Below are 60,948 nucleotides of genomic sequence, written 5' to 3'. Positions count from 1 at the left end.
CCGATCCGAATTTTGATTTACCAATTACCGAACTGAAGTTTGAAAGTTCGGTATTTGGTATATACTTTGAATTACCGATTATCGAATTTTCGAACTCAAACTTTGTAAATGCCGAACCGAATATCAAATGCCCAGCCCTACTTTCGATGCCTAGCTGCTCTACCTCTCTATTTTCAAAAGCCCTGCCTAGAAGATGACCGATCCCCCCATCATGATTGGTGGCGACTCGAATGACATCTGATTAACTATTGCAGGAGAGTGAGTTCCTGACAGGTTCTTTTGTGGCTCTTTACTCCAGCCCTGAAGTGTTCGAGACAAAGAAAGATCAAGGCAGAACTGATTGCATTAGTCTCAGGTCAGGGACTTTAATTGGGTAAGACCAATACAAAAAGACAAACCAAAATTCATATATACTAGAAATTAGAGATGAAAATTTAGGAAGAAAATCAATCGAAAACTGAAGAAGAAGAAGAAGAAATTCAACAAAAATACTTAGATGGATAAATTCTATTATTTCTTTTAGAAATTGAAATTGAAGAAGAAGACCAGATTTCAAATTCATGAAAGAAATATTTTTGCCAACGATTTCATAACTTTTGTATCGTTCATACCTCACTTCAAATTCTCATATCTCAGCAAAATCGAGATATTCATTATGTATCTTCTCAAATTTCTCAAAAAATTTTGAACCAAAATTGAAGGATTTTCGATGCTCTGCTTTTTACAATTTTGAATTTTGAATTCACTCAAGCTGTTACGACAAATGAGGGACTGAATTGATGTGAGTAATTAACTGCTTCTAATATGTGATTGCTTGAAATAAGGAATCTTAAATTGTTTTACGTTTTCTTTCCATAAAAAACCCAACTGTAATTAATGCTTCGTATCAGCTACTTATGTATCATGAAGACCCCTTATGTATTCGAAAGTGAGGGAAAAAGAGGGATTTCGGGTAATATTTAAAATAGTAGGGATAGATTATGATTGGACTGATTCACAATGGAATTTAGGTAAAAGATACTAAAAAATATTGTCATATTCAAACGCCACATGGACAAAACATTCCACCTTAACAAAAATTAAATAAATTATTAGAATTAGTTAAATATAAGGTGAAAGTATTATTATCTCCCGCCCCAAAATTTTTTTATTACCCCCCTTCCCCCACCACTTTAATTTTTTAAATTTCTTTTATAATTTTTTTTTAAAAAAATTCTTACTTCATCTCCCCCCTCTCAAATAATAATTTAGATATTTTTTTAAAGAAAAAATTCTACCTCACCCCGCCTAACCCTCTGCTTTCAAATTTTTTTCTCGTTTTGTTTTAGATATATACATATGATTTTAGAAAAATATTTTTTACTTTCCACAAGACTAGTGTTAAAATAAAATATTTTTTTTATATTCGGTACGCAAGTAGAAAAAAGTATTTTCCTAAAAATATAGTACATATCTAACACAAAATGAGAAAAATATAAAAGAAATAATATATATATATATATATATATATATAACATTTTTTAGAAAGGAGTGGGGGAGGGGGTGAAGCATGATTTTTTTTTAAAAATATTTTATAAAAGAACTTTAAAAAATTTTAAAAAAGAAAAAGATGGAGATTGGGTGGGGGCGGTGGTGGAGTGCGTGAGCAGGATATTTTAAATTTTAATTTTTTTAAAAATAATTTTTTTAAAAAAAAGTAATTTCTTTTTTTAGGGATAGAAATACTTTAGTTTTTAATTTTTAACTAATATTAATAGTTTGTTTAATTTTTGTCAAGGTGGAATATTTTATCCATGTTTTTTTTTTGGTATAATATTTTATCCATGTGGAATGTCATGTGGCAAGATTTTTTCAAAAAATAGAGAGAGTAGAGAGAGCTAGTGTATTACACACACCACTGATGTATGTTTGTCAAACTAATAAATGATAGTTTATGTATGAAGTTAACAAAAAATAAGATAGTTTAGATGCATTTTTCACACTTATCATCATTGCTTGTACGATTTTACAAGGCTTTTGCATGTGTAGAAATCATAAGAGTAGTCTATAAAATAGCACACATTGCCTTTGTTGACATACTTTTTACATAGAACTTCAGCCCAGAGTTGGTTTTTGTTTTTCAAAAGTCTCTAATTTAGACTTGCTAGGAGAGGAAAAATTTTTCCACTCGTTTTTTGGATTCCCAATCCCCCAGCCCAGTGTTGTTCTCCTTGCTAGAGCTTGGAAAACTATTAATCGTGTTCTCACTATTAATATTTGCTGAGAAGATAACTGAGTATTTGTTAGAATTTATTTTTTGACCTGATTGTGTCAAAAGAGTATTAAATATATAAATAATAGTGGTGGCATTTTCCATATCTGCCTTTTCCATCTGGTAGGATTTTTTTACTGAGTATGTTATTGTTATTATTATTATTATATAATATTAAATTGATCGGATCAATACATTCTGAATATCGCACACATAAAAAAAAAAGAACTCGGAAGTCGAACATTAATGCCCTTTGGCTTGTTGAAGTAGTTAGTATATTACGTGCACGATGACTTTGATAAATTTCAAGGGCTGCATTCTTGTTCTACTTTGACAGCTAAATTAACAATGATGCAATTGAACGTTTAGACTTTGAAAAAAAATATTTATGCATTTGAAGTTTGATCATGTCTCATTCACACGTATCCTCTTGGCCCTTTATTTTTCAACGTTAACCTTTTGAAATTTGCTCTATTGATCAGCCTCAAACGTTATCCACAACATTCTCAAATGATCATTTTGGCATGTCACTCCAACGTGTTATATATAACTTCACACTTTGACATGGCTTGTCATGGTTTTTTATTTTTGAAATTAGCTAACTAAGAACTTTATTGCTAATCTATTGCTAATTTTTGATAAATTTATTATTAATCCGTTGCTAAATAAGATTCGCGATAAATTTTACTATTTAGCTACTGAATTTATCCATCTATTTTTTTAATAGTGTAGGTACACCACACTGCCTTTGCATTTTTGATCTCTTTTTCTTGCAAATATTCACAAAATTTTAGAATTATAAATCGTTCTACTATTTAATTACTTATGTGATATGCTGAGCAATCTTGTATTCTATATTGAACGAAAATATACTTTATTTAAAAACTTCAAAAAAAATCATATTTCCTACCTAAAGGAACCAAAGACGCACACTTCATGATTGGAAGTTAAATATGATAAGTCACGTACCACAATTACCAAAAATCAAAGTTTACCAATACCTAGAGACCAAACGAAAAAACCCTATTATCCCAAAAATTAATATAATTCTAGTGATCCACCATGTAGATATAGACCAACATTTCTTGAACGAGAATCAAGGGCTAAGCTTGAAATTTCGATGGGCCCAAAACCCAATGCAAATTGAAGATAGAGTCAATTGATCACGAGGCATTTTATTGGTTCAATTGGAAGTTCAACTTGCTCTAATTTTAATCCTAGTTGAATATTACAAATTGCAAGTAGTCAATTAAATTAATTAATTTTTATTTTGGCTTTTATTAAGACTAGATACAAAGAATTCGTCACTTTATCTGTCTCAATTTATGTAGCACGTGTGAAATTAGGAGAGTATTCAACCAAATTTTTGTATAATTTTTTAAATATTTAAGCTGTTAATTAATGTAATTTATGGTACTTTTAACCTGATTTTCAGAGCTAGATACTAAAATGTTAAACGTGATCAAAACAAAAAACATCTTCCGTCCCTTTAACGTAAGTACGTTTCATTATTTTCCCTTTTATCTAAGTCTAAGGAAGAAATATATGATATCTAACTCCCCTATAAATATATATGTATTGGATGATAGTAAGCATGTGTAAATAATGGGTTGTAAATGTAATGTTAGTTAGATGTTAGTTAGCAATGTTAGTTAGCTATGGGCCCCACACTAATTAAGGAAGTTAGGTGGTTAAATGTAATTAGCTAAGTATAAGATAGGGGTGAGTAGATATTTGTTTCTCTCTCTCATTTTTCAATATACAATATACACTGCATCTTCTCCTTCCAAAAATTCTCTCTCTAAATCGACTCTCTCAGAAGCCTTCCAATGGCTACTTCTACATGGTATCAGAACAGGATCGAGGGGTTCACCGACTATTGAATTTCGAACTGAGAAACAATAGCAGAAGATCGAAGCTAAATTAGAGCTTGAGCTGAAGAACATCGAAAGGAGCAATGGTGGAAGGTCAATGCTTGGTAACGCCAGGAGACTCCTCGCAATCACACTCTCTGCGTGAAAGGATGGTGGTAGAGCATGGGCGTCCCTTATATGTGCACCCATCGGACACCTCGGGGTGCGTGCCTGCACCAGTGAAACTCACCGGATCTGAAAACTATGGAGTTTGGAGCAGGGCCATGAGAATCTCACTATTGGCTAAGAAGAAATTGGGCTTTGTAACAGGCAAATGCACAAAGGACTCATTTGATGAGTCGCTTCATGAACAGTAAGAGACGGTGAATGCAATAGTTCTCTCATGGATCATGAACACAGTGTCGGAAAATCTACTCAATGGAATTGTCTATGCGTCAGACGCACATCTAGTTTGGGAAGACCTAAGGGAGAGTTTTAATAAGGTGAATCATGTGAGAATCTATCAAATACACACAGCAACGACGAATCTTAAGCAAGGAACTGATCCAGTGTCTGTATATTTCTCAAGGTTGAAGGAAATGTGGAATGAATCTGATGTGATAGCCCCTTCTCCAAACTGTGGCTGTCCAAAATTAAAGGACTACATTGAGTACCTGCAACAGCAAAGGCTAATGCAGTTTTTAAGCGGATTAAATGAGTCATATGATCAGGCCAAGAGGCAAATCTTGATGAAGTCTACTGCATCAACTGTGAATCAGGCATATGCCTTGATAGTGCAGGATGAGAGTCAGTAGGCAAACACTGAGAAGTCTAATCCAATGGCAATGCAGGCTAAGAAGAGGGACAATTACAAGGGAAGTTCCATGTACTGTGAGCACTGTCACATGAGAAACCACACAAAGAATGACTGCTACAAGATCATTGGGTACCCTGCAGAAAGAGATGGTAAGTTCAACAGAAGAATGAGAGGTAACTATGAAGGCTGGAGGAAGGACTCATACAAAGATAGATACAGAAGAGACAATGGTGAAGGTTGGAGAAGAGACACACACAATACAGTTACTAACAATGTAGGTCTATCTTAAGAGAAACACTCAAATACATCTGATAACCGAAGTCAATGTGCTGAGGATACCAGAAGAGAAGATGACAAGGGTGGTCACTATGCTTCAGATGGCAAGGACTCTGAAGAGTATCAAGCTCATATGACAAGTACTATAACTTGTTTGTTTTCTCAATTGGCCAAGTGTGAGTGGATAGTTGACTCTGATGCATCCCACCATGTTACTGCAAATGAGAAGTTACTAAAGAACATATTCAGTACACATACCAGTAGAGATTTAAAGATGCATTTGCCAAATGGAGAGACAGTACCAATCACACACACAGGATGCACTGAGTTATTTGGAAAGGAAAAAATCTCAAATGTGCTGTTTGTACCAGATTTTAAATACAATCTTTTATTAGTGTCAAAGTTGACTAAGGAGCTATGCTGTTCAGTCAATTTCTTCCCTGATCACTGTGTCTTTCAGGATCTGTACAGTGGCATGGTGAAGGGGATTGGTAGATTGCAAGGAGGTTTATACATTTTTCAAGGGTCAGATGAATATGCAGGGCACAAAGGAAGTATAACGCAGGCCTACCTAGCAGCTGTTGTTGAGAGATGCAACTTATGGCATATGAGACTGGGTCATCCCTCTATTTTTACTATGAAGCACGTGCCAGAATTCAAAAATATGATAGATGTTAATACTCATAATCATTGTAAGATTTGTCCCATGGCAAATCAAACTAGACTACAATTTCCCTTAAGTACTTCTAGAGCTGATAAGCCTTTTGAATTGATACATTTAGACCTATGGGGTCCTTACAAAACCCCTACATTAGATAAGAAAAACTATTTTCTCACTATTATTGATGATCACACAAGGTACACTTAGATCTATCTGTTACAGTTGAAGACTGAAGTAATTATTGTCTTGAAATAATTTGTTGCTTATGTTGACACTCAGTTCAATTATAGGATCAAGATTGTTAGATCTGATAATGGTACTGAATTCTTTAACTCACAATGCTATGAATTGTTTCATAACTTGGGCATAGTTCATCAAAGCAGTTGTCCATACACTCCTCAACAGAATAGAGTAGTTGAAAGGAAACATAGACAAATTCTGGAAATGGCCAGGGAAGTTAAATTCCAGGCCCATTTCCCTACTAAATATTGGGTTTTTTGTGTCAAGGCTGCAGTGTATCTCATGAATAGATTACCATCAGCTGTTTTGCAGGGTCAGGCCCCTTATGAACTCTTGTTTCACAAAAAGCCTAATATTGATCATCTTAGAGTTGTTGGCTGCTTGTGTTTTGTAACCACACTACTAAGATCTGACAAACTTGCCTCTAGAGCCATATCAGCTGTTCTCATGGGATTCTCAGAAACACAAAAGGGTTACATTGTTCTTGATTTAACTACTAATAAGTTCTTTGTTAGCAGGGATGTGGTCTTCAGAGAGGCTGAATTTCCTTTTCTCAACACCTCAGCATCAGATCCTGACATATTTCTTCCACCAGGCCAAGCTGCCACATACTCTGATTCTCAAGTCAACCCTCTTCCTTCCACATTCACACCAGCAGGAGCAAGGGAGCCACCAGCTCCTGCCAATGATGATGATGGTGGTGATGATGCTGCACCTACACCAGCACCTGCCAATGATGATGATGGTGGTGATGATGCTGCACCTGCACCTGCCAATGATGATGATGGTGGTGATGATGCCAATGATGATGGTGGTGGTGATGATGCTGAAGCTATTGCTCCTCCAGTTGTGAATGCAAGGCCAACTAGGATTACTAAGAGGCCTGGATGGTTGAATGACTACATCTCCAATACTAGTCATGATGGAACCAGCAACTATCCCATAAGTAGATATGTGTCATATGCAGCAATATCAAATCAGTACAAGAGTTATTTAGCTAAATTCACAGATTTAGCTGAACCAAAAACCTTCAAGGAAGCCTCAAAAGACAGCAGATGGATAGAAGCCATAAAGCAAGAAATCAAAGCTTTGGAAGAAAACCATACTTGGAACATTGTTGACCTCCCAAGTGGGAAGAATGCTGTAGGCTCCAAATGGGTGTACAAGATCAAGTATAAAGCAAATGGAGATATTGAAAGATTCAAGGCAAGGTTAGTGGCAAAAGGGTATAGTCAAAAGGAAGGCCTCGACTATCATGAAACCTTCTCTCCAGTAGCAAAGATGATCACTGTGAGGTCTGTGATTGCACTGACAGCATCAAAGGGCTGGAACCTTCATCAAATAGATGTATATAATGCATTTCTACAGGGAGACCTATATGAGGAAGTATATATGGAGCTGCTAGAGGGTTTCAAGAGACAGGGGGAGACCAAAGTATGCAAGCTGTTGAAGTCCCTATATGGCCTGAAACAGGCTTCAAGGCAATGGAACATAAAGTTGACTGATGCTTTGGTAGCTGCAGGATTCACACAGAGTGCACGTGATTATTCTCTCTTCACAAAGAAATCAGGTATTGATATTGTGATTATTTTAGTGTATGTAGATGATCTACTCATCATTGAAAACAGCAGTAGCCTCATAGATGAAGCCAAGAGAATTCTGCATCATGACTTTAAGGTCAAGGACCTGGGGGAAATCAAATACTTCCTTGGGATTGAAATCCTGAGATCACAGCCTGGGATCATCCTCAATCAAAGGAAGTACACATTGGAACTCATATCAGAAATGGGCCTAGCAGGCACAAGACCTGCTGCCACACCATTAAAAACTGGAAACAAGCTGACCACTGTGGAGTATGACAGGATTGTTGGACCCAAAGGTGATGAAGTGTTAGAGGATGCTTCAAAATATCAAAGATTGATAGGTAAGATCCTCTACATCACCATTACAAGACCTGATATCAGTTTTGCTGTCCAGACACTGAGCCAATTTATGCAAGAACCAAAACAGTCACACTGGGAGGCAGCCATTAGAGTGGTCAAATATCTCAAAACTGCACCAGAACAGGGCCTCATCTTTAGATCAAAACAGACACAGGAGCTGACTTGCTGGTGTGATTCAGACTGGGCAGCATGCCCAAACACAAGGAGGTCCATTACAGGCTATGCAGTGAAGTTTGGAGAGTCTTTGATCTCCTGGAAATCAAAGAAACAACAAACTGTGTCAAGGAGCTCAGCTGAAGCTGAGTATAGGAGCATGGCAACAGTAGCAGCAGAAGTCACATGGCTGCTAGGACTATTCAAGGAGCTGGGAGTACAAGTACATCAACCAGTAAAGATTTGGAGTGATAGTAAGGCAGCCATCCAGTTGGCTGCGAACCCAGTGTATCATGAACGCACCAAACAAATAGAAATCGACTGCCACTTCATAAGAGATAAAATAAAAGAAGGCACAATCAGAGCTGAGTTTGTGAGCACAAATGATCAGCAAGCAGACTTATTGACGAAAGGGCTTAGTAGGCAGTAACATTCATACTTGATGACCAAGTTGGGAGTGCTGGATATTCTACACCCTCCAACTTGAGGGGGAGTATTGGATGATAGTAAGCATGTGTAAATAATGGGTTGTAAATGTAATGTTAGTTAGATGTTAGTTAGCAATGTTAGTTAGCTATGGGCCCCACACTAATTAAGGAAGTTAGGTGGTTAAATGTAATTAGCTAAGTATAAGATAAGGGTGAGTAGATATTTGTTTCTCTCTCTCATTTTTCAATATACAATATACACTGCATCTTCTCCTTCCAAAAATTCTCTCTCTAAATCGACTCTCTCAGAAGCCTTCCAATGACTACTTCTACAATATGAAACAAAAACCTTAGACTCATATTCATTCTTCGATATATATTTATAAAAAAAACTCTCTTGTTTAAGAATGGAAAGTCTCACCCTAAACAAGGTACGTACGTTCAGATTATCTTATATGTATATTCCGTTTTGAAATATATATTGTTAGGTACTGACGTTGATGTTGTTGTTGTACTTAGTAGAAATAGATTATTTTAATGTAAAATATCATTCTTGCATGTTTTTATAATGTCTTCAAACGAATCAATATTAATAATATTTCTATGCAGGTTAAAATGTTATCAAACGATTGCCATGATCCAATATTAGAAGATGCAGATGTGATTCACATTAATAATGGTGGTCATAGTTCACAAGTAGATGTTAACAACATTATTAATGGCTATGCTTTAGGGAATTAGCTCAATTTGGATTCAACTACTCATCTACTACATGATTATATGAAGATTCTTGATGAAAGAGCCACCATGCTTCTAGATAAATACTCTATTTAATAACATTATTCTTAATTTTCTTATTCGTAAATCGTAGGTGCTTAATTAAGTTGATACACATTAATTGTCAATGAAATACCAAGAATAATAGTAAGTAATTAGCTCATCATGATTTTGGATCATATATGCAATCAATAAAAGAAATTACTCCTTCTGTTCCAATTTGTTTGACCTACTTTCCTTTTTAGTTCGTTTAAAAAAAAACGACCCTTTTCCTTTTTAACAGCTCTTTAATTTCAATTTTCCATATGACACGTATAAGACCACAAGATTAACGAACATTTTGGTACATTTGACATTTCTTTAATTTAAGACTACAAGATTTAAAAGTCTTCTTTATTTTTCTTAAACTCCGTGTCAAGTCAAAAAAGACCAAACAAATTGAAATAGAAGGAGTATATAAAGAAGAGTAAAATAGTCAAACACTGTTCCTAATTAGTGTTTTCTTAATGACATGTAAATGAAAAACACGACAAGTATTTTAAGATGGGAAAATAGCATATGTTTTGACATATTATTTTTGTTGTTGCATTGCATGCATGCAGGTTATCCACATAACATCTATTGTGATGAGTATGTTGCATTAGCTCCACTTCTACGTTATCACTTGAACAATTTTGGTGATCCTTTCACTGAAAACAACTATGAAATGCACTCAAGACACTTTGAAGTTGGGGTTTTAGATTGGTTTTCCAAACTTTGGGAAATCGAAAAGGATCAATATTGGGGCTACGTTACAACATTGCGGCACGGAAGGAAATCTTCATGGCATTTTACTAGGGTCAGCTCGCTCATATTATCGATCTTTAATTTATATTTTTATGTTTGGAATCGCGTTATATATATCCTCGATCGTTAATTTGGTGCGTGCAGAAGAGAACAATTTCCAGAGGGAATTCTATATGCTTTGGGAGAATCACATTATTCAGTATTGAAAGCTGCAAGAATGTATAAAATGGAATGTGAAGTTATTTGGACCTTGTTAACTGGGGAGATGGATTATCATCAATTAAGATCACAAATGCTTCTCAACCAAGACAAACCTGCTATTCTCCATCTCAATATTGGTACGTTACGTACGTAGTGGAATATTCCTCCTAGTCTTTAATTTACTCAAAGTTTTTATATACTCTCTCCGTCTCAATTTATGTGACACACTTTTTTTTTAGTCAATTCAAAAAAGAATGTCACAGCTCCTTATTTCACAATTGTTTAATAACACTATCAACATTTTAAACATGTTGGGTGAGTACGTCTAGAGGCGAAACTAGAATTTCAACTTTATGAGTTTTTGATTTTTTTTATAATAAAGATTTTAAGTGACAATAATTAGGTTCTAAATGTAATATTATTTATACATATTTAATGAATTTATTTACACAAGTACACGGTTTGAAATTTTTTACTGAGTTCAGCCGAATCTGCGTGCGAGCTATTAGCTCCACCCCTGGTTGGCCCCCACTTCTTTGTCAAAAGTCCACATACTCTTCTATTTTAAAATTAATTTATTTTAAGGATGATTTAAAACATTGCAAAGTATTATATATTTCTTAAACACTCTATCTGCCAAACTACATCACATGAATTGAAATGCAGAAAGTACGTCCTAGCTCGATCACAAATTGCATCAATGTTTTTTTTAGGAACCACATTCAAAGGAGGAATTGATGACCTTGATGTTGTTATTGAGACACTTAAAGAGTGTGGTTACTCTCAAGATAAGTTCTACATTCATTACGATGCAGCATTATGTGGACTTATATTACCCTTCCTCAAAAATGTAAGAGCTTCACGCCTTCACCATATATATATATTCCTCTAGTCATAGTAGCAATTAATATTCCATCCAAATTTATATGATAGTCTGATTTTCTAGAGTCAAACTTAGCTTCTTTATTTAACCATGCATTTATACGTATTTTCTTTAAGGTTTTTGAAAAATGATTGACATATTTAGAAAGTACATAAAAAGTACTACAATTAACAATTTAAGCTATTTAAAAGGCATACTATCATAAATTGTGGTAAAAAAAATTCACGTTTGACTTTTGAAATTCAAATTATGTCATATAAATAGGAGAGAGAGGGAGTAACCTCATGATAAAAATAGTAACTAACATACTAGCACATATTATACTATAACAATATTGTAAAAGATCATTGCGGTATATATAACTTAACTTCTACTTTATATTGTTAAAGAACTAATTAAGTTTTTCTTTTTCTGCATTTACAAATATTAAAAATAAAATGTTGATTATATATAGGCACCTAAAATTACCTTCAAGAAGGCAATTGGAAGTGTAAGTGTATCCGGCCATAAATTGTTGGGATGTCCAATGCCTTGTGGCCTACAAATAGCAAGAAAAAAACATGTTGACATACTCTCAAGAAATATTGAATATATTGCTTCAATAGATGCCACAATTTCAGGCAGCCGAGGTGGTCATGCACCAATCTTCTTATGGTACAATTTGAGCAAAAAATGTCACACAACTCTTCAAGACGATGCTAAAAGGTGCTTAGAAAATGCTCATTATTTGAAAGATAGCCTTCGAAAATTAGGAATCAGCGCGATGTTCAATGAATATAGCATCACCGTTGTTTCCGAGAGACCATTGGAGCAAGAATTTATTCACAAATGGCAACTCTCATGTGAAAGAGACATGGCACATGTGGTCGTTATGCCTGGTGTTATAATTGAAATGCTTGACAAATTTGTAAGTGAATTTGCTAAGGAAAGGTTCATTGGTACAAAGATGGAAATAATGTTCAGCCACTTTGTCTTGCAAATGACATAGGTACACATAATTGTGTCTGTCCTCATCACAACAATTGATGACTTCTTTTAATTTATTATTGCAAAATTTGTGGTTTCGTTTTATTGGTGCAATTTTTTGTTGGAACTTGGGATCCCTCCCAATTTTTCATTTCCTTTGCAAAGAAAAAAGTAATTTTGAGACATGAATAAAGTTCAATAGCAGTTTCACTCATCTATATTAATTAGATCCTTAATATGTTGATTTTTTTTGGCAGACTTTTATTACTATCAAGTTATTAAGTAGGCTAAATCTAAAGATAAAACAACGAATTTGTATGAAGAGGTGTTTTACTTGCTTGTTAGGCACGATATTAGGTCTGGATCTCAAATCGAGCTCAATCAAGTTTGTTATTGTACTAAATTGAGCTGAGTTTTAAATCAAGGTCAACCAAGTTTATCACGATACCCATCACTCTGCCATGAATATCAAAGCCACAATGTAAAAATACCGTGCATGCCTCAAGAAGAGTCTAGTTAAGCCTTTGCTTTAGAGGTCTAAAAATTTAAGGCCCAATTTTTAAAATTAATTGTTAATTTAATAATTTACCTTTTCAATTAGATAATATTTTAGGTTGTAGAATAATAAAAAAGGACAAAGCATTTATATAAAAAAAATATTGCATATTGTTATAGTAGAAATATATTAGAATAACTATCATATTTTCATATTAGTAAATAAAATTTTACACAACAAATCAAATGAATTCTATTGCAAACCCATGTTTAATATCTTATTAACTTGAGTTAATCTTTATTAATATAATTAAGAGCAATAATATTAATATGTGAAACTATAGAAATTATAGTTTTTAAGGATATTACGTTATAAAAAAGTATAAAAACAAATGAATATATGTCTCTTATTAAAAATTGAGTTTAGGTCAATAATTTTTTTGAGCCACACTCGAGAATACGGTAAGCAGGAGCGAAGGTAAAAAGTACTTACATATTAACTCAAACCAAATCAATTTATTCTAAATCATGCATTTGTGTTATTAAATTCATCAAATCAATTTATTCTAAATCATGCATTTGTTCAAAAGCGTCAGTAGCAGCTAGTGACCATTTGAAACTATCTTTTTTTAAAAGACCAGTTAATGGTTTACTAAAGATGTCATTTGTCTCAAAATAATTCATTTTTAGAAGTTAAAAATAAAATTAATTTTTTTTTCCATTTAACTCTTAGTAGTAATTGTTTTTGAAGACTACAAATACCTCAATTATAATATATAAATAGAGTATTTATTCAATTAAGATAAGTTATATCTTAAGATATGAATAAGAGTAAAGTAGTCAAACATCAATCCTAATTAATATTTTTTTAAGGAACGTGTAAATGGAAAACACGACAAGTGTATTGAGATGGAGAGAGTATAATTTTTTTTCCATACATTCCCATCATTTAATTATTTTTATAAGTTTTTGCACTTGATTTTTGTGTGTCTGTGTATATGTGAGGGGTGGTGGGTTGGGCAGATGCTCATCTTCAACATTGATTCGAAAAACGAACAATCTTTCTTAAAAAATATATAAGCAGCTGGACACGTCCCTAACAAAAATCTGAAACAATTAACCCTAATTTGTGTGTCACTAGATTTTTCCCAAGAAGTCAACCATGTAACATCACTATAATATTCCTAATAAACTTAATAGAGATTAAGATGGCAGAAACATGACTTAATTAAGTACATAAGGAATACAATGCAGGGGGTGCTAAAAGCATACATCAATTACTACAACAACAACATAGGCAGTGTGATTCTACAAGTAGGATCTGAAAAATAATGCGTACGCAGACTCTATCCTATTATGGTTGGTTTCGATAGACCCTCGGCTTAAAGGAAAAAACTACATCAATTCTAGTAATAGTACAACAAATTTATAGAGAAAACAAAAGAACTAGTACTTATATATCATCAGTCTGATTTCTTGCCATATGCTTGAAGTTGATCACCATACAATTTATAAAGCCTATATTCAGGAATATAATGAGCTCCCATTTTCTCATAGAAATTAATAGTTTCTTCATTCCAATCAGCCACATGCCAATCCACCATCCCCAATCCCATTTTCTCAGCTTGCATTGCAACAGCAGAAAATAACAATTTTCCAAACCTCATCCTTCTATAACATTTCCTTACAAATATTTGGTCTAGATATAAACCAGGCTTCTCAAAAAAACCATTGTAGTTAGGAAAAACAAGTACATGTCCCGCTACATAAACGTCACAATTATTATTATTATTCTCATGACCATTAAATTTGGACCTATAAGTCTTGAGTTCTGGGTCCAAAATTTCCAAATTATCAAGATTGTAATTGTTCTTGATAATAGGGACGAAATTTGTAGTAGTACTATGGTCGGATAATTTTGTGATTTGAGGAAAAGGGTTAGGAGAAATTTCTAAGATAAGGGCAGTTGGAGAGAGAAAAGGTGGATTTGATGATTTGAATAAATTGTTGTAAAGTGATGTCTCAGTGGTAGTGAATATATGTGATAGGCCATGGCACTCTGCCATTTGTGTAACAAGTTTGTGAAGATGTGGCACGTCTTGTTCTGTGGCTAGACGGATTCTTGCTGAAATTTGGTGGTTGAATAAGGTTGTGTGTTTTTCTTTAGGTTGAAATGAGTTGATGAGAGTACTTGTTGAGTATTCCATCAAGAATTGATGAATATGATCTTGTTGATGGTGTTAATGAAATTCTTATAAAGATGAGAGAAAAGTTAACAATACTATGGCTAATTAAAGTTGGTTTGTGATGATAATAGTGGCTAGCTAGAAAGGGTATTTATAGCATGCATGAGCTAATTAAGTTCTGTACCAAAAGTATAAATATATATTACTAGTAAAATTATTTATTTTCATAAAATATATTTTCATCCTATGAAAAACATCTTTATAGCTCGTTTGGCACGAAGAATGGAAAGTGTTAGGTGAATAATTCGTAATTAGATAACAAAGTCAAACTAAAAATTTATTGAAAAGGGTGACGAAGTAACTCAAATGAGCAGTAACCGACCTTTTCTTGACTATGCATTGAAATGGTTCAACTTTTTTCCTAACAATTTAATTTCTTAAAGATTGTAATAAGGATAGGTGCCACGAACAACACATTCTATAATACTAATAACTAATTTCTTTACATGTCAACATCTTAACCAAGTTGAAAAAGGGTCCCCTTGTATTCCCAGTGAGAGTTGGATAGATGTTGACAACTAGAACCAGAACTTTACATCTACATCTATGGATTTTTTGATTCCGATGGCAGCATCAATTAAATCGAGAAAGAAAGAAGAGTCAAGAAAGAGAAGAGTTTTTTTTTTTCAGACAACACAAAGTGATATTGGTATTTCCAAAGCTGAACTAAAGCTGTTTCTTTACCTTTTCTAGAATGGGACACGTGTAGTGCATATCCACCCTCCAATTGTTATTTGATGGATTGAATTTGGAACGTTGGATCATTGTTGAATCGCTGTGCAAAATGGAAATATCTAGAACAAGGTCACGTGATTTACAGATAAAGAAATGAATAGTCAGTTATAAATTTGTTATGTAGTATCCAATAGTTAGTTATGTGAACAAGGACCCATGTAAATTTCATTTACTATTTTTTCTTCACATGATTTGTATATATACATGAAAGGTACATGACTAAAATATACGGAAAAAGTTGAAAAAGGGTCCCCTTGTGTTCACAGTGAACTGGATATATGACGTTATTGTTATAGCTTATGCAGGTTACTGATATAGACAATTATGAATGGTATTCATTCATTGGAGTGATTGTTATCAAATCGTAGTTGGTATATCCTTGTTAATTACTTCAGCATGCAAGCAAGAATTATTTTTTTTCTCCTAGATTTGTAAATCTTATTTTTTTAATTCAAGATTTGTAATACTGGAATATTGTTCATTCTCTCTTTTCATTGGCTTGTGAAATCTTGACGTGAAAAATAAAGAAAGTTAATAGAAAAAAGAAATTCGAAAATATTTAGGTATTTAATCTTAGAGAAAAGTGGCTTGATAAGACTAAAATCTAGAAAATATTTAGTTATTCAAAAGTTCTCTTTTGTTTATCGAATTTCTCTTATCTACTGTTGTTTGAACATTATAATATCTGTCTTTGGGGGTTAAATATCTAAATGATGAATCGATTTTTTGACATTATTTTCTTTTTAAGATGGAATGGAAGAAAAGTAATGAAATCTGAAATGGCTACTATGTAATTTTTTATTTTTTTTTTAATAATAAAGTCTTTAACCTTTGTATTCGTACGTCAAATCTTGTTTAGTTATATCCAAACTCGATTTTGTCTGAATCTTCATGAAAGAAGAAGAAAATGATTCACCAACCACTAATTTTGTTGATCCGACCAAATCTCTTTGATCATAAAGTGTTACTTACATTTGTTCCTTTTTAAATTTGCAATTATAACCTTTCCCTTCATGCAAGCAAGTTTCATTCAAGTTCACTAAAAAATCTAGATATGATGGTTTAAAGATGTAGATGAACTACAAAAAATTATGATCGAACTTTACAGTACTTTGTTTAAATTGACAAAAAAATATTATCATCAAACTTTACAACACTATCCAAATTGTCAAATAAATATAAAAGTTTTATGAACAAATTTTATAGTATTTGATCTAAAGTTATCTAAAATGTTTCACCCAAATTTCACCAGAAATTTAGAAGTACTTTAGATCTTCGAATTATATATAAAAATGTAATGAACAAATCTTAGACTACTTGATCTAAAATTATCTGAAATTGATAGTATAAATTTTTAATTCTTTTTGGCTGTGTAGCGAATGAGTTTTATTTATTTATTTTTCTAAAAAAGACAAAATATAAATAGTAATCAAAAGGGATATGTTGTGTACTTCAGTGGCTCACCTTATTAGTGTTCATGCTATTGAAAAAAGTCAAAAAGGAGGTGCTGCTCAAAATTGTGAATCAAAATCTAGATGGATTTCTATCTTTATTTCTATTCACGGAAATGCATCGTCCTTTAAACAACAAAGCCAAAAAGGAGGTGTTGCATATGCACCATCCCTTTTTGATGAAAAGATGACAGAAAAGAAAGTTAAAAGGGAGGTATTGCATAAGCACCGTCCTTTTTTGAAGAAAAGATGACAGAAATGTTTTTTTGTTTCTTTTACGCATTTTTGTTTCTTATAAATAGAGGGCCTTCTGCCCTTATTTAGACTATCCCACAAAAAATACAATCCAAAAGAGTAAGAACACAAATAGAGATATACATCAAGATAAAGATTGTAGTCTTGAGTATCCTCTTTAGTGAGTTATTCCTTTTACAAGAGAGAAGTGTTAACTGTTGTTTTCTCCTTGTATTTGAGAGTAGTGTACTCCCATATTTTCATTTTACTCTTAATTAATAATAATTGTTTTTGAAGACTACAAATACCTCAATTATAATATATAAATAGAGTATTTATTCAATTAAGATAAGTTATATCTTAAGATATGAATAAGAGTAAAGTAGTCAAACATCAATCCTAATTAATATTTTTTTAAGGAACGTGTAAATGGAAAACACGACAAGTGTATTGAGATGGAGAGAGTATAATTTTTTTTCCATACATTCCCATCATTTAATTATTTTTATAAGTTTTTGCACTTGATTTTTGTGTGTCTGTGTATATGTGAGGGGTGGTGGGTTGGGCAGATGCTCATCTTCAACATTGATTCGAAAAACGAACAATCTTTCTTAAAAAATATATATGCAGCTCGGACACGTCCTAACAAAAAATCTGAAACAATTAACCCTAATTTGTGTGTCACTAGATTTTTCCCAAGAAGTCAACCATGTAACATCACTATAATATTCCTAATAAACTTAATAGAGATTAAGATGGTAGAAATATGACTTAATTAAGTACATAAGGCGTGATTCTACAAATAGGATTTGAAAAATAATGCGTACGCAAACTCTATCCGATTAATTTTGATAGACCCTCGGCTTACATCTAGGAATAGTACAACAAATTTATAGAGAAAACAAAAGAACTAGTACTTATATATCATCAGTCTGATTTCTTGCCATATCCTTGAAGTTGATCACCATACAATTTACAAAGCCTATATTCAGGAATATAATGAGCTCCCATTTTCTCATAGAAATTAATAGTTTCTTCATTCCAATCAGCCACAAGCCAATCCACCATCCCCAATCCCATTTTCTCAGCTTGCATTGCAACAGCAGAAAATAATAATTTTCCAAACTTCATCCCTCTATAACATTTCCTTACAAACATTTGGTCTAGATATAAACCAGGCTTCTCAAAAAATCCATTGTAGCTAGGAAAAACAAGTACATGCCCCGCTACATAAACGTTACAATTATTATTATTATTCTCATGACCATTAAATTTGGACCTATAAGTCTTGAGTTCGGGGTCCAAAATTTCCAAATTATCAAGATTGTAATTGTTCTTGATAATTGGGACGAAATTTGTATTAGTACTATGGTCGGATAATTTTGTGATTTGAGGAAAAGGGTTAGGAGAAATTTCTAAGATAAGGGCAGTTGGAGAGCAAAAAGGTGGATTTGATGATTTGAATAAATTGTTGTAAAGCGATGTCTCAGTGGTAGTGAATACATGTGATAGGCCATGGTACTCTGCCATTTGTGTAACAAGTTTGTGAAGATGTGGCACGTCTTGTTCTGTGGCTAGACGGATTCTTGCTGAAATTTGGTGGTTGAATAAGGTTGTGTGTTTTTCTTTAGGTTGAAATGAGTTGATGAGAGTACTTGTTGAGTATTCCATCAAGAATTAATGAATATGATCTTGTTGATGGTGTTAATGAAATTCTTATAAAGATGAGAGAAAAGTTAACAATACTATGGCTAATTAAAGTTGGTTTGTGATGATAATACTGGCTAGCTAGAAAGGGTATTTATAGCATGCATGAGCTAATTAAGTTCTGTATCAAAAGTATAAATATATATTACTAGTAAATTATTTATTTTCATAAAATATATTTCCATCCTTTAAATAACACACGTCTATCTCTTGGCTATTGTACTGTATACAACCATGCGGAGAATGGAAAGTGTTAGGTGATTAATTCGTAATTAGATAAGAAAGTCAAACTAATAATTTTTTGAAAAGGGTGACGAGGTAACTCAAATGAGCAGTAACCGACCTTTTCTTGACTATGCATTGAAATGGTTCAATTTTTTTCCTAACAATTTAATTTCTTAAAGCTTGTAATAAGGATAGGTGGCACAAACAACACATTCTATAATACTAATAACTAATTTCTTTACATGTCATCTTAAAAAGTAGGTACGGATTTGACTAACAATTCCTACTTTGTTGACCATTTCCCACCAACATTAATGACAAAGTTGAAAAAGGGTCCCTTGTGTTCACAGTGAGAGCTGGATATATGACATTATTGTTATGGCTTATGCAGGTTACTGTTATAGACAATTATGAATGGTATACATTCGTTGGAGTGATTGCTATCAAATCGTAGTTGGCATATTCTGTTGGGTTTAATTAATAGGTTGAATGAAAAATAGAGAAAAAAAAAGTGAAAAAAATAATAATTTATTCTCTCTTGCTTTATAAAATAAGCATTAGTCTTACATAGGTGATGAAAAGAAAAAGTCTCATACTTAAAAGTAGAAGCACTCCTTCATGTTGTTAAAGGATCAAGAAGAGGGTCTCCCCTCGCGCCGTCGTCGTCGTCACTCGCTCGCCTGCTTCTCGGATTCGGATTCGGTCAATTGATTTGATTGATAATATTTTTGGATCAAATTTTCTTTAATTTTTTAATTAATTAATATTATTTATTTATTTAATTAATTAAGTGGAAAATTCTGACTCGTGATCCGATCCGTTTCTTTTTCGGATTAATTTAAAAATTATTTCCCTCCGGGTTTTTTTTCAACTGATTTTGAAAGGTTGCCTTGTCCGAAAAGTTGCAAACATTTTCTCAACAGGCAAACCTTTTCCCAACAGGTGTCTTTTCTTAAAAGATGCAAACAGGCTATATATATCTGTTAATCCTCAAAATATTTCATACGAAATTTCTGAAATAACATCTTCTTCTTCTTCTTTCTGCACTTCCTAAAATCGTGTGATATACATCCTTCGAGTGGTTCGCAGTCATCAGAATTTGTTGTACCTCTATTTTGGTGAGTAAATCATTCTATCCTGGGAGGAAAGATTCCAAAACCTCGAATACGTTGAGGGAAATAATTTCCTTAAGGACACACTGTGTCTTCAGTAGGCTCGATTTTGTTCTTACAATAATTTTTCATATACTGTTATTATTTTCAGTTTCAATCCAGATTCTGTCTTTTATTACTTTCAAAAGTTATTGTTACTGTTTAATATTTTTCAATACAGTTTAATAACATATCCTTGTTAATTACTTCAGCATGCAAGCAAGAATTATTTTTTTTCTCCTAGATTTGCAAATCTATTTTTTTTTATTCAAGATTTGTAATACTGGATTGTTCATTCTCTCTTTTCATTGGCTTGTGAAATCTTGAAGTGAAAAATAAAGAAAGTTAATAGAAAAAAGAAATTTGAAAATATTTAGGTATTTAATCTTAGAGAAAAGTGGCTTGATAAGACTAAAATCTAGAAAATATTTCGATATTCAAAAGTTCTCTTTTGTTTATCAGCGAATTTCTCTTATCTACTGTCTGTTAGGGTGTATATGGACCGGGTTGGTTCGGATTTTTTATAAACCAAACCAAATCATTTGTGTCGGGTTATTAAATCTATAAACCAAACCAAACCAATAAAATTCGGGTTTTGTATATCAATTTTTCTCGGGTATTTTGGGTTTTTCGGTTTTTTCGGGTTTTTTGGGTTTTTCGGGTTTTCATAGTATCTAGTAAAAAGCACAGAACAGTACTTCTTAAAAAGAGTTCTAGTACAAAATATCAACGTATAAAATGGATGCAGAACACTGTTTGAAGTTTTAACTTTATAATATAACTTTATAAGATGAGCTGTTTTTGTATATTATTTAAATGAGTTTCTCAAATCTAAATCTAAATGTAAGAAAGAAAACAAAAATTATGAAAAAGTTTTAAAAAATATTTATAAATTATATTTTAATAAATATTTTTATGTATAACATAATTTAAAAGTAGTATATCTATAATCGGGCTGGTTTGGGTTCGGTTTGACTTTTTTTAGTTAAAACCAAACCAACCCTATAATGGTCGGGTTTTTTTTTCAAACACCAAACCAAGTCAAACCAAACCATTAGTCGGGTTTTTTTTCCGGTTTGGTTCGATTTGTCGGTTTGGTGCGGTTTATCGGTTTGCCCTGTACAGCCCTATCTACTGTTGTTTGAACATTATAATATTTGTCTTTTGGGGTTAAATATCTAAATGATGAATCGATTTTTTGACATTATTTTCTTTTTAAGATGGAATGGAAGAAAAGTAATGAAATCTGAAATGCCTATTAAGTAATTATTTTTTTTTAATAATAAAGTCTTTAATCTTTGTATTCGTACGCCAAATCTTGTGTAATTATATCCAAACTCAATTTTTATCTGAATCTTCGTGAAAGAAGAAGAAAGTAATTCACCAACCACTAATTTTATTGATCCGACCAAATCATTAAAATCTAGTGATTTGCTCGCTCTTTGATTAATGATTTACGAATCTTTTCAAAATTTTCTCCAGTGATTCACCAACGACGTGCCAGCTAGTTAAGAGCCAGCACCAGAGACCAACAAAACTTTTACAATAAAAGTAAAACGGGATAACTATGAACTTTAATTGTCTCTGGGTTGCCAAAGATTGGAAGGCAACGTCACACTATTTTGAGTGATTATTAATTGACTGAATTCATAGTTGTTGAGGCTTAATTGTTTGTCTCCCAATTAATTGTTCAAACTTTTATATATAAGATATGCTTTGGATAAGTTTTTTCTTGTTTTTACTCTTTCTTTCTTCCTTGGTAAATTTAATCTATCGGTCTATGTTTCTCTCTCTCTCTGTGGTCTAAAGTTCATCCGTATATAATTTAGGAATTTTTTCGAATATCAATTACCTATTATGGAGTAACTTAACTTTAAATAATTTTTAAAATCGATTATGTTTAAAATGATCCCCCTGAAATTGATTATTTCTGCACTTTCCCCCAGAAAATTAAGTATTTAGGCTTGGTAAAAGTCTTGTACTACTGTAGAAATTTCATCAAGTGTTACTTATATTTGTTCCTTTTTAAATTTGCAATTACAACCTTTCCCTTCATGCAAGCAAATTTCATTCAAGTTCACTAAAAAATCTAGATAAGATGGTTTAAAGATGTAGATGAACTACAAAAAATTATGATAGAACTTTACAGTACTTTGTCTAAATTGACAGAAAAATATTATCATCAAACTTTACAACACTATCCAAATTGTCAAATAAATATAAAAGTTTTATGAACAAATTTTATAGTATTTGATCTAAAGTTATCTAAAATGTTTCACCCAAATTTCACCAGAAATTTAGAAGTACTTTAGATCTTCGAACTATATATAAAAATGTAATGAACAAATCTTAGACTACTTGATCTAAAATTATCTGAAAATTGATAGTATAAATTTTTCATTCTTTTTGGCTGTGTAGAGAATGAGTTATATTTAATTTTTTCCTTAAAAAGACAAAATATAAATAGTAATCTCAAAAGGGATATGTTGTGTACTTCAGTGACTCACCTTATTAGTGTTGATGCTATTACTATCATGATTCATATTCATGCACACTCAGTTTAATAAAATAAATAGCAATATCATTTGAAATTCTATGATTATATTTTTGACAATGTTAAACTCAAACTTACAATCTCAAAACTGTCTGAATTTTTCCCTTATCTAGTATAATTAAACTCAACACTGATGGATGCTTCAAAAGCAATTTCAAGGCCAATTTCAGAGATAGGAACAAAAAATGGATAATAGACCTCAGCATACGTATCTACATGGCTACGAAATATATATATATGGAAGCATTAGCACTATTTCACGGGCTAAAAATTGCACTAGGAAAACTTAATTACTCTAGTTATCGAAACTAATTGCAAAGAGCTCATTATGCTATTTAACAAATCTTGCTCATGATGATTGATGATTGGAGGTATCTACTAAAGGCAAGAAGAACATCAATCAAGCATATTTTTAGGAAAGCTAATGGAGCGATAGTGGGTAATTGTTTCGAAGTAAGTGTTAGTGAGTTGAGCTCCGGTTAAAGCGTTCATACAAAGTTTCAGCTTTCGAGGTAGGTCTGATTGTCCTTGTTTGAGACTGAGATTGGGTAATTAGTCATTCGTATATTACAGACTTTGGGATGGGATCGTAGTATGATTTGAGACTGTTAATTTTATTGTGATGCCCGTGTGGGGGCTTATTTGTATTGTGATGCCTGTGTGAAGGCTTATTTATACTGTGTAGCTCGTGTGGGAGCCTTATTTTTATACTTGTTGCTTTGAGAGCTTGAGATTCATGATTTGTCTATGAGAGAGGCTTGTGATACTATTTGAATTGTAATGCCCGCTTGAGGGGTTGAGTTGAAGTTTTTTTTTATCACACTTGAGTATGAAACATTTTCAAAAGAGATGAACATTTATATCAATGTATCTGTTTTCCATTGCTATCTATTGAGGGTGTACATCATGTTTAGGTTGAGTTTTGAGAACTTTGAACCTTATATTACATGTTGAGTCGAATATTACCTCCATATCATATGTGTTGTGATGCATTCGTCCTCATTTATCATATCATTCATCTTGAGAAGATGAGAAATGTGGAAAATATTTTTGAGAAAAAAATGTGACACTTTTTTATATCCTTGGCCACGAGCTAGGTGGCAAGTTGATGAGATATTGGGATTGTGATTTGGTATATGGACTATGAGTCTCCCATGGGTCCTTGTCTGGAAGCCTTAGCTCGATAGGTGTATACGATAGGTTGTGCGACAACCTTGATTTCACCGTGCCACCACATCATTGCATCATCTCATTGCATTGCTATTTGGATTACTTGATTTATCTGATTATATGTGATATTGAACTGTTCTTATGTGTTTACTTTACTTGCGCCGTTCTATATAAATTGGTGACACCGATATCGAAATGAGACTTTTCTGTATGCATGTGGAAACATTCCTTAGTTTATTGCATAAGCTTGACTAATTCCTTATACCCAGTCAGTCAAACTTATTAAGTAGATGTGATTGCACTCACCCTAACTTCTATGTCCCTTTTTGATGTAGATCCTAACCAGGGTATCCTGCGTGACAGCTGATCTCTCTAGCGAATATCACATTATCATATTAGTAGTGAGATTTTGAAATCTGAATCGCCACTAGTTTTATCTTTTATTTTCAGTCTTTGCTGTTACTAAAAGACTTATGATGTATATCATATTTGAATATTGTACTAAATGCTCCTTACACCTATGACACCATGTTTTGAGATATTTTCGTTGTTGTTCTTCTTTTCGTTTATTTTATAGTCTGACTTTCCCTTTGAGAGTTTCGTATGAGTTTTACTGTTAGACTTACACACCAGGTTGAGATTTGAAGTGTGTGTCATCATAACCTCGATTTTTCGATCGTGATAATTCCAGAATGAAAACATTATTTACACTGCTTACTAAAAATCATTTAAGTTTAACCAGAAAAAATAATAGTTAAAATTTAAATAGAAAAAATTATTATCTTTTCATATTTGTTAAGTATTTGTTATTATACAAATTTCTTGTTTTTAAATTAAAAATATTTTGTGGGAAAAAAAAAGAGAAAAGGACCAAAATTGTCCCTTATCTTTGCCTTAAAGACTCAAAATGATCCTCATCCTTTTGTAGGGAGCACTAATAATATTTCTTCTTTTTAAAAATGGTGCAGTATTAGTCTTCCAAACATTTTTCGTCCAAATTTACGATGTTTCGCTCATTTTGTCCATTCATTAAGCAACAATGAAGGTTAATTATTAAGGTCACCAAATGAATTAATTTTGAGCGGTAGGATTCATTGTATTCGCAATTAATATCAGCCTCAGATATTGATTCAACTTAGCAATTTATAGATACACTAAATCATTTGAAAATTAAGATATCCATTATTAATTAAATTGTTAATTTTTAAATTAAAATAAAACATTGAAACACAATCAAGCTAAATAACATCTACGCAATATGCAACATACAAATATTATATATTATAAAACTAAATATATTATCAATATCCAAATTAAATATGCACATCCAGAAATCCTAAAGAAAAGATTGCGAAAAACCTAAATATATAATATCAATATCCAAGTTATTCATTATGTAACTATTGATATAGCAATGCAAAACATGTAAATTGTCCAGAATTTTAGAAACACACTTCAAGTCGAAAATAAGAGCTCGTTACTATAGATTAAGCATAAAATTATAATTTAATATTTATTATCGGGTTATTGATTACTCGTTAAGAAAAATCATAAATCGATATAAAATTGATAATTCGCAAAAAAATAAAAAATAAATCTTTTTTCGGATTGTAAATTTTTGAGTCGCTGGATCTTTCAGAAACAACTTTTATATCTAAAAAATAAAAAGGTAAGATGTGTGCATCTCTATCATTTCCATGCCCCATTAATGAGACTATATTAAGTATGTTATTATTTTTACTGAATCATAAATTTAATAACTTATTGTCGATAAATCTATAATATTTTACCAATTTAAGTTATTGATTTTGATTGTATTTGATTTAAACAACCCTACCAAAAGATTGGACACAGCATCTATATAATTATATAAATAAATCTGCTCATAATATTATGGAGATTATAAATAATGAGGAAATTTTTTAATTTAATTTAATGGGTGACACGCAAGTGAGCGATTTCCGTTAATGATTGATGGAAAATATTTAGCAGACTAAGTCTGCACCATTTTTACAAAGATTATCAGTGCTCCATATGAAAGAATGAGGATCATTTTGTCTTTAAGGCAAAGATAAGGGATAATTTTGGTCTTTTTCTGGAAAAAAAATATAAAATTAGAAATAAAATAAATGGAAAAGGATCTAAAATGTTCTTAAACTATTGAAAATGGTATAAAATTGTCTTTCATCCATCTATTGGGCCTAAAATGTCATTAATATCTTTAGATCCAAAAATGACTTTTTCTTTAACGGAAAAGGGGATTTTAGGCCAATATATGGATGAGGGACATTTTTGTACTATTTTCAATAGTTCGAGGGTATTTTAGGCCCTTTCAACAGAATTTTAATTAAATAATTTGAATAATTTTTTTAAACACGTGGCAACCATCTATTTGTTACAATTTAATTATTTAAAATTAATTATAAATTAAAATTTATTTAACAAAATTTTAATTTAATAATTTGAATAATTTTTTTAAACACGTGGCGGCCATCTATTGGTTACAATTTAATTATTCAAAATTAATTATAAATCAAAATTTATTTAACAAAATTTTAATTACGAAAATGGCTTAAAATGCCTCGAATTATTAAAAATGATACAAGAATGCCCCTCATCCATCGATTGAGCCTAAAATATCCTTTTTCGTTAAAAAAAAGTCATTTTTGAACCTAAAAATGGATGTCAAGGAGACCCAATAGATAAATAAAGAGCATTTCTATATTATTTTTAATAATTTGAGAACATTTTAGACCTTTTTTCATAAAATAAATTGTATTTTAACTTTCTATTCGATATTCAAAGCTCAATCCCTATTAAATTTGAATAGAGCATTTTAGACTCATCCACTTGCCAACAGGATTTTCTCGGTACAGAGGTTCCAAATTAGGAAACCAATTATTATTATTAGTATCGTGTATATGGAGGAGAAATAAAAAAAAAAACAGCGGCTGCCTCCACATTCTTGATTTTCCGGCAATGAAACAGCTTCAGCTTCAGTATCAGTACCATCTGGGCTTCAAACACAATATTTTGATGCCCATGGCGATGCCGCTATCTACACCTCCATTAATTCCTCTTCCTAAACTGCCCCTTAAACTCAAAACTTCATCTATTACTCCAACCACTTCAACTCGTCTTCTCTGTAAAAACAATGATTCCGGTAAGAGCTTTATCTTTCTTTTGGTATGGTATTTTTTGAATTTATGATTAGTGGATAGAATCTCAAACCCACTCTGTGAAATGGGTTTATCCATCTCTCCAAATATACTGGTGTTTAGTCAACTTAACTCAATTATCGCTGTTCTCTCTCGTTTTTAGTTATTTTTGGTGACAGTAGCGTCGTTTGCTAGCTAGAATAAAGTAAAATGTGCATCTTTTTCTACATTCTCCTTTAAGAGTTTGAGAAATAGAAGGGTCTTTTAGATATAAATAGCAATGAGGAATTGTTGGGCAGAAAGAGAGTGCTAGTGTCGGTTGAATTGATAATTGAAGGTGAAGAAGAGTTGGGATGATTACTTAGGGTATCGTTTGTGCCTCTATATCTATGTATGAACCAAGAAATGTACACAATCTCTTCTCTTATTCCTAGTGCCCAGATAGACATTTCAAATATGAGAAATGCTAGTATGGTAAAGAAAAGGGTTGATAAGAATCTGTTTTGTAGCTACCCTTTTTTAAAAAAAAATTAATTTTAGAGGGTTTAGAAGTTTAAAGGCAATTTGGATATTTCTCTTGTGTTAGTTTACTCTACAGTTCAAAAATCTACTTCCTTCCGTGCCATATGTGGCCTGAATTTATATGGGATTGATTGCTCATGTATTTCCTCTGTTCGATTATTTCTTAATTTAACATGTATGAAGAATGTGATTTTAGAAAATATATTAAGCTGTTAAATGTCCCCTTTGTTAGATATGATCTCACAGCTGGAAATTCTGAAGCCTGAAGGGAAGAAACCAGACAAGCGTGTCAATGGGATTTTCTGGATTCTACTTCTTAACCTGGGAATATATGTAGCAGATCATGTCTTCCAGGTTTGGAAATTGCTTTTCCCCCTTATTGCAGCTCCTATTGAATATATTTAATTCGATGGCGTCAAGATAATTGGCACAACAAATATTTATGATTCATTTCATTCAGTATGCTATTGAACAAGCACCCAGCCCTGGTAAGGTGGACTAGGGCTGTTGAATATGAGTGGTTAGGGTGGCATGATGAGAGATAAGCAATTGAACATGTATAGTAGTGGCACTCAGCCATCTGAAGGGTGTTATCCACCTGGACTCTATGAAGATAATGTTACTCTTGTCTGCTGGAATAAAGGGATCTAATAGAAAAAATGATTATATCAGGTTCGGGGAGTAAAAGCATTATACTTATACCACAATCGGCCTGCTTGGTACCAGTTTGTGACTGCAACATTCTGTCATTTTAATTGGTGAGGATGTACAGTATTTAAGTTCTTCTTGCAAATACTAGATATGGAAAGTAAAACATTCATAATCCAGCGGAATTATAAGTTGCTTTCTCTCTTGTTCCGTTTATCACTTAGGTTTCTAATTTTTTTTTTCCATCTGCATTTCACTCAACAGGAACCACCTCTCAAGCAACCTTTTCTTTTTGTATATTTTTGGTAAGACATCTGTTTCTTGTTATACTCTTAGGAGTCGTTTGGTGTCAGGTACAAGGTATAATAATCCCAGGATAAAATGCAGGATTATTTTATCGTGCATTTGGTTGGAGGTATTAGGTAATCCTTGGATTATTTATCCCACCATTTATATATGGTGGAAGAACTTATCCCCGGATAAGTAATTCCGGGATAATTTGTTCCCAACCAAACGACCCTTCAGGATAAATTTTCACTATACTTGATTGCAGATGATAAACATAGACGTTAACCTACTTTAAGCTTGTAGGTAAACTCGTTGAAGAGGAGGAAGGAAACTTTGGATTGTGGCTTTCTTATATATTAACTGGGGCTGGGGCTAACCTTGTCTCATGGTTGATTCTGCCAAGAAATGCCGTTTCTGTTGGTGCGTCTGGTGCAGTGTTTGGACTCTTTGCTATTAGTGTACTTGTGAAGGTGATTTCTGCATTTTTCTTTTATTGCATTTGTTTATGTGCCTCAGTTTAATATCAATATCTGTGACTAGAGATTGACGTACAGAGACAGTATACTGTTGTGCTTGATTGGTAAACCAGTCTAACCATCTTGGTTTTTACTGCAGATGTCTTGGGACTGGAGAAAGATTCTTGAAGTACTTATATTGGGACAGTTTGTTATAGAAAGGGTATCCTCTCCACTTTTTCCCGCAAATTGAAATCTAATCCATCATATGTGACCTTGTTACTTATCCAAGTCAGCTAGATTCATGTCAAATTTCTTTCATGACATATAGCTTAATTGATAAACAAAGCAGTCTACTAGGGTTACCACATATATTTACAAGGGTTATAGCGCAAAAGATTAAATTTTTCCCCAAATTTAACACACTTCAACATGAAGTTCTAGGTCAATTGCTTTCACAAGGCTGTGACAATATTATGGTTTCTTTCTTATTTTAAATTAGTAACAATTATAAAAATGTTTATTGGAAAGGTTCTAAGTAATGATGTCGGTAATCTAGTTCTCTTCCGTGCACCCAAAGGTGTGACTAGTTAGAACCATGAGGTCTCAGCCCTCAGGTTCAAATTCCTGCAGAGACAAAAATACGTAGGTGATTTCTTCTCATTTGTCCTAACCTTGGTGGATTGAATTATTTAGTACCTATTGCGGGTGGGAGGTGGTAGGACGGTTATCAAAAAAAACAATCTAGTGGCATAACTTTGATCTTTAAGGGATCTAAAACTTGATAGTCCACTCTCCTACATGTGTTAGTTTTCAAATGAAATTCCTCATCTGAATCATAGATTATGAACTACTGTAGATTTCACTGATTTCCTAACTGTCATATCATATTACATTTTGCCAATGACATCTCTCAAAGTATGAATTCAGTATTTACTGGTTATCCCACCTTATTTCATAATCCAAAAAGATGAAGTTGCATTTTTAGTGCTAAAATTATAGTGGAGTAATAGAAATGAGGGAGGGCTAAGCTAGTAGATCCCGAATTCAGTTTTAGTTACTTCACTTCACTTGGTATAAGGAGTAACCTAGAGAAGAAAAATACCAAAACTCTCTTTGTGTCTGGCAAACCAACTAGTACTCCTAGTGATGATGATCAATTCAATGAATGCTGCTTACTCTTCCCAAGTTTCTATTTAGTTTTTTATTTTTTTTAATCGAAGGAACTTGGCCTCTGTTCCTGCAGGTGATGGAAGCAGCCCAAGCTTCAACAGGATTAGCAGGAGGTATTAATGGAGGATCCGCCTTACAAAATGTTAATCACATCGCACATCTTTCTGGCGCCCTAATTGGCATTGCTTTGATATGGCTGCTGAGTGGAATTTCTAGTGAACCGGATGCACGGAACAATAAGAAGTGACTCCTAAGAATTGAGTTTTTCACAAACATGTACTATTAAATTGGTTATTGAGTAAAGCAAATCAGTTCAATGACAGACGGGCATTTTACACAGATTTTTAGTAGACTGAATTTTACCAAGAACAGGACAGTTTTGGTAATTTGTGTGGATAGGATGTATCAATGTAACACCAGAAATTACATGGTGTATATATTTTGTTAAACCATTGAGTAGCATGTATAGATAATTGTTTTGTTCAGTTAGCCAACACATTGTCTTTGAATTCTGTCATACATCATAGGCTTGTTTCATCTGCAGATAGCATAAATGTGGAATTGTACTATTACTGAATTATTATAGGAGGGAATCATTGAAGGGTTTAATGTTGATCAAATTGAAGATATATATTCAAGAAATATTGTTTTTCATAATTACTACTTCCTCAATTATAAATTTCTCCCTTTTAAGTCACAAAATTTTAAGAAATTTCCATTGCTCCTCTTTATGTTTTTCTTATCATTAGGCTAAGTTGTTAAAGATATTTATACTTACCTAATTAAGACAGACATTTTTTCTTTTACTAGTACTATTCCCTTTGGTCCTTCAAATTAAAATTTATTTAATTAATATAAATTCTCACTAATCAGGTAAATTTTATTTTATGCCAATATCATGCATACGTGCTTAAATGAGCATAATGATATTTTTATTATGAAAATTTATCATGAATTGACTAGTTAATACGACTACAAGCCTACCACAAACTTCATCATTTATACAAGGGGAAAAACAACAAATATATCTCGACTTTACGATTTAAAGTGAATATTCTCTTTATTTAAAAAGTGGTGCATAAATATTCTCATCGTCTAATAAATTGTGCGTATATATTTTCGTCGGTTAATGAATGATGCACATTTTTCCTTTTTGTTAAGAATTTAAAAACCTAATTTAAAACTAATTTTTTAATTACAAAAATGTTACGTGACTTTAAAAAAATTACCTCACCTTTTATTTTTTACTACTTCAAACTTGATCCAAACTCATTTTATGACTAAGCAAAAGAGGAATTTTTTATTAATTTTTTTTCCATTTGAGTCAGGTTTGGAAAGGGAAAAATGAGTGAAGTAACTTTTTAAAACCACATGACATTTTTAAAATTTTAAAAATTATTTTTCAAATTTTTATCAATTCAATAAATATAAGTATGTTAACGAAAAGTATAAATGTGTATCATTTATTAGATGAAACATATGCACTATTTTTTCAACCAAAGATATATCCCCTTTAAATCGCAATTCCCTTTTTACAATCTCACATGATCTTGATATTTTGGGACAGAAAATGCAAATAAGCTCACATAAGCATAACTAAAAAATCTAAAGATTATCCAAAAATAAAAAGCCACGTTAAAAATTAAGGCCTCGATCTTGTTGACAAGATAATTAGGGCTGGGCGTTCGGTCAATTCGGTTCAGTTTGCAAATTTTTCGTTCGATTTTTCGATTTTCGATTTGTGAAAATATTAATTCAAATCAAACTAAAATAAATTCGGTTTAGTTCAGTTTTCACAATTTCGGTTCAATTTTCAATTTGTGAGATTAGTTGAACAAATTCACCTCCTTCAGTCTTTCATATGATTTTTTTGAAAAAATACCATTGCTCGTATGTTTCAATCAAAGATAAAAATATAACACACATGCACAACTAATGAACTAATATTCACACAAGGAAAAAAAGTAAAATAGACATAAGCAAAAATAAATTTTGTTCAAAATATATATGAAGAGATTTAATGAATTGCAATGAGAATATATATAAAGAGATCGAGTGCACACGCAGCCCTCCTACAGGCTACTGCTTGTGGTTTTAGGCAACAGGATTTAGGCGCCTCTACTGTGGAAAATATATAGATAAATTTTGATTTTTCGGTCAACCAAATTAAAATAGCTAAAAATTGAAAATCGAACCAAATAACTAAATTTTTAGAATTTAAAACAGAATCAAATCGAAACCGAAATTTTAAAAAAACAATCAATTCGATCGATTTTTTTGATTTGAACCAGATTATGCCCAACCCTTACCCATAATGACATAATGCAATAACAACAACAACAACAACAAATATCCTAAAATAATCTTAAAATTATCCTAAAATAAGAAGCCACAAAAAAATAAAATAAAAAATAAAAAATACAGTAATTAATGTGACACTCTCTAGTTAGTGAGTAGTGTACATAGTGGGGGTCTCTAATTTCTCACGTCCACTACTTAAGCAGTTGTATTAGGAACTAATTATATATCTTAATTAATTAATTAATTACCTCATAATCACTTTCTTCTCCATGCATCTCTCACTTCCACTCCATAACTCCTATGCCTCCACATTCACCATCGCCGTCGTCGGAAGCCGGAAATGATTTCACTTCAAAAGCCATTCCTAAACCGCCGCCAACAGTGATTAATTTTACACATTCACCACTACCGCCTTCGCCGTCGCCATCATCTGGAAACGCGTCGTTAAACCCAATAATTGAACCTATCGATGACAAAGTCGCTTTACATCCACCGCCGCCGCGGACGATGTTTACTCCTCCGTTACCGAAGCCTCTTCCAGTACTTGCATCACCACCGCCGCCGGTAACGGCGTTATTGTATCCTGTGAATGATTCTTCTTCTACACCAGTTTCGACAGAGGAAACTTCGCCGATTAAAGTTCAATCGCCGTCCTCAAGTACATCAATCGGATCTGTAATCGGAATTTCTGTAGGCGTTACCGGAGCTTTCTTCATTGTTGCTGTAATTATACTATTCGTTTGTTGCAGGAATAAGATTAAAAGTGGAAAATTACATGATCATGAATCTCCACTGCCAAAAAGTAAGCTTTTTCAGTTTGGTACATATGTTTTATTTTATTTTTACATCAAGCTTCAGATAATTTATATATATATACACACATATACACAACAACAACACAGTATAATCATATATTAAGCTTTAGCTAGTATCAAATATTAAATGTGTTCCAACTACCAGAAAATATTTTTCTTTTGCTCATCAAGCTTTTAATATTCTATTTATTTTCAGTAATTTATTTCCTTTCTGGCTTGACATTTTATACAACAACACATCCAGTATAATCGTATAAGTGAGATTTGAAAAGGTGGATGTGTACATAGCTTTATCTTATTTTGTGAAAATAGAGATATTATTTTCGATAGACCCCAACTCGAGTAAACATATCAAAAAGTAGCAAATTAGACCATGTTGAAAATAATTAAGAATAGAACAAGTAGCTATAATAAATAACACGATAACTGAACAAAGGAAACAATAGGTACTACTAAAGTTGAAGAAAAAGATAGTAAGAGGGTAATAATATAACAATACTGGTAAGGGAATTAGACAATGCCCTACTACTTACTAACCTTCTATCCTAATCATCGATCTTTCTATATTCCTATTTAGGGTCATGTGCATGGTAAGCTGCAGGTAAGTCATGTCTTGTCTAATCACCTCTCCTCATGACTTCTTCGGCCCGCCTATCCTTATACCCACTATAGCCAACCTTTCACACCTATTCAACACCGTATTTATGCATCTTCTCTTCACATGTTTGAACCTAGTATTTTGGGAAGAGAAAAGCGGAAAAAACGACGAGGGTTCACTTCAACGAAGCGTGAAGCGAAGCACACGCGCTATTTAGTACAAAAATAAAAAACATTAAATTTGCATAGCTAAATAACCAAGAACTCAATAAAAAGTAATATATTAAGCAAATCTTTCAATTCTTAGATTAAAAAGTAAACAATAGATACTAGAAATAGATAGTTAATAATCCTCATAAGTCATAACACAGAGGCGGAGCTACACCTAATTATGGGTGGTCAGATGAACAACCTTTGTTGGAAAATTTTTGTGAGTATATATGTTAAATATTGATATTATTGGATATATACTAATTGTTGAACACTTTTACATAAAAAAGAAAAATAGCCCAGGCTTGGGTTCAAGCCTTGGTAGGGGCTTTTTGAATAACTTTTTTAGTTCCATTTAGTATAAACACCGTTTAGACCATAAAATTAAAAGATATCTGACCCTTTATTTTTTAAATTGTCCCAAAGTGTGACAGCTTGACGAAAATCTTAACTCTGCCATGAGACAGATTTCACAGGACAACAAAAATAGAAACAAAGACAAATCACAAAGTATGGCAGTGCGTCTTAAAGTAGAGTAGATGATATTGCAAATCAGAAAAAAAAAACAGAGCATATAGAAAGATATACAAATCACAAAAAAACAGAGCATAGTACGGTGCATTAGCCAGTAGCAGAGAAGCTTAAATCAGAAAGGAAAAAAAATAGAGTAACGCGACCTACAACAAATTGAAAAACGAAAATCCCATCAGGGTCTCAGCAGAGAAACTAAAAAAGAAGAGAAGAAGAGAAAAAGAAGAAGAAGAAGAAAAACTTACCTTGAGTCGCAGCAGCAGTTGCACAATGGAGGGAAATGTTTGGAAAACTTCCCATAAGTAGTTTTACAGAATTACAAAAAACCAAAAAAAATCCTAGTTAATGCTTTTCTCGCTTTAAATAAAAGCAGGCTTCTCGCTGCAGTCCTAGAAGCACACGCTTCTTCACAATCGCATCGCTCCAAGGCATTAAAGCAACAAGCTAGTGCTCCACTTCACGCTTAAAGCGAGCGTGTCGTCGCTTTTAATAGCACTGCAGCCGAACCATCTCAGCCTCACCTCTCTCGTCTTGTTTATCATAGAGGTCACTCCTACCTTCCTGAATAGCTTGGTTCTATTTGTCCAAGTATGAATGCACATGTATCTCAACATCGTCATTTCAACTACTCTCGTCTTCTAGATATGCGAGTTCTTCACCGACCAACATTCCACTCCATACAAGATAGTTGGTACCACTCTATAACACTTACCTTTCAGGATCAGTGACACATTCTTATCATACAAGACACCAGATACTAGCTTCCATTTCATCCACACCGCTCTAATACGATATGAACATCATCTTCAATCTCTCCATTTCCTTAAATAACTTACCTCAGATACTTGAAACTTTCTTTCTTGGAATGACTTGTGTATTAATCCTTACTTCCACATCTTCCACATGGATTACGTCACTGACTTGCACTCTAAGTATTTTGTCTTAGTCCTGCTCAACCTGAACCCCTTAAGACTCCAGGATATGTCTCCAAACCTCCAACCTATTGTTAACTCCATTGTATGTCTCGTCAATCAAAACTATTTCCTCTGCAAATAGTATACACCACGGCACATCCTTGAATATGCCACACCCTCATCCATCACTTGGCAAATTGAAACATGTTAAAGAACCGATCCTTGATACAACCCCATCATGACTAGAAAGCTTAGTTGCGCGGACTCTTCGCTTTTGATGCCACACCCCGTATTGGATTCTCCAAAAATACACTACTTTTGGAGAGTCCAACATGCACCCGTTGACATTTTTGAAGAGTCCAAGCAACATAGCTAAAAAGTGATCTGAGTGTCCTCCTACTATCCTCACTTGGATTTTGACACCATCATACATATCCTTAACTGCCCTAATGTAAGCCTCCAATCATTTCCATAGAACCCCATAAGGACTTTGTCGTAAGATTTTTTGAAGTCAATGACCACCATATGTAAGTGCCGCTTTCTTTCTCTGTAGTGCTCCATCAATCGCCTTACGAGATGCATGGCTTCTGTAGTCGAACACCCCGGCATGAGTCCAAACTGTTTAACGGTTATAGACACACCCTTTCTCATTCTTATCTCCACCACCCTCTCCCAAACTTTCATAGTGTGGCTTAACAATCCTTTTTACAGATTAAGTGAGGACTTTTACCTCTAAATTCAGCTATTGAAAATTTAGTGATCCAAATTGTTATTTTTTTCTCTTACAATTTAATAGTAACTTCTTTAAAACTTTACTAGTAATGAAAATAGTGACTTATGTTTCTAAATTCATTTGTGACAGACAATTATCATTTCTTAGAATTTTATACTTCTTAAGTTCATTTATATGATTGTGTTTGAATGTGTATGCACTTTTAAGAAGAAAAAAGGGACTTTTGAGACATAATCTGGTATATGTCACATACCAAAAGTATCCTTAGAATCTTATGCTTTTAAATATGCCATGTCATTCCGGAAATGTGACCGTTTGGACATTAATCTCCTAAATGTGAAACGTCCCGTCTAACCAAATATAATGCTTAAATTTTGTTTTGGCTGGCTCCTTGTTCAGAACTTGTTTTCATTGACTGCAATTTGCCTTTAGAATGGGGTCTAAATTGTTGATATTATGAAATTTAGTAGCTTAATCTATCAACATGAGTTCAAAAAGTTGTTCACTAATCATTATGAGTTCAACTTGGTATATTCAGTTGTTAATTGTTTCGGTCGATTCATCAGATTTGTACCATGTTCTGCGTCAAAGTTTTAAACAGAAAAATGTAGCAAATGGTTCTCCTGTTTCCCCAAAGCAAGTGACGTCATTCCGACCACTTCACTGCTTAGACAACAATGCTCATTCCAATTCAGACGCTGACAATCATTTTTCACCAAAAGACCACATAGTGGCTTTAGCTGTTTCCGGTGGCAATTTCACATATGAAGAGCTGTGGTCAGCAACTAGTGGATTCTCTACATCCAACCTTCTAGGTGAAGGTGGATTTGGGTATGTACACAAAGGAGTCCTCTCTACAGGAAGAGAGATTGCAGTTAAACAGTTGAAAGTTGGTAGCCATCAAGGGGAGCGTGAATTTCAAGCAGAAGTAGAGACTATTAGCCGAGTGCATCACAAACATCTTGTGTCTTTGGTTGGATACTGCATGAATGGAATAAAGAGGTTGCTTGTTTACGAATTTGTTTCCAACAGAACCTTAGAGTATCATTTACATGGTATGTTCTCCTTAATTCTGGATGTTTGTAGAATCCCGTATCAATAAAATTTTGTGATCAGCACAAGTCATTTTTTGAATTCTGCTAATATTTATACAGCAGAAAATTTATAAGTGAAGTTGAAATAAATATACCTTAATGGGACTTCCTTAGTCCAGCTTAGTTTCACTGTACTGATTTTGTATGTAAATACACCTCACCAGTTATGAGGTCCATACTAAATGGACAATCTTTAAGGGGGTACTTAACCAAGCCTTTTTAAGTAATATTCCTCAGTGTTCTTTGCCTATACCACACAAAGGCAGCCTATAATTTCATGAAACCATGATTTTTTAACAAGTGGAGGTAAAAGAAGAGCTTGCAAATCCATGCTACTTCTGTGTCCCAAGCCCTTTAATCTTGCATGTTAAAGCACTGATATTTGTATGCTTTTGGAAAGACCAGCATTTAATATCTTCCGCTGTCTCTTGCACTTCAATTGCAATTGTCCACATACTTTTCATATTTTAGGTTAAAATATTGGTTCATCCTGGTATCTGTCACTTGTTTTTCTAACAGTTGGTTTCCATCTATACCCTTATGGTTTGTTATGTTAACACACTTCATGTGAGGTACACTTGATCGAGGATCTCTCATAAGGGTCACATTTTAGATGTGTGATTTGCTTTGCTTCATCATCTATTTTAAGGCTTAGTATAAAGAATGTTCCTATTCATCCTGATGGATGTTTTCTTTTGAACTTTTGTTTTACAGAAATGCTCTTGTATCAGTTTATACTTCTCTGATCACTTCTAAATATCCGATTGAATAGAGTTTGCATAAGTTCCTCTGATATAAATGTCTTTCTACCAAGATGCTAATTAGAACAGATTGTATGATATGCAGGGGCAGCACAATCCTTTATGGAATGGGCATCTAGAATAAAAATTGCTATAGGGTCAGCCAAAGGATTGGCCTATCTGCATGAAGACTGTGAGTGCGCTTCATCTCTACCTTGGCTTCCTATGTTTGTTCTTAATACCTAGGTTCTAGGGTCTGCTAATGGATAGCAGAAGGCCATAATAATTCTTAATTTGTCAAAGATTCACATGAATATGCATCAGGGAAACTGTACTTTCTCCATCTAATTCATGTGCCATGTTCTTTCCTGTCAAATATGAAATCAAATAGTTTAATATATTTTTCTTCTACTACTACCAATTTGATATAGATGTCAATCTATCTTTGCGCTCTGTCAAGTGGTCATGAATAACATGAAATGGTAGGTGTATCATCTGTAGCACGGGAGCTAGCAATACGGACAGTATTGAAAAGACAATTCAATTGTGGTTGCTTGAATTAACTTGAATAGGATAAATATCACTACTTTTGGTGTAGCAACCACAGGTAATTTTCTGAAGATACTAACTTGTGGCTGCAGGTAACCCCACTATCATTCATCGTGATATCAAGGCAGCTAATATTCTTCTTGATTCTAACTTCGAAGCTAAGGTAACTTAGTGTTTCAGTTTTTGGTATTGCCACTATATTTTGTGTTCTATCTTTACTATCAAAGAAAGGTCAGGCTGCATTCTATTATCGACAACTGGCTTCTGAGTACACCTTCCGCTGTTGATGTAAATAGTGTTTTATTCTTAACAATAAAATCCATATGATGAGATTAATTAGGACCCAAATGAGCATCTATACAGGTGCAAATGTTAACTGCATTATTGATTCTTTAATTTTCATGTGAGAACTAAGTACGTATTTCCTCATAACTTATTTAACATGAATGGGAACTTTGATTTGTATCCAGGTTGCGGACTTTGGACTTGCCAAGTTCTTATCTGATTCAAACCATCATGTTAGTCATGTCTCCACTAGAGTGGTGGGAACTTTCGGGTGAGTTTTATTGACCCTGTCTCTGCTCCCATGAACTAGATATCCCCCCAAGGAACTTTTTTTTTTGACTAGATCAGCATAGAATAAGCAAAATTGCTATGTACAGTTCACTGTACTGGGTGGACTAGTCTCTGTTACTTTTATTAAGTAAAAACTTGTGCTTCCCTCGTTTAAGAGTTACTAATGTTCATTTTTTATGCTAACCTCATACTTAGCATAGGCTATGCCCTTCCCATGCTAACTTTGTTTCATCCAACTTGCAAACTGATATCTTAATCAGATAACTATAGAAAATTGAGCTAGAATAGAACTCTCAAATCTGGGGATTTTAAAGACATTGATGACTTGCATGACCTTGATTTTAGGTCAACCTGCTCATGATGCTGTGGTTCCTCGCAGCGTTATAACCAAAGCTTTCCTGCTACTCTGAGGATGAGAAGAGTGCATGAGACGTTACCACTGTTTTCCCGTGTCTGAGAGTGTTGGACTTCTTAGTCCTTGATTTTCCCTTAGGGTGGAGGGTAAAAGGGGGGGGGGGGGGGTTACGGAGAGGGGCTTGGATTTCGGAAACTGTAGAACTTAAAGTACTTCATGATGATTAATGATTTCTAGATTTCGGAAACTGTAGAACTTAAAGTACTTCATGATGATTAATGATTTCTAGATTATACAGCTTCAGATAGATGAACCACGTAAAAACTAAAGGTAAAACCTACATTTCCTGATCACAATTTCTTCATGTATTTGATAAAATTGACGTCTTGCAGGTATCTGGCCCCAGAGTATGCACAGAGTGGAAAGACCTCAGATAAGTCGGACATCTTTTCCTTCGGAGTCATGCTTCTGGAGTTAATTACAGGGCGTCCACCTATAATCTCAACTGAATCCTCCGCATGCAGCAGTTTGGTCATATGGGTATGTTAGCTGCTCCATTTTCTTGACCCATATTCAGCATTCTTAAGTGCCTAAAACTAATGTTCAATTAGATGCACGAGTAAGAAGTTTATGCGCAACCTTCATAACTTGTTAAATAGCATAATGCTTAAATTTACTTCCTGTCCAACTACACTAATCATATCCTCAATATGGAATGACATTCATCTTACTATAATCTTGTCCTAAATAAGCTATGTATGAACTGTATTTAATCTGAGGCAGAACATGCAAGCACCTGATGCGATTCTCTGAGGTTGCCTTTCTATTTATATCTCTTGATCCTCTAGAAGGTTTATCATTTGTGGTTTTAGAAGTACTGGGTAGTTTCATGTTACCAGTTTCAAAAAAAAAAAATACTGGGCAGTTTTGTCCTTTATTCCTTTTCTTTTTTGCGAGTGATAAAGGTTGAGAAATTTTATCATGGCAGCAATCAATATCACTGAAAATCAGCCTCTTACAGAAAAGAAGAAAAAAGAACCATGGAAAAGCTCTGGCTTAAAATCAGAATTTGGCAGACCACATTCCTTGTATATAAGAGATGAGAAAATCAAAAGGATCTGGTGGTGTTGAAAATATTATCTCTGTCAAACCAAAGGCATAAAAATACATGTCCATCATAGAAGTTTTTGAAAGAGCTTTGTTATCCTTGTACCAAAAGATTTGACTTTGGACACCCCTTTTGAGGACGGAACATATCTAAATTTTTCTGTTGCATCTCTTGCAACTATTAGATTGTCCAAAATTTCAGTCTTAAAGCATGGAGTTCACCTGGAATTTGATATTATAATCTATCAAATTTGCCCAAACAATAAGGCCCTTTTATTAGGAAATCTTGAAGATATGGGTTCCTAGAATCATTTTGTTGATCTCAAAGATTATTATTGTTAGTTCTACTTAAGTCCACAATTGATCAGAACTAATTACATAAATTAATTCGAAATTGAGATCAGAAAGAAGGATTTCAGAGTTAGCAGCTTCTTGCATGTGGCCTCCTCACAGAGATTTAGTTATGTCACTTTAGTTAATCAGAAATAACTTTACATCTCTGCAAGGACAGTTTTATTTTGTGTTGTGAAAGGCGGTCGCCTTATTGCCAATGGCGAGAGGCGAGGCGAGGCAACCCTTCATCGCCTATTAGCTTTGTGGCAAGGCGATCATCAAAAGGCGAAGCCATGGTGACAAAGGTGAGAGGCGAGAAACGCGTCGCCTTTTGTATTTTCTTAAAAAAGGCCACCAATTTAGGATTTTAAAAGTCAAAAGGTAATTTTAGGATTTTCTTTCCAAATTTGCACAGTTGCATTTTTAGAGTGCGACTGCGACTCCAACCAGTCGACTCAACTAGACTTCTCCGGCGACTAGCCAGACTTTTCTGGCGACTTCAAAGTCTAACCAATACGTATTTCTTCTTTTCTTCTTCTAATTTTTTCTTACTTTTCCTCACTGTTTTGACTTTTGGTCTGTTTTTTTCTCATTCAAGTTCTAGACTTTAGTATGTACTGTTTATTTCAGTTTTTGAATTGAAATATTTGCTAATATGTTATTGTTATTGCGATTTTGATTATTTATATATGCAATTAAATATTGTGATTTTTTGGTATTAATTGGTGCTGCACTTCAAAAAGGTGAGAGCCTCGCCCATCGCCTCGCCTTGTGGCGAGGTAGACCCTTGTCGCCTTGTGTCGCCTTTCGCCGTCCAAAACACTGGTTTTATTATAACCTCGTTATCAAATTCAAATTTTTGTATTAGGAAACATTCTGGTACATCCAATATAACGAATCAACAGTAACCTTTGTTTCTGCTTTTCATATTCTTGGTTTTTGCTTTAGTTATTTCTGAAGGTTGTTTATTAACTAGATGTACACAATTTACTTCATTTCTGGTAGAAAAATAACAAAATATTTTGGGAACTAGAATCATCTCTAGACCAATGCTTAAATTCACTTTCAAGGATATGCATGTCATTGTTGTCGACTCTTCTTTTCTTATCGTTTACCACTTGTATATATAGCATAAAAGGACTCTCTTTCTGATACACAGGCAAGGCCTTTGCTTAGAAGAGCGTTGGAAGATGGAAAATTTGATGGTCTAGTGGATCCATGTTTGGGACAAAATTACAACAGTGAAGAGATGTCTAACATGGTTGCTTGTGCTGCTGCTTGTGTGCGTCATTCATCATGGAGAAGACCACGAATGAGTCAAGTAATTATATCTTCTTTTCTTAATTTTTCTTCTGTTGGTGCTGCCAGATTTCTTTAAAAAGATTTATAGACTCAAACCCTGCTTCTTACTTCTTACTTCATGCACCCTCTAAACAAAATGCTAAAGACGGTCCACAACTGTTCAGGTAGTTCGTGCTTTAGAAGGCGATGCCTTTATTCTGGAACTTGATGAGGAAAATAGACCAGGACAGAGTACCATTTGTGACTTTGATTCTGATGTTAGCAATTTTTTTGAGAACTTAAAGAAAAACCAGCACAGCACTCTGAAATCAAAAGAAGAAATGGTATAATACCAGCACATATTGTATCAATCATGCACCGGGGCTTTCACGGCAGTACACTAACTGAAGATGGAATGAGATGAATGAAGCTCTTTTTCCCCTTTCTTTCCTTTCACTTGTGTAGAAACCAAGGGTGATTGAGGATAAAATATATGGTCATTACCATCAAAGTTCCGTCTCACTTAGTAATGATTCTTCTGAGAGTATTGATCGTTTGTAGTTTACTTGAAAGTACCAAAAAAGAAGAAAAAGGAACTGGAATGAGATATATAGTATATCACTAAGTAAAAGCTCGTACATAAAGATTTCTTCCCCTCTTTATTTTCTTCCTCCTTTTTGCAGTGTGAATAAGATATCTTGCATAGTAGCAATACTTGCAAATGTATACCACCTTCTCATAGAAAAGGGTGCTCTAAGCTATTACACATTCATCTTTTGATGAAACAGAACAGATCTTAAGCAAGACTAGAGTCATCCTACTCATTTTTGCCAACCTTCTCGTCGTCTGTAATGAAGGGCAGTGGGAGTGACTTGAATGCTCGGTACTCCCCAACATTGTTTAGGTGCTCATTCTCCAATCTGAGAGAGGAAATCACAACTTATAACGTATCCATTTTCTTTCCTCTGTTATATTACTATAAATCAGTGGTAAAAATGAAGAAAAGATATACCATTGAACTCTTCAGGGACAGTAGAATTACCTAAAGAAGTTCCACATGCCACGACGAAGAATTTCTAGGCTTGCTAATGTGCTTGTCATGACTTTTCCCCGTAGTGGGCGCATGTCAAAGCTCAACACTACTTGCAGCCAGACAAATCTCAGGAGAACCTCGAGAACCTACCATCAAATGTGCAAGAAAATATTCGATTAGCAAAAAATAAGAGATGGGGTACTTTTGTGTTTTCATCAACTTGGAAGTTTTACCATAGCTATATAATATGCAGTTTTATGGTGTAGTAAGAGCTTGTCAAAAAAAATATTCTAGACTTTCTTTGAAGAAGACCCCAGTCCATCCTGATATCCCAAGATATGTTTGCCAGAGCTGCAACACCTGAGCTAGCCAAAGCCCAAACTTTCCAAGTCGTTTTTTTTACGTAGTCTGAATGTTGACTGACAGACAACTGACAGAAGCTTCGAGAAATAGGTGAAACCGTTGAATCCATGCTTCATCTCTTTCTCTTCCACTAATCGTCGCATACACGCATATAGGCTAATGTAGAGATAAGGATAAAATGTTAAGTACCTGCAAGAAGCGAATCCAATAAGGAATTGCAGCTGAAATGTAATAGAAGACGATGTACACATCACTAACATGACACATTTTTCGTCCTGTAGAGGATTTTCCCCAACTATAATAACAAATGAGTATACGAAACTTCTTATGGCTCGTGTCTGAGGTCAAGATGATGTAGAAAAAGTTCAGAAATCCAAATTAAGAAAAACAAGATCCATATCACCTATTGATGGCCCAATAAAGTACGAAACCTGTCTGGTTAGCTGGTCTGATAGGAAAAAATCTATCATATTGACCTGCAGAAAAGAACTATCAACTTCCATGTAAATTCAACCAAAAGTTAACAAAAAATATACACTACATATATAGAATTCAAGCATGGTAGAGTCAACCACCTTGTATAAAGGAGCACAAATGCTACGAAATAGACTCTGAATAAGGAAGAAACGGCTTGAACGATAGATGATATTAAAAGGACACAGACATATGAGAACTAAACCCTGCATTTGAACCAAAGAATTGATCAAATAAAATGTAAATGATAGTGCTCAACCAGAATTTAACGTTATATATAAAATCTCACAATGAGTAAGCCCAAAGGAACCAGTTCAACAAATGTCTCATGATCTTGGATCCTCGAGTCCATCCTGATATGCATCTGTACCAGGCAAGCAGTGAGTACAAGGACTGCAAGACCAGAGGCTAAAAGGAAAACTTCCTTGTGGTCTAACTCGGTTCCTGGCTTGAATCCAAGTATAAACGAGTAGTTGATTCTATAGCATCTCCAGAAGTATATATTTGCAGCACCAATAAGCATATGTAAGATGACGTAACCGTAGAAACTGCCAGGAAACTTCAAAGAATCAGAAAAAACTGAGGTGGTCATAAGCTATGATGCTCAGACTTTGCAAACAATGCTGCCAGGTGCGTGTCAGATCCTCCAAAGTAGTGCATTTTTGGAGGATCCGACATAAGCTCGACCACATTTTGGGAGAGTCCAAGCAACATATGTCATTAGTAAGTGAATCTAGCTGCGTTTTTTCATTTTAAGTGCGGATTATTTGAAGATCAGAAAAATTTCTTAACCTATAAAGAGGGAAGATGCTTTCCAAATACAATGTAGCCTCCTCCTTGTCCAATAACTTTCTTATTTGTATGGTCAACACAACAGCCATAATTAGAGCAATTGAGAATCCACAGAAGAATCCTATACATCGAGCACAAAGGATATATTAGAAGATATGATGAGCTCATTCTTCCTCAACAAGTCTTATGTATCTATAAGCTAAAGAGATATCGAAAACTATGAAGTAAAATCTTTAACAAAGGAGAAGTTATCAACCTGAGAGAAATCGTACGCTGTGTTTCTCTCCTTTCCTTTCCGGCCTCACTAATTTGATGCCGTCCCCCTGTTCAGAATTGAAGAAGTGCTTGACAAATGTTGCTTCTACCTTGTTCAGAAGACTAGTAACCTAGAACACGGAAAATAAACTAAGTGAATATATAATGGTGCATATAACAAATCTCTGAGACAAGGCATGCAAGTTTAAGGTAGTACTTATTAAGAGTACTACAAGTTTCCATCTTATAATAGTTTTCGTCTTTGTAAGAACAAACTTCTCAGTGTTAAATATTAAGAGGATTTCTAAACATTTCAACATATACCCTCAAGTAATGTGCTTTTTTTCCCATTCGTTTGCAGCACACAAGAAATAGGATGTATTTTAAGATAGCATATGGAGTACTTTTTGAACTGGTAAAATAGTGTAACTTAATCCAAAACACTTGAATTGAAGAGTAACTATTTGGGCCACAGAACAGTTCTTTTTCTTTTCAACATGCATGCTCTTTTCTTTAACATACTTCCTTTTACCTAAAGAACTGAAAATAATCCAAATCCTTTAATTGGATTCAGTGGATTTAAACAGACCTCATCAGAACTTCCAATATAGGAGTTATCCATGACTCTCATGTAAGATCTCATCACTTTCCTTGAAGTTATCTGCAGTCAGATAGTCATGGAAGTTATGGTCAATTAGTGATAACTAAAGAAGTACTACTTTAACTGTGAATGCTCACAGAATGCAATTTTTTATACCTACTTCACGAATTGAAGTTTTATTCAGAAAGCTAATTATGCACCTGATAGGTGTCTGACCTTTTCATATTTTTCCAGGATCACGGAAAATGCCGAGAGGTTCATAAAACTGGTTCATCATTGAAAGAAGAGTCAGAGTAAATGTCGAAGAGAAATTGGAAGAGCCAAAATATCTGAAATTTAAAAAGTTAAATTAGAATCTGTACTGATTTAAGCGGCGGAGTTTCTGGTAGAACTCAACAAAGGCCTTTTTCAACTTTTTTTCAACCTCCTTTAGCTCTTCTTGACTGAAGCTACATTCTTTCTCTGTGGTACCAAGTAATAGTCTTTCTACCAATGATTTTGGATTGTCGGATGTATTTTCAATTTTGACACATTCAAGAACATCTGAGGGACTGCATCCATGTTCATCTAACAAAAGATCTTTATTTTTGCTTGACGAAGAAGCCAGATTGATGTTCCCACCAAACTTGTCCACTTCTTTTGTGAGGTCTAGATGGTCTTTTTCTGCATTTGGACATCTAATTAGAGACAAAGAAAATCTCATGAAATAGAAGGTTACAATCAGAATGTCCACAACGTTTTCGCTACTAGCCCATGACCCTGGTGGTTCACATATACTGCTTGTGCAGTCTCAATCTTTGCAACTGTTAAGCGTGAGTTAGATTCCCCACATCGGTTGGAAAATGGACTAGTGGTCTCCTTATATTAAATTGGGAAAACGTCCCCTCGTGAGATAACTTTGGGTTTGAGTTACGCCCAAGTGTCATATCTTACGCAACATTATATGCCATCACAACGAAATATGAAATTATGGGATTCTATAATCATTCAGTGGAGGCTAAGTTTTGTCAAGCTGCTTATATATATATATATATATATATATATATATATATATATTAGCAATTGCAAATGGTGAACAGAATAGAGTAAGCTATGACATTTCTATACTGTAATATCAATAGTTGAGCTATTTTACGATGTTCTTGGTTTTGCCTATACATAGCAATTGAATATATCATGTCAAAGAATCCTTATAATCATTGTTTGATTTGTCCTAGTACATAATCTATAAAACAGAGAACTGTGCATTTTTTTCAATAAGATTAGGGTATAATTTCCTATTAAGGCTCTCATTTCTATTTGTATTCAACATCACACATGATCAACAAGCCTTTAAGTGTGTGTCAACGAAAAATGCACAAACTAGTTATGTTGCTCAGATCTTTCAAAAATATCGTTATATCCATGTCATCCATGTCAGATCCTCCAAAAATGTTAACCATATCCCAAACACCCATCAATGAAGTTCGAGTAGTGACTACTAAAGCATGATAATTTAAGCAACTAAAAATAAAAACTTTCGCCATAATTACACTATCATTTATGTAATGATGAATTTGACCCGTGTCAGTACCTGCACCTGTATCCGAGCAACATAACAAACTAGGTTCTAAAGTATTTGCACTAGCCAAAGGCTACTAATGAGTGATAAGGTGAGAGTGGTACATACCAGCTTCACTCGACGCCCTGCTTGGAGAATTAACCTTTGAGGATGCTGCAGTAGTAGCTTTGTCTCCCTTGGTATCTATTTTCTTATACCTTTTTCTGGAGAGCAATCAATGCATCCATTTGTTTGGCCAATGCAGCTGCTTCTCCCTTTGCCTCTTCCACTTTGTCCATGTAAAAGCTATTAACTTTTTCATGCTCATTATCCAATTTTTCAAAAAAAGATTTCTCATTTTGTCCTATTTCAGCTGGTATAAACAACTTTCCATTCGATAACTTAAACGAATTTTTGTGTTGGATTTTCCCAATTTCACTTTCTTGATTCTTAATTTCTCCTTTTCTCTGAGTATTGAAGTGGTTTATATCTTTCCGGAGGTGTTTGAGCCTACCATAGTCCATATAAGCCTCACTCCACTCAGGCACCATTTGATCCTTAAATTCTTTCCCAAATTTCATTCTTTTTTCTTATGTACTCAGCAGCTCAGGTTCTATCTATTTTTTAGAATCCAAGACAACCTAAGTGCAAAGAAAAGTTAGGTAGCAATAAAGTAAAAAAGAAACGGAAAGTAGGAAGAAATAAAAGGAAATGCAGAGGAAGAAAATGATAGAAATGCACCACGTAAAATTGTTACGCGGTTTTTTTTCTTATAAATAGAGGGTCTTCTGTCCTCCTTTAAATCATTCAGAAAAAGAGATTAAGAATACAAAGAGAGTTATACACCAAAATAAATATTATAGTTTTGAGTGTCCTCTTTAGTGAGTTGTTCCTTTTACAAGAGAGGAGTGTTAATTGTTGTTTTCTCCTTATAATTAAGAGCAGTGTATTCCCATATTTTAATAATAAAATTCTTCTACCCTGTAGTTTTTTCCCCTCTATCTGTTTGAGGGGTTTTCCACGTAAAATTTCATGTCCAATTTATTTTCATTATTTATTATCATATCAAACTTTAGTTGTGGTGCTTCCTTCCCCAACAGTGGTATCAGAGCCCTCGGTTATTCTGTGTATTTTATGCGAAGGTACTATTTGTGAATAGTAAATTTTCATGAATAGTAAAATTCGGTGAATAGTACTATTCATGTGAATAGTAAATTTTGGTGACGGTACAGTTTGTCACGATTGTTCGCAAAAATATTCAAAAATAATCTAGAATGGTGTGAAGCAAATAACAATGTTGAGTACAACAAAGTTTGACATTGAAAAATTCAATGAGACTAATTTCTCATTGTGGAAAATGAAAATAAAAACGATATTGAGAAAGGACAATTACTTAGCTGCAATTGAAGGCAGACCCACAAATTTTACTGATGACAGCAAATGGAACGACATAGACAGCAACGCAGTTGCTGATCTACACTTGGAACTAGCTGATCAAGTGTTATCCAGTATGGCTGAAAAACGGACGGCGAAGGAAATATGAGATACTCTTACAGGATTGTATGAGGCTAAGTCTTTGCATAATAAAATCTTCTTAAAAAGAAGATTGTATACTCTTCGAATGACAGAGTCCATGTCAGTTATTGAACACATCAATATTTTGAATACTCTATTTCAGCAACTTATAACAATGAGTTGCAAAATAGAGAGGACTGAACATGCGGAGCTTCTACTTCAAAGTCTGCTTGATTCGTATGATCAACTCATCATCAACCTGAAGAACAATACAGACAGTCTAGTTTTTGATGAAATTGCAGCCGCTGTCTTAAATCGGCGCAAAAATAAAGAAGACAAACAAGCAAATTCATAGCAAGTTGAAGCTTTGATGATGGTGAGAGGAAGACCAACGGAACGTGTCCCCAGTGGGAGTCACAATGATGGTAGATCTCAATCAAGAAGTAAGAAGAATATCAAGTGCTACAACTGTGGCAAGAAATGACACTTCAAGAAAGATTGTTGGTTCAAAAAGAAGAGTGAACATCCTGAGCCATCAAATGCTCAAAGGAATGTTGCATGTACCTCGGATGATGGCGATATTTTATGTAGTGAAGCAATATCAATTAATGAAGGCAGAAAACGTCTGACGTCGGAATCATGGACACAGAAGCAACATGACACATGACTTCCCGGAGAGAATGGTTTCATCAATATAATTCTATCTTAGGAGGGTCTGTGTTCATGAGAGACGATCATGCTTTGGATGTTATTGGTATTGGGTCCATCAAAATAAAGATATGTGATGGCACTTTATGTACCATCCAGGAGGTACGACATGTAAAAGACTTGAGGAAGAATCTATTGTCTTTGGGATAATTAGATGCTAATGGATGTTCATATGAGACTCATGGTGGAGTTATGAAAATATCCAAAGGAGCGCTTGTAGTGATGTAAGTGGAAAAACTTACTGCAAATCTATATGTGCTTAAAGGTGAAACACACCAAGAAGGAGAAGCATCAACCGCGTCAGCAAGTTCATTTAAAGAATCAACGATGATATGTCATCGTAAACTTAGCCATACGTCGGAATAAGGTTTGAAGATTCTTGTTGAACAAAAGCTTCTTCCAGGGCTCAAAAAAGTTCCACTACACTTTTGTGAGCATTGTGTTACTAGTAAGCAAAATAGACTAAAGTTTAGTAGTTCCTCTGCTAAAAGCAAGAAAATATTAGATCTGGTCCACTCTGATGTCTAGCAAGCACCGGTGAAATCCCTAGGAGGAGTGAAATATTTTGTGTCATTTATTGACAATTTCTCCAGGAGAAGTTGGGTGTATCCAATTAAGAGGAAGGCGGATGTTTCTTTAGTTTTTAAAGAATTCAAAGCGCGGGTGAAACTTGAATCTGACAAAAAAATCAAGTGTTTAAGGACAGATAATGGAGGAGAATACACTGGTGATGAATTTGATAACTTTTGTAAACAAGAAGGTATTAAAAGGCAATTTATGGTGGCATATACTCCACAACAAAATGGAGTAGCAGAGCAGATGAACAGAATCTTGTTGGAATGAACAAGAGCTATGTTGGCAACTGTAAGGTTGGAAAAATAATTCTGGGCAGAAACAGTCAAAACTGCCTGTTATGTGATTAATCGGTCACCATCAATCGCAATTGATCTAAAAACGCCAATGGAGATGTGGACAGGAAAATCAGCTGATTATTTTTGCTTACATATATTCAAAATTTCTGCTTATGTTATGTACAACAACCAAGAAAAATCAAAGTTGGATCCAAAATTCAGGGAATGCATTTTCTTAGGGTATGCTGATGGAGTCAAGGGGTATTGCCTATGGGATCCCACTGCCCGCAAGGTGGTAATCAGCAGGGATGTTGTATTTGTTGAAAATAAGATACAAGCAAAAGAAGGTAGCACTTTAAAAGAAAAATTAGAGACTACTACAATTGAAGTTGAAGAAATAAAAGAAATTTTAGTTTCTTCTGAAGCAGTATCAGAGCACGAAGAACAAGAGCAAGTTGAGATCGAAACTCCACAAGTTCGACGGTCAACTAGGGAGAGAAGAGAACCAGCTTGGCACTCAGATTATTCTATGAAGGGCAATGTTGCATACTATCTATTAACAAAAGATGGAGAGCCTTTAACTTTTCACGAGGCTATGAAAGGCAAAGAATCATCTCTGTGGATGGCAGTAATGCAAGAAGAAATTGAAGCTCTTCATAAAAATAAAATATGGGATCTTGTTCAATTACCACAAGGAATGAAGACCATTGGAAACAAATGGGTCTATAAGATCAAATGCAATGGTAATGATCAATTGGAGAAATATCGTGCAATATTAGTGGTGAAAGGATTCGCTCAGAAAGAAGGTATAGACTTTAATGAGATATTTTCTCCGATGGTTCAATCACAACAATTCGAGTGGTCCTGGCAATGTGTGCTACATATGACTTGTACTTGGAGCAGTTAGATGTCAAAACTGCATTTCTTCATGGAGAACTTGAAGAAGAAATTTACGTGCTCTAACCAGAAGGTTTTGAAGAACAGGAAAAAGAGAACTTGGTTTGCAGGTTGAACAAATCTCTATATGGTCTCAAACAGGCGCCGAGGTGTTGATATAAGAGATTTGATTCCTTTATTATAGGCCTTGGATACAACAGACATAGTTCAGACTCTTGTGTTTATTACAAAAGATTTAGTAATGATGATTTTGTTATTTTGCTGTTGTATGTTGATGACATGTTGATAGCAGGCCCCAACAAAGATCGTCTCACAAATTTAAAGGCACAGTTGGCTAGGGAGTTTGAAATGAACGACTTGGGACCAGCAAACAAGATTCTAGGGATGCAAATTCACCGAGATAGAAATAATAGAAAGATTTGACTTTCTCAAAAGAACTACTTGAAGAAAATCTTAAGACGCTTCAAGATGCAAGACTGTAAGTCAATTTCTACCCCATTTCATATTAATTTCAAGTTATCCTTAAATATGAGTCCTAGCAATGAAATAGAGAGGATGGAGATGTCTCGAGCACCGTATGCATCAGCAGTGAGAAGTTTAATATTTGTCATGGTATGCACAAGACCTGAAATTGCACAAGCAGTGGGAATGATTAGTCAACACATGTCTAATCCTGGTAGAGAGCATTGAAATAATGTTAAGAGGATCATGAGATATATCAAGGGTACCTCAAATGTTTATGTGTTATGGAGGATCAGACTTTACTATTAAAGGTTATGTTGATTCAGATTATGCAGGTGATCTTGATAAAAGCAAGTCCACCACATGTTATGTGTTACTCTTGCTGGAGGAGCTATAAGTTGGGTTTCAAAACTGCAATCTATAGTGGCTACATCTACGACGGAAGCAGAATATGTAGCAGCCACACAAGATAGCAAAAAGGCAATATGGATGCAGATGTTACTGGAGGAGCTCGGGCACAAACAAGAGAAGGTTGCTTTGTTTTGTGACAGTCATAGCGCTTTGCATGTTGCAAAGAATCCGGCATTTCATTCAAGGACAAAGCACATACGAGTTCAGTATCACTTTGTTCGTGAGAAGGTGGAAGAAGACAGTGTGGATATTCAGAAAATTCACACTAATGACAACCTAGCAGATATGTTTACGAAACCGATCAATAGTAACAAGTTTAAATGGTGTTGGTCTTCTATTGGCCTAGCAGAGATGTAACATTAAAGTAATTGGGTAGAAAGGATGGTGTGAAGACTTAATTGATTCTCAATTAAATCTTCAAGTGGGAGAATGCAAAGAAAAGTCAAAAGTAAAAAGAAAAAGTTAGGCAGAGGCAGAAAAAGTTGACAAAAATTGTTGAAAAGGAAAAGGCAGTCAGCAGCCTCCTCCACCTTTTTACGCATTTTAATGAAACACGAAAATGCGTAAAATCCGTTTACGCGTTTTCATTCTCCTATAAATAGAGGGTCTTGTGCCCTCATTCAATTCATTCAAAAAATTGAGAGAGTAAGAATACAAAGAGAGTTATACACCAAGATAAATATTGTAGTCTTGAGTGTCTTTTTTAGTAGTTGTTCCTTTTATAAGAGAGAAACATTGATTTTTGTTTTCTCATTGAATTTGAGAGCAGTGTACTCTCATATTATAATAGTAAAATCCTTTTACTCCGTGGTTCTTTCCCCTCTATCTGTTTGAGGGGTTTCCACGTAAAATTCTCGTGTCCAATTTATTTTCACTATTTATTATCATATTAAATTTTAATTGTGGTGCTTCCTCCCCAACAGAAAGTAAAACTGTGAGAAGGAAATAAATGAGAGATTAAAATTTGTTGGTTCGGAAAAAGAAAATATCTGGTGGAAAATCATTTTATAAACCCATAGCAAAAATAAAATCAGTATTACGGATAAAGAGTTCCCATCTAACCCCAAAAGTTCAAATTAGACAAAAACAAGAATAAATATATATTGAGGAAGAAAAGAAGAATTTGAAAAAGCACAAAAACAAAACGAACTGTTGATGAAGTGTATGCATTCCTGTTCCTGTTCCTCTTCAGAAACATCCATAACAAAAAGCACAAAAACAAAGCATAAAAATGAGAAAAAAGAGGAAGGTTCTAGATTTCATTTTAACTTCTACTTACCATTTTACCCCTTATATGAAGCCTCATTTTCTAAAATGTCCTGGTCGTTCCTCAACTTGCCAGTTTCCTAATACATTCTTCATGAAGAGATTATTATCCAGTAAACTCCCTACTGATAATAAATTAACAACAATGATTCAGTGTAATTTCTTAAGTGAGGTGTGGGAATATTGGTGTAATCCCTATTGATAAAAAATTTAATAAATCCAAGTCACCATGGGAGAAGTTTCTTTAGAGATGGTGCAGTCAAACTCATACAAGAGGTAGTAAACGACATCCTTAATTACAACGCCATGATTCATCAGATACACAGTCAGTCACCAGTTACATAATCTTGAATCAGAAACTCTCAGAAGCTGAAGGTGAAGCGAATGTTAGCTCAAATTATATAGAAAACTTGACAAATCTTGACATGAAAGAAGGTGGAAAGATGTTGGATCAATAAACAATGGATCTAAAGGAAGAGAGACCACTTCCACTAGCCAAGAACAAACCTGAGACACAAAAGTCCAAGATGAATACGCTCAACGTATTTGGAGTGTACACCGGGACTTTGGCTTAACTTGTTTGATGTTACTTGTTAGAGGACACACCTTCAGACGATTATTTCACCTCTGCTTCTGACTCCTCCCATATCTCCCATATTGAACTATGGCATGTGAACTTGATAGGATATATGCTTAAATTTAAGTTCTTCAAGATATTGTACTTTCATTTCACAATTTATCTTCTTCTTATACAACCCAAAGATACAATAAGGAAACTATGTGTGAGCAGAAAAGAACTAACTATTCCACTGGGTTGTTGCGGATTGAGTTTACATGGGTCGGGAAAAAAGTCCTCCTTCGCGTTTATACTCAAAGGAAACTGTTGTAAGTCTTATCTTTTTAAAAATCACTATTATTGATATTATTCTTATATCTTGTATTGATTTACATAATTAAAGCTTGTTGTTGGGCATGTGCCACTACCGGTGCAATAACTACCCTTGATGCTATAAAACGAAAAAGGGCAGTTATACCACTATCCATACAACAATTAATTGATTGTCTCCTTCAAAAGTATCCAAATCCTTGTCTTCAAAAGTAGGGCTGTTCACAGTTTTGGTTAAAACCAAAACCAAACCGAAAATTTAACCAAACCGAATAAAAAAACCGACATTCAGTTTGGTTTGGTTTGGTTTGGTTTTAAATTTGAATAACCGATAATATTTGGTTTGGTTATAGTTATAGAAAAAAATAGCCGAATAAATAACCGAACCAAACCGATAATTATATACTTAAAATTTATAATTATTTATATGTATAATATTAGTTTTTCATAAATAATTAAAGATATTTTATACGTTTTAATTATTAATTTAATATTAATATACTTATTTTTAAGGCCCAACAATCCAAACTCAATTCTCAAACTCAATTATAAATTCTAATAAACACTAAACAACGGTCCAAGTCCAACAATCCAAGCCCATTAGCGCAACTCTCAAGCCCAATTCTAAATCCTAAATTTCTAATAAGCACTAAGCACTTGAGCAGCAGGCAGCAACATAAAGTAAAAGTTAAAATTTTAAAACCCTAGTATCTGTTTTCCTTTTACATTTTTGTTCCTCTCACGTTGGTTTCTCACAAAGTCACAGACTCACAGTCATAGAGTAACAGTGAAGGCTCAAGAGCAACCTCAACTCCTCAACCCCAAGTATAAGATTGTCAAATTTTGAGAAGGTTTGTAAGGAGTTTTTCAAATTTTAAATTGATTTTAAGTTATTTTCTTTTTTTTTCCGAATGTTTAAGTTGTTTCATTTTCTGTTTTGAACCTCTGTGAGTCGTGAGGAAAAAAGAGCTGTATAAGAATTTGAAGAATGTAGAGAGAGAATATTTAAATTATCTCGGCTAGTCATAAACCGAATAACCGAATCAAACCGACCCAAACCGACAATAACCAAACCCGTGGTTATTATTTTACTTGGTTTGGTTATGGTTTTAGACATTTAATAACCGATTAAATTGGTTTGGTTATGATTTTAATCAATAACCGATCCAAACCGAACCATGAACACCCCTATTCAAAAGTAAAACAAAAAGGAATGCCCCCAGCTTAGCCCTCAAATGGCATACAAATTTGCCAAGCATCACGGCATTGTCGAAGAGGATAAGTATCCCTATAAAATGGAAAGAGGTCATTGTGAATGTCCACCTCGTGATGCAGTAAGTGTAACTGTTGGTATTAAATCTCATCATCTTTATGGTCTTTTTGAACAAAGACGATGCATTGAGATCACGAGGAATTGAACATTTCAAAGGTTGCCTTCCAATACATTCTTTCATTTCTTTATAATTCAACTTATCAATGTTTGATTTTATGTATTCATCTATCTTGACAATTTCACATCATATGGACATTTACTTTTACTTTTTAACATAATTAAGTCAAAACTGTTTCAATAAAATTAGTAGTCTAAAACTAAGGGTGTCACCGACCCACTTTTTCCCCACTTATATTATTATTATATATATATATACTATGTATATCAAGTATATTAATATTATACTATCTATTATAGTGATATACTTACGTTATATATACTTACAATGTATATCTAATATACTCACAATATACTATCTATTATAATAATATATATACTTACAATGTATATCTAATATACTCACAATATACTTTCTATTATAATAATATACTCACAATATACTATCTATTAGTATGTATATACTTATATTATTATATATACATACTATGTATATCAAGTATACTAACATTATACTATCTATTATAGTGATATACTTACAATGTATATCTAATATACTCACAATATATTATCTATTATAATAATATATATACTTACAATGTATCTCTAATATACTCACAATATACTTTCTAATATAATAATATACTCACTATATACTATCTATTAGTATGTATACACTTACATTATTATATATACATACTATGCATATCAAGTATATTAACATTATAATATCTATTATAGTGATATACTTACAATGTATATCTAATATACTATCTATTATAATAATATATATACTTACAATGTATAACTAATATACTCACAATATAATTTCTATTATAATAATATACTCACAATATATTATCTATTAGTATGTATACACTTATATTAATATATATACGTACTACGTATATCAAGTATACGAACATTATACTATCTATTATAGTGATATACTTAATTATATTATATTATATATATATATATATATATATATATATATATATATATATATATACTTATATTATAATACATATACCTACAATGTATATCTAATATACTCATGATATATGATCTATTACTTAATTATATATTATATATATACTTACAAAGTATACCAAATATACTCACAATATACTATCTATTAGTATATATATATACTTATATTATAATATATATACCTATAATGTATATCTAATATGCTCACAATGTATAATCTACTACTTACATTATATATTATATATATACTTACAAAGTATACCAAATATACTCCCAATAGACTATCTACTAGTATATATATACTTATATTATAATATATATACCTACAATGTACATCTAATATACTCACAATGTATAATCTATTGCTTACATTATATATATATACTTACAAAGTATACCAAATATACTCACAATATACTATCTATTATAATAATATAGTTACATTATATTATATATACTTACAATGTATATCTAATATACTCACAATATACTATCTATTACTTACATTATAAATTATATATACTTACAATGTATGTCTAATATATTCATAATATACTATTTATTATAATAATATTTTTTCAAATATTGAAATCTTATAGTTACTACAAATTTAATTTTCCTTAGATGATTATGTAAAGCAAAAATGATTATTTAATTGAATCATACAAAATTTGTAGGGAAAAAAAATTAAGAAATGCAAAGACTCAATGAATCTTTGACTTTATTAATATATTGATAAAATACAAAACACACAAGTTACAAATTTATAATTAGTTGTATATAATAAATTGTAACTTCTACATAATTTGAATCATTTTCTCCAATTCATTTATATTAACATTAACAGGAATTGACTCATAATTTTCAAAATCAACAAATCCGTAATTTGGATTAGGTTGCGCCAAAGGATTTTCAATTGTCATGATTTCTTCAAGTTCTTCGTCTTCTTCCGTATCTTCTGCTCTTCCTTTATTCCTACGCTCTAATCTAAACCAATCTCTGCGGAAAACTAAAACATTCATGGCATTGCTCCTCAAAGAGTGTCGATTGTCTCCGATTTGTTGTCTTCCTTGACTAAATGCGCTCTGCAATGCAATAGTTGATATTGGAACATTTGCATATCCCTAGCCATGGTTGTATTCTACTACAGATAGATAAATTAAAAAAACTATGTGCAAGCATACCACGTGCCTTCCTTTTAGAAGATGATAGCTCGTCAGACGAGATAAGAGGAACAGTATGAATATGGGTAGCATTATCAAGTAAATCGATATAATGATTATATAATGTTTGTAAATGATTATTTGTTTCACTCATCGGCTTAAATATACTAGGATCTTCATCTTTATCAATTTCTATAGAAATATATATAAGACGAATACATTCGGACATAGTATTAAATTTCATACACGGATTTAACATAGCACCAATTAAATAAATAGGAGGAATAGGAAAAAAATATTTTTTAAACTTTTCTATCATTTCAGCGACAGCTTCTTTATAAGCATCTTTCTTTTTATACTCCAAAAGCAATACAGAAATTTCGGTTGAATAAGCTAAAATATTAGAAACAATAGGATAATAAACACCAGAAAATTCAAGAGTAGCCAAATAAAAAATTTCTAAAAATATAACAACATCATCAATTTTAGTCTAGTGAAATTCTTCCAACATGACTTCGGAAAATTTATATGCATATTGATTAAAAGTTGTAGTAATAGGGACTTTATAAATATTGCAAGTCTTTAAGAACTCATAAGTCGAATTCCACCTAGTTTTATTTTTTTCGGACATTAATCTAGGTCTAAGATTATTTTCCTTGCATTTTCTTTTAAATTCTTTAAGTCTAGCTTTTCTATTATTTTCTTGAATATAACCAACTGCATGCCTAATTTTTTCAATTGTTGGCTCAAAAAATAAAGTCTATCTTTTATAATTAAATTATATATATGACATGCACATCTAAAAAGAAAAACATCATCTAAAGGGGGGAAAGCTCAGTTTTCAAAGAATTAATAGCAGCGGTGTTGTTAGATGCATTATCAAAAGAAATACATAAAATTTTGTGTTCAAGTCCATAATATTTTGCAACCATTGATATAGAATAAGAAATAAACTGTGCATTATGTATTCGGTCTTCATCATATTGAAATGCTAAAATACATTTTTGCATAATAAAATCACTATCTATCCAATGACAAGTAACAATTAAATAATAATTTTTATTTATAGCACGATCAAGATTAAAAGTAAGTGAAACTCTACATGAAAGATTTGTTAATAACCAACGTAAATAATATGCATAATATCCATGAAATCTAAAAATATCTGATCTACAAGTACTTCTAGGAATACTGTTAAACATGGAATTATAAATTGATTGTATATAATGAATAAAAGCATCAGAAGAAGCAAATAAAAAAGGTAGACAATCCACAACTATCATTTTTGCTATCTCTTCACGGTCTCTCATTTTATTATACGTCCCCGTTAATTTTCTTGTCTACGGGTTTATTCTACCCTAAACTGGCCCAGTAGCACCCCTATTCGTTCTTTCCAACTAGGATGCTCATTGTCTATCGATTGACCCGTTCCACCTCTATTACCCCCGGTCTTATGCTCAAATTTTTTTTAACACTCTTTATATTAAACTTTAGTTGTTTTGGCTATGCATTCAAAATATGTCATATTAAACTAGTTTTTTTTCTTTCTTTTACAGGTCGTGGAGGAAGATCAACAGTTCTAGATTGAGCATTACCTAAATCTACATCAAGACTAGTGTTATGTAGAAAAAATATGATTTAAAATTAATTTCATCTTTATAAAGAAAAAATCAATTTTAGAAAAGAGGAGTCGCCACTTAATTTTTTAAAAAAATTAAGAAAACTTAATTTAAAAGACTCTAACAGATTTAAGTCTTAAAAATTCAGAGAAAAAAGTACGAGGTTCTTATTTCCACTTTGAGAAGGTGTTAAGCATTCAAAGTGGCCACTAACGGGCGATTATCCGGCAATTTGAAAATTATTTGACGAACTTTTGAGAATATTAATTTAAAAGGAAATAAAGACTTTAAAACTATTTTTGAAAAAATGATCAAGCTTATACATTGTAAATAATATGAAAAGAAAGTAAAGTTTATTAAAATAGCTAAATAAAAGTAGAATATCATTTAAAAAGTAAATTAACATGAAATAATTTATCTTTATGGAAATCTAATTAAGTTAAACTATATCTAAGCAATCATAAACAACATAAGTAAATCAATTATTACAAATCGAATCAATAAAAATAAATTATAAATAACATATGAAAATATGGCCAACACTTACTTTTTGTACATCTAGACTAAATTGTTGGGCCACATGCGTTTTGAGCTTTTGGCCAAATTCTATTGTATATCATAATTGTATATACACTGTATATCAGTGTATACAACCACCAGTTTTCTTGTATATTATATATATATATATATTGTATATCAGTTAGTTTTAATAATAATAATAATAACAACAACAACAACACTAATAATAGAAATCGACGGTAATTTCTTCATCAATCAATTTCAACTTGTAATATATAATATGTAATGTAAACTTAAACTAAAATTTTCGTCTTTTAAAATGGAGAGGTCTCGAAAATCGACGGAGAGATTTTTTTATTAGCCTATTTTAACTTACAAAAATATAATATAATTTCACGGTTGATTTAAATAAAAATTTCAAAGGGCAAACAATTCTCTAAATACAAAGCAATAATCAAAGTGGGTCAACCCAAAATTAATTATAGCAATAAAATATACATATATCATTAATGGTAGGACAAATAAAATAATAATAATTTAAAACCTTTAAGAAATAATCTAACAATATGAAAAATAATAGCAGTAAGTATTAAAAAAATAAGAACAAACAATGATACAATAAACGCG

At 33.1% G+C, this 60,948-nt stretch overlaps 5 protein-coding genes and 1 pseudogene across 5 annotated transcripts; 3 read left to right on the top strand and 3 right to left on the bottom strand.

Annotated features, from left to right (window-relative positions):
* The first annotated feature begins 4,208 nt into the window (after positions 1 to 4,208).
* On the top strand, positions 4,209 to 4,919 carry LOC129890686 (uncharacterized). Its single transcript, XM_055966187.1, has 2 exons — positions 4,209 to 4,477; positions 4,694 to 4,919. Exons 1-2 carry the CDS (start codon positions 4,209 to 4,211, stop codon positions 4,917 to 4,919), a joined length of 495 nt encoding a protein of 164 aa, XP_055822162.1.
* Positions 4,920 to 14,193: 9,274 nt separating this feature from the next.
* On the bottom strand, positions 14,194 to 14,796 carry LOC129890685 (L-ornithine N5-acetyltransferase NATA1-like). The gene has a single exon (XM_055966185.1). It carries the CDS (start codon positions 14,794 to 14,796, stop codon positions 14,194 to 14,196), a length of 603 nt encoding a protein of 200 aa, XP_055822160.1.
* Positions 14,797 to 18,323: 3,527 nt separating this feature from the next.
* LOC129890684 (L-ornithine N5-acetyltransferase NATA1-like) lies at positions 18,324 to 18,926 on the bottom strand. The gene has a single exon (XM_055966184.1). The coding sequence runs from the start codon at positions 18,924 to 18,926 to the stop codon at positions 18,324 to 18,326; it is 603 nt and encodes a 200-aa protein (XP_055822159.1).
* Positions 18,927 to 27,086: 8,160 nt separating this feature from the next.
* On the top strand, positions 27,087 to 31,089 carry LOC129889428 (rhomboid-like protein 11, chloroplastic). The gene is made up of 7 exons (XM_055964716.1): positions 27,087 to 27,366; positions 28,116 to 28,237; positions 28,556 to 28,641; positions 28,796 to 28,836; positions 29,123 to 29,289; positions 29,435 to 29,497; positions 30,521 to 31,089. Exons 1-7 carry the CDS (start codon positions 27,183 to 27,185, stop codon positions 30,692 to 30,694), a joined length of 837 nt encoding a protein of 278 aa, XP_055820691.1. The 5' UTR covers positions 27,087 to 27,182; the 3' UTR covers positions 30,695 to 31,089.
* A 1,959-nt stretch (positions 31,090 to 33,048) lies between these two features.
* On the top strand, positions 33,049 to 43,067 carry LOC129890683 (proline-rich receptor-like protein kinase PERK1). The gene is made up of 8 exons (XM_055966183.1): positions 33,049 to 33,550; positions 37,115 to 37,603; positions 38,489 to 38,575; positions 39,024 to 39,094; positions 39,402 to 39,487; positions 40,255 to 40,402; positions 42,462 to 42,623; positions 42,769 to 43,067. Exons 1-8 carry the CDS (start codon positions 33,049 to 33,051, stop codon positions 42,931 to 42,933), a joined length of 1,710 nt encoding a protein of 569 aa, XP_055822158.1. The 3' UTR covers positions 42,934 to 43,067.
* Positions 43,068 to 43,167: 100 nt separating this feature from the next.
* Positions 43,168 to 48,455, bottom strand: LOC129889427 (phosphate transporter PHO1 homolog 10-like; annotated as a pseudogene).
* Positions 48,456 to 60,948: the final 12,493 nt, after the last annotated feature.

Source organism: Solanum dulcamara, chromosome 5, assembly GCF_947179165.1.
Source record: "Solanum dulcamara chromosome 5, daSolDulc1.2, whole genome shotgun sequence".
Lineage (NCBI taxonomy): Eukaryota > Viridiplantae > Streptophyta > Magnoliopsida > Solanales > Solanaceae > Solanum > Solanum dulcamara.
Note: the sequence above shows the minus strand (reverse complement) of the source record. Positions and strands in the feature narration are given on the sequence as shown.

Coding starts and splice junctions, on each gene's coding strand:
- LOC129890686 (XM_055966187.1), top strand. CDS start 4,209: ATGGTGGAAGGTCAATGCTTGGTAACGCCAGGAGACTCCTCGCAATCA. Junction 4,478..4,693: donor GATGAGTCGCTTCATGAACA/GTAAGAGACGGT, acceptor ATATTTCTCAAG/GTTGAAGGAAATGTGGAATG.
- LOC129890685 (XM_055966185.1), bottom strand. CDS start 14,796: ATGGCAGAGTGCCATGGCCTATCACATATATTCACTACCACTGAGACA.
- LOC129890684 (XM_055966184.1), bottom strand. CDS start 18,926: ATGGCAGAGTACCATGGCCTATCACATGTATTCACTACCACTGAGACA.
- LOC129889428 (XM_055964716.1), top strand. CDS start 27,183: ATGAAACAGCTTCAGCTTCAGTATCAGTACCATCTGGGCTTCAAACAC. Junction 27,367..28,115: donor CTGTAAAAACAATGATTCCG/GTAAGAGCTTTA, acceptor CCCCTTTGTTAG/ATATGATCTCACAGCTGGAA. Junction 28,642..28,795: donor ACATTCTGTCATTTTAATTG/GTGAGGATGTAC, acceptor TTCACTCAACAG/GAACCACCTCTCAAGCAACC.
- LOC129890683 (XM_055966183.1), top strand. CDS start 33,049: ATGCCTCCACATTCACCATCGCCGTCGTCGGAAGCCGGAAATGATTTC. Junction 37,604..38,488: donor CTTAGAGTATCATTTACATG/GTATGTTCTCCT, acceptor TATGATATGCAG/GGGCAGCACAATCCTTTATG. Junction 39,095..39,401: donor ATTCTAACTTCGAAGCTAAG/GTAACTTAGTGT, acceptor ATTTGTATCCAG/GTTGCGGACTTTGGACTTGC.